The 72,089-nt window shown below is 37.1% G+C and overlaps 3 protein-coding genes and 1 long non-coding RNA gene across 4 annotated transcripts; 2 read left to right on the top strand and 2 right to left on the bottom strand.

Annotated features, from left to right (window-relative positions):
• Window positions 1-10,374: 10,374 nt before the first annotated feature.
• On the bottom strand, window positions 10,375-12,600 carry LOC121051983. The gene is made up of 3 exons (XR_005807699.1): window positions 12,482-12,600; window positions 12,075-12,136; window positions 10,375-10,926 (listed from the first exon to the last, which is right to left on the bottom strand). It is a non-coding gene; the product is annotated as an uncharacterized LOC121051983 (long non-coding RNA).
• A 12,658-nt stretch (window positions 12,601-25,258) lies between these two features.
• On the top strand, window positions 25,259-36,712 carry LOC112190082. The gene is made up of 18 exons (XM_024329510.2): window positions 25,259-25,376; window positions 25,469-25,570; window positions 26,231-26,267; window positions 27,093-27,139; window positions 27,259-27,292; window positions 27,472-27,579; window positions 28,597-28,709; window positions 32,142-32,532; window positions 33,162-33,374; window positions 33,494-33,586; window positions 33,705-33,799; window positions 34,307-34,762; window positions 34,863-35,123; window positions 35,244-35,497; window positions 35,581-35,745; window positions 36,023-36,089; window positions 36,171-36,269; window positions 36,415-36,712. Exons 12-18 carry the CDS (start codon window positions 34,760-34,762, stop codon window positions 36,502-36,504), a joined length of 939 nt encoding a protein of 312 aa, XP_024185278.1. The 5' UTR covers window positions 25,259-25,376; window positions 25,469-25,570; window positions 26,231-26,267; window positions 27,093-27,139; window positions 27,259-27,292; window positions 27,472-27,579; window positions 28,597-28,709; window positions 32,142-32,532; window positions 33,162-33,374; window positions 33,494-33,586; window positions 33,705-33,799; window positions 34,307-34,759; the 3' UTR covers window positions 36,505-36,712.
• Window positions 36,713-49,783: 13,071 nt separating this feature from the next.
• Window positions 49,784-50,805, top strand: LOC112184032 (the record flags this gene model as incomplete). Its single annotated transcript, XM_024322331.2, has 2 exons — window positions 49,784-50,378; window positions 50,665-50,805. Coding segments are annotated over 2 exons (672 nt in total), but the record flags the coding sequence as incomplete, so codon positions are not given.
• A 2,790-nt stretch (window positions 50,806-53,595) lies between these two features.
• Window positions 53,596-54,343, bottom strand: LOC112189422 (chaperone protein dnaJ 20, chloroplastic). The gene has a single exon (XM_024328758.2). It carries the CDS (start codon window positions 54,268-54,270, stop codon window positions 53,761-53,763), a length of 510 nt encoding a protein of 169 aa, XP_024184526.1. The 5' UTR covers window positions 54,271-54,343; the 3' UTR covers window positions 53,596-53,760.
• Window positions 54,344-72,089: the final 17,746 nt, after the last annotated feature.

Below are 72,089 nucleotides of genomic sequence, written 5' to 3'. Positions count from 1 at the left end.
AAGTTCTTGCTCATCAATTTTTCTGTAAACCAACATGTGATCCTTAGTCTTTTTCAGGTACCTCAACACCTTCTTTCCTGCTATCCAATGTTCATGGCCTGCATTTGATTGAAACCTTGAAAGCATATTTACTGCAAATGATATATCAGGCCTTGTACAGATTTGAACATACATCAAGCTCCCCACCAATCTTGCATAAGGCACATTTTTCATGCTTTCTGCTTCCAACACATTCTTAGGACACTGACCCTTGTGCAGCCTATCTCCCTTAGATATTGGTGCATCACCTGACTTACAACCCTGCATGCCAAATCTTTGCAATATCTTGTCCACATAATTTTTCTGAGATAAACCCAAAGCATATTGCTTTCTGTTTCTGGTTATCTCTATGCCTAGCACATAATGTGCCTCCCCCATGTCCTTCATGTCAAACTGACTTAATAGAAAAGCCTTTGTTTCTTTCAACAAGCAAATATTACTGCTTGCAAGTAAAATGTCATCAACATACAAAATGAGCAAAATAAAATTGCTCCCACTGGTCTTAAGATAAATACACTCATCTAATTTATTTTCCAAAAATCCAAATTGAGTGATTACCTTATCAAACTTGAGGTACCATTGCCTGGAAGCTTGCTTAAGACCATATATTGATTTCTTGAGCTTGCAAACCTTGCTTTCATCTTCTGCAAAACCCTCTGGCTGCAACATATAAATCTTCTCATGCAAATCTCCATTCAAAAATGCAGTCTTGACATCCATTTGGTGCAACTCAAGGTCAAAATGTGCTACTAGGGCCATGACAACTCTGAAGGCATCTTTGGTTGAGACTGGAGAGAAAGTCTCATTATAATCAATTCCTTCCTTTTGATTATAGCCCTTAGCCACTAACCTGGCTTTATACCTTTCTACTTTGCCATCTGCATCCTTTTTGGTCTTAAACACCCAATTACATCCTATAGGCTTAGCATTGCATGGTTTATCAACTAAAGTCCACACACCATTTTGTGCCATGCTATGAAGCTCATCCTCCATTGCTAACCTCCATTTTGCAGTATTTACAGATTGCAAAGCTTCAGCAACTGATATAGGATCATCTTCATCTCCTAGATTAGATTCTTCAATAGTCAGGTACAGCTTGTAATCATCTGATATGGCACATTTTCTGGTTCTTGTAGATTTTCTCAAGGCTACAGGTTGAGACACTTCTACATTTGGTGCTGCATTTGTCTCATCTTGTTGATCAACTTGCTATACTTGCACATCATTATTCATACTTTGTCCATTTTGAACAGCTGCTACTGCATTATCATTTCCAGTACCATTTTGCACTTCATTTTCAACTTGATGTGCTGCAATGTCATCCTCTTCATTTTCTGGAATAGGATTCAAAAATACTTCATTTTCTAAAAATGAATTGTTGTTGCATTCCTGGTCCAGGATTGATGAGGCATTGCAATCCCGGTACACAAACCATTCTTCAAAAGCCTTGTTACTGTTCTCCATCGTTGCCATGTCCTTTTCTACATCTTTTCTTGCATTTGCATTGTTGTCAAATAGTTCATCATAAAATGTGGCTCTGTCTGACTCCACAATCCTTGTGCTTCTGCTTGGACAGTAAAATTTGAAGCCTTTAGATTTTTCACAGTAGCCAATGAAGTAACCACTTACAGATTGAGAATCAAGCTTGCCATCTGCCACATTATGCACTCTTACTTCTGCATTACAGCCCCACACATGGAAATGGTTTAAACTAGGCTTGTAACCACACCATAATTCAAAAGGAGTTTTCAGCACAGCCTTGCTTGGAGTTCTATTGCAAATATAATTTGCTGTTTTCAAAACTTCTCCCCACAGAAATTTTGGCAGTGTAGACCTTACAATCATGCTTCTCACCATGCTAATCAAGGTTCTATTCCTCCTTTCTGATACTCCATTCTGCTGTGGGTTATAAGGAGTAGTGTATTGAGCCACTATCCCACATTCTTGCAAGTACAATGCGAAAGGACCCTTGTGTTGTCCTTGTTCTGTATACCTGCCAAAGTATTCACCTCCCCTATCTGATCTGATACACTTAATCAATTTTCCAGTTTGTTTTTCAACCTCAGCCTTATAGATTTTGAAAAATTCCAAAGCTTGTGACTTTTCTGAAATTAAGTAAATGTAACAAAATCTTGAAAAATCATCAATGAAAGTGATGAAATAACAATTCCCATAGATTGTACTAACTGGAAAAGGACCTCAAATATCTGTGTGAATTAAATCAAGCATTTGTTCACTTCTCTTTGAACCTGTGTTCCTAGCATTTGTCATCTTGCCTTTCAAGCAATCTACACAAGTTTCAAAATCTGTAAAGTCCAAGGCAGGTAAAATATCTTGTTTCACAAGTTCTTGCAATCTTTGTTTTGAGATATGACCTAATCTTTTATGCCACAGGAAAGATGATGCATCACAAAATTTTCTCTTTGAACCTGATTTGCTTAAAAGAAAAATTTTCTTGCTGTCATCAGTTTTAGCTACAGTATTTTCACAATTTGCACACCAATAACCATTTACCAAATCAGCATCTCCAAAACAATTTGAACCATGGTAGAAATACATAACTTTATTATTACTTGAAAAGCTGAAACCATTGTTTGCTACAAATTGAGAACCAGAAATTAAGTTCCTACTAATACTTGGAATACAGTACACATTGTTCAATACTAATACATAATTATTCCTAAACTTGAGTTTGACAATCCCTACAGCCTTCACAGCCACTCTTTGGCCACTTCCAGTACACACCCTTGTCTCATTCTTTCTTGGGATTGAAATCTCTGACAATCCCTATAATGAATTGACAATATGAATAGGGGAACCAGTGTCAAACCACCAAGAGTTGTCATTTACAAAAGCATTTGACTTAAAATTGAAAACAGATTTTAAAAGAAAACTACCTTTCTTTTTCAGCCAAGCTTTGAAACCTTCACAATCTTTCTTAAAGTGACCAAGTTTCTTGCAAAAGAAACACTTAATGCCACCTGCAGGTTTGTTTTTCATTTTATCATGATCAGATTTCACAATGGATTTAGAGGTGCTTACAGCGTTTCCAGGTTTAAAGTTCTTGTTGTTGCCAAATTTCTTCTTGTACTTGATTTTGGACATCAGATTCACAGCCACCTCGTGTCCTTCTTGCTTCTGCATTTCATCTTCAACTTCCACACACAGTGAAATCAACTCATTGATGCTCCATTTTTCTTTCTGAGTCTTGTACAATGTCTTGAGTTGAGAATATTCATTTGGGAGTGAGTCCAGAATCATGTACACCAGGAATGAATCATCTATAGCCATATTCAGTGCTCTCAGCCTTGCAGCAATATCAGAACCTCTCATTATGTACTCTCTCACACTAGTCTTGCCATTGTATTTCATCCTTGCAAGAGACCTCACTAAATTCTGCACTTCAGCCTTATCAGAAATTTTAAACTTTTCTACAATGGAATTGAAGAACTCCTTGGTCAATTCTGAATCAGGTATACTGCCCTTCACATTTTCACGCATGCTTTTCTTGATCATGATCAATGCCATCTTGTTATGCTTATACCATTTCTCATATTTGTCCCTTGCATCTCTGCTAGAACTTTCAGTTAATGCTGCTGGAGGATCTTCTTTCAACACATGGTCATAATCCAATATCCCCAGATTCAGTTCTATGTCCCCTTTCCATTTCTTAAAGTTTGAGCCATTCAGAAGCTCAATTTGATTGATGCTCATAGGAAAGTGCATAGCTGCATGTGAAATGATCAAACAGATTAATCTAGTGTAACTCAATACCAGAATAAACTGTATGTCCCAAATAATGTAGTATATATATGCAGCAATATGAAACTTTATCAATTTCAAGATTTTGACAACCTTTGTGGTGTACTAATCTATGTTGATATATGAATGTTCATTTACTCAATATATATATATATATATATATATATATATATATATAAGATTCAAAACCAAATGTCTGCATCTGTGTTTCTTTGGAAAGCAGTGCAAATTAATTTTAAGTTTCAAAACCTGAAACTTTAGCAATAGACCATTGACATCGTAAAGCCACTTTGACAGCACATATGTTCTTAAAGATTAACATAATGATGTAAATAATTCCATTTAAAACATTCTTAGGCCACTTTGGCAGCACTTGATGCATTTATTTTCACATCAGTTATCATATCAGCATATTCACACACCAATCATCACATAATCTCAATAACAGATGAATGAATATATATGCATATGCGTATAATATGAATCTGATATGAACTTGAATGTGGATCTTCTAATATTTGACAGTTTTTGTCATGCACATATGAACCACATATGGATATTTTGTCGAACTAAAGCATAAGAACAGATGAAATTCATAAAATTAATGTATATTACTAAATCAGTATGGTATGATCAAGAATATACAAGTAAAATATTTTATGAATTACTTGATGCGGATTAAAGTAATTGAAATTCCCAGAATTCATAACTTAATGCAGTTAATTCATTCTACATGTAATTGATCTATGTATGGCTGCTCTGATACCAATTGTTAGAAACAGTATGCTTAAACAATCACAAACACATAATTTAGAACCTATACTAGATCAAATCATGTACATTCAAAAACTGAATTCTATTCTAGCAGTGTTTGGAAATCTCCTTGAGTTAAATCCAAGTAAGGAAAAATCTCTTTGAGGAAGATTCAAGTGAAGTGAAATCTCCTCTAGACAGATCTTAGAGAGGTAATATCCCCTTGAGATGGATCCAAGTGAGGAAGAAAATCCTTAACGGATCCCTTTGAGACAGATCTAATCCTCCTAAATGGAAACTGATTTCTGCAGAAAACTAAACATAAGAACATGAACCCAGAAAACTTACTCGATGCACTTGCATTGTCCATGACAGCTTTCTCCTGAATCCACCTTGATATTCTCTTAGTAATGGGACTAATTTTGAGAAAAAACTCGTGTTTCAGAAGGGACTAGTCTGACATTAATATAGAAGCTTCACATGACAGTTCCATCCATCAAGAAACTGTCATTTTTCTCAACTGCTTTATCAAACCCTCAACTGCTAATCAACTGCAATGTTATTTGAATTCAAATAGTGCATAAGCTTATCTGTAAAATTAATTCAAAGCTTATACATATGTATTTTAGACTCTGGCCACACTTCATTTACTTGTATTGCATTTACACATCATATAAATTCCAAGTGTTGTCAAGTTCCATAAGCTGCAATGCTTACATCCCTCACATATTCCCCAAGCTCTTGAAAGAGGCCTGGAGGCTGATGAGGATGTAATACCCATTGAGACCTTTCACACATGTTTTTCTCAATAATCAATATCAAGCAATTCTTCCAATGAATAGATGGCAGAAGCAACCATAGTTTTAGTTTCGACTGTTTCGAGCTACCCTGGAGAATTTGAAGAGCTCTTTGTTGCTCACTCTCTTGCTTGAAGCACATATAAGGAAATCATAGATAGAGCTCAAGATAAACTACACAGATATTTTTTTTTCCTTTTCTTTTCTTGTAAGTGGTAAAACCTAGTATAAATATTTTAACTTCGTCATAAACAGTATTAATTAGTAATTCAGGGAATTCTTCCGGATCCCTATACTGTAGGTGCACGTTTGAATCAATAGAGAACTCTTTTTTTTTTTTTTTTTTTCCTGTATGCAGTCCACTGAAGTTATATGTTCGATTTAGCTTGTAAGATTATTGAATTGATTGACTAGGATCGATGCTTAACTTTCTTAATTTAAATAATTCTAATGACCAAGTTAGCGTGTATTAGTCATGCATTCTGATAACGTATTAGAGCTAATGTAAGAGACATCTCTTTCCAGTAGATGGTTTTATTATTATTATTTTTTTCCTCCTTAAGACGAATCCTAAGATTGATTTCCATTCCTCAGCTTCAATTTCATTCTGACCTTCGAAACCATATAAAAATAAATATAAAGAAAGGCTGTCAAATTTTAAAGTTGACGTATCCTAATTCAAATGACGAAATTTGGCATATTATTACCGTAGTAGAAAAGAAATTATGACTAATTGAATTGGTTCATTGTAATTGTAACGTCTCGATCTGCACATCTTCAAATCGAAGTCATTACAGTGCCTCGTATCCTTATAACTTGAGTTAAGATTTTCTTAATTAATTCAAATCCTAAAAACCCGCAAGGCAAAAATGAAGAGATTAAAATCCTTTAGTAAATCCATTTCAAAAATTTTACCTGGAATATTTCAGGTTTGATTTCATTTGCTTTCTGTAGGCCAACATATCACATTACGGATAACTGGAGTTCTAGCCTGACAATACTCGAGTATTAGCACTTCCGACCAATAACTCTTATAAAAATGTAACCAATTCCACTTGGTCAGGATCAATTTTTCTTGTATAAGTACTTGATCAATATCAAGAAGACATATTATTTTGCTAGTCGGGTGTGGTTCTTCTAATTACTATGGACACCCAAACGTTATAAGTTATTTATTTCCACCATAATATCAAATATCATAAAGTAATACACAAATTGTTAAGATTTCGTCATACTTCCAATTATTCTCCCTTAAGGAGTGAATTCTCTTCCAAACCATTTAACAACTTAATAAACTTAAATGATTAGTCATGATTTCTGTTTTTTTTTTTTTTTTTAAATGATTAGTCATGATTTCTAAATCTGAAGAATTTATCCGACTTATAATCTTCAAGCATATAGCCAAACATGGACCATTAATTCCATAATCTTGCCATTAACTATAATGATCAGTACGTCATCTTTAATTGACCAAATTTGGACTTGATCTCAAGTCCCTTTCTCTATCAGTTCTAATGGAAGCAATTAACAAAGCAACCAACAATGTAGGAGCAGTACTACTTCCCAAGCATGAACCAGTACATAAAGAGTGCAAGTAATTGATATCCTTAAATCATCCCTTCTCCAAATTGGTCAAAAACAAAATAATCCGGCCATCCTTTTCGTTTCAACAGTGCGGGAATCACTACCTCACAATAACTAGAAATCTCCAGCTTCAGAAAATTACCTTCACAATAAGAAGCCATCGTTGTAAGGCAAATTATCCAAATCCACACTCTACTTTCGACCTCAGGCTTAGAGCACACTAGCTTTTCTTCTTCAACAAGACAGAAACCAACACAGCAGAACACATCCAAAGCAACTTCATCAGTCCCAGACAACTCAAATCAAGGATCTTGCATCCCACTTCCGAATGTCTGTGATTAAGCATAAACCAGTATATTGAGTATCACTACGTATTCTAAATGCAAACCAAAGTCAGAACTTAGTCACTCAAATCCTCCAAACCAACCAACTTCACAAACTCCGCAATTTAAGCATAAATGATCATGCGCCCACAGACACAAAATAAGGTGAGAAACAAACCCAGAAAAGCCAAACAGCCACCGTGCACAGTGGATTTCGATGGAGACCGAAATCACCTAAAATGGCAAATACTCCAAACTTAATCGAAATAAAAAACGATGCATACCAACGTGTAGAGCTCGAAGATTAGAAGAAGTTTCATACCTCATGCACGTCAAACCGTAGCCGGAGCAGCCGGAATTTGCAGAAGAATGAACAATAAACCAGAAACTTTCGGCGTTTTATTCTCTTCCCTCGATCAGATATTGTACAAAATGAGACTGTAGAGACGACGGGAATGAGAATACGAACGGATTGGCACCGGTTATCAGCCGTCATATGGCCGGAAGACCAAGATACAGTCGGGTCATTGGTGCGGGTTTTCGGGTCGAGAAAATGGGTCTCAGCGTTGAGAATTCTAGAGAGATTTGGAGCGTCCGATCTGATGAAGTGGTGGTAAATTTGGACGGCTGAGATCGCATTGCTCTATTTTTCTATCAATTAAATAATTTCTATAATCTTGAAACTTCGGAAAATCATAATAATTAACTTGGATGTCCAAAAAATTTCATGACAATTATCACCGACTCATCGTGATGCGTACTTTATTATTAAAACCTTGAATTGAAGATTTCGCTTCCTTGAAAATTCAAAAAAATGTTCCGACTGCCTTTAACACTTATCGAGATTACAAATGAAATCTCGAACAGTTTCACTTTAGTTTTTAAAATATTTTTTGGGCTCGAAATAATGAACAAGTGATTGTTTTTGGTCGAATGTAAACGATTTGATTGCAACAAAATGGATGAAAACCACGATGAGATTTCCAATTGAAAAACTATGATATAATAGTACTATTAATTTTTTTTTTTTTGACAATGACATTCATTATGCAATTCAACAAACGATACAATAAAAACACACTCATGCTCGTAGTCAGAAAGAATGTTTACACAGAATATACTATCAAGTACACCTCTAAACAAAGTACACTACACATCACACCCCTAGCACATCTACATTTTAGGATTAAACCCAAAACAAGAAAACCTAGACATCCGAAGAGAAATAAAATATAATAGCGAAACGTCTATTTTCCTTGTTGATCTCCTCAATTAAAAAAGAAAAGAAAAAGAAATTGACATCTTTATGTAAAAAGTAATGCAGGCCCAAAAGGTAAAGCAAAAAATAAAAATCTTGAGAATAAATTGACCCAAGACCACACACAAGGAATGCCCAAATTCCACCCAAATCTCCAACCATGGAAAACTCTAGCATGCACGACGTTCTCTGCACCAGCAAAGCCGTCCCTATTGCAGCCGCACCGGGACAGCTACCATCACCGATACTAATATCACCTCCATCAGAACCATCAGCATTGTTGCTGCCACCGCAAGACTTGACACCGCCGCAGTACTAGAAGCCGCCTCCATTGGAAAGCCAACCGTTCCCACTATCGCTGCAAGAACCAAGTCCACGAGCACCCTGACTCGTAGCAAATACTATATCTGAAAGAGTACTTGTTGAGTACTTAAAAACATTATACATACTGTTTCTTTGAAAAGGAAGTCTATTGTTGGTAATATAATTTGATAAAATAAAATCTTTGTGCATTAATTGCAACCCATTGTTTCTACCTGCTGCAACTGATATAAAATTAGGTTTTGCGTACAAGAATTGTGTGCTTAGGACACATTTTTATCTATGTTTCTTCTTAATATAAGTTAGGTAGTGCAGGATTTTAATGGTTTGTAATTGTCAATGCCCTATTCATTTCGGATCGATATTATACGTTTTCTCTTTAAACATAAATTGAATTTGAAGTCTCAAATGATAGGATTAATGTTCTTAAAAAACTAAAGCCATAAATCTTCAGAAGCACATGAAGGATTTGATACCTGCAGAGCATTTTCTTACCTTTAATTTACTTATGCACTCAATATATATATAGGTACTTAAATTTGTTTTCCTTCTTAATTTTTTTGTTGTAAGAGTACCTGTATCCTGTATGGCTGTATGCCACCATTGTTTAAAGAGCTTAATACAACAATACTAGAGAAAGACTACTGTTAAGATGTGCAGTTGTGTATAGATGATGGACCAACAAGAAGAGTTAGTTAGGAAAAATGGTTTGGCATCGATCAGCTCAGTGTTTAAGCACCAATTTAATGAGCTTTCATATATAAACTTTGTAATCCACATTTGTAACCAAACCGAGATATTATCATCGGAAAAAAAAAAAAAAAATCAAAACGAGATATTCAATAACAACTCCTTTCATAATTCACTACTCTCAAACTTCTCAAAGCCTTTAAACTTGAAGAGGATTGTATGCACCGACAGTGCAACTTGCACTGTCGGTTATTTTAATCTCTAAAAAAATAACAGCCACTCATTTAATCGACTCCTTTATATATTTTAATATCAAAAAAATTACATCCATTCATATTGCAAGTACCCATACACTGACGGTGCATATTAGAGAGATAGAGAGTGAGAAGTTTGAGAGTAGTGAATTATGAACAATAAATGTACCTTAGTTTTCAATTTCAGCATCAAGTATTACATATTATTAAACCCAGAAGGGTGGAGAGATGCCAAGCTAAACCACAGTTCTTTGCCCTTTTTATTAAACGAATATAATAAATACATGTACAATTGGAAATTGAAGTATTTGGTTAATAAAGCCTCTCATCACAGATTCGCAACAACAAAATAAAAACCAAAATTTTGGATGACGATGATTATTGGGCCGTATTACCTAGTAATAGAACCCAAATTAGGTCCAGGAGCAATCTCATAATATATATATATATATATATATATTTTTTTTTTTGCGGTATTTGACAAATCTCCCCACTTATTGCTTTGTATAGAAGCTTCTTGTCCTATATATATATATATATATATATATATATATATATATATATATATCCCTATCTGATACACAAATTGAAAATACAAGGACAGAATATGAATTTCTGGAGAATGGAGATTGCAGTATATGAATCAATCCCTACTGGGCAGATATCAGAAATAATAGAAAAAACTCCAGACTTTTGGTTACGCAGTGAAAATCTCAAGATATGAGATTAAAAACACTGTGGGGCTCTTACTTTTGAGAACACAAAATAAATGACAGGACCCGCCCTGAATTTCACCCCGAAATCCGGAGAGGCCCTGCGGGGCCCACCTTAGAAGAAATTCTACAAAAAATTTGGCAGAACTTCCCCTAAAAATGGAATACCCAAAACCTGTAGAAAACATTTACACTTCTAAATCATCCATCCTTATTCTCCTGGAGCCACCCTGCTCCCCAAATAACATCAACTTCCAATTTCACAAATAACAATCTCAACCCACATTACAAGATTAATTTCACAGGTTATCAGAGCAATACTATTCCATTAGGTAGTAAAGAACACAGAAATAGAATTAGTACGCGGAAGCAATGCTGTTGGCTATGCCTCGACTCCATGTACGCCCGACCTCAATTAACCTAGCCTGCAAACTGGGCATTTGAAAACCGAAGGGCCCAGGGGAAAAGTAATTTAAAACACGTTAGTGTGAGTGGACAAAAATAAAGAATTTAATATGAATAAAACAAAATAAAACTTCATACTTTCCCACATTTTTCGATATATAAAAAAAAATCCAGATGCATGCAACATTTATAAAACACTTAAGAAAGTAATCCGAAAAACGTTAAACTCCAGAAAACCGACTAGCCCCGCTAGCCACAACAACAGAGTAAAAGATTGAAATTTCAATACTCGAAAATATAAGACTAGCCCCGCTGGTTAAGAAAACTCAGACTAGTCCCCGCTAGTCAAAAATAGTATAAGTAGGGGAAGATGATAGCCATACGAATGAGCCTCCCAGGCTCGGGTGATAGCCTCCCAGGCTAAAGTACTCCCATTACTCCCGTAATATACCCTGACGCCACTAAGTGTAGCGATAGGATACCGGGCTACAGAATTACTGTCACAGAGACAGTAACCTGCGCCACAAAGGCGGAAAAATCAATGCTAGCATGATAAAATCACCCCTCAGTATGGCACAGGGAAACATAACCGAAAATCCAGTAAATCCAAAATACATAAGGCTTCCCCCATCTCTCGTAAAAGAATTTCCAACGACGTGTCCCACACGCCAAAAGTATCTCCAAATCAATAGCAAAAAGGCGAGAAATAATAATAAATCGTAATCCCCGCAAACCGAAACAAAACCAATTCTAAAATCATCATCAAGGCATTCCCAATGCCAAAATCGAAAGTCGATAAATAAATAGGAAAGATCAATAACTCAACGGCGTGTCCCACACGCCAAAATATTCTCGGGTCAATAATGAATAAGCAAGGAAGTTCAATAATGAACTAATATTTCATTTTGGAAAATACCATGGAAAATACTTTGTTGAAAAACAACATAATTCAAAGTTTCGAATCCGCGCATAACAAAATTAATATCCAAAAATCACAACCGGAATAATTCATAATCACTTCATGAAACTCATTAATGAAAGTAATTCCTCGTGATAAATCAAAATCAGGAATCCGAAAACAATTATATGCTCAAAATGTAATATAATAAATAACTAGAGCATTACTTTAAGAAATAAATGCATGCATCATTATTTAAAAACAAAAGTCCACTCACAGTACTATTCCGACGATCATGCATTCGAGTTCCGTCATCGAGCAATAGCTCGGTACGACGCCCTGTACATAAATATATTCCGTGAATAACTATTCTAATTAAATACGATTCTCAAAATCGAATCCTCATAAATCATCTCCCCAATTCTTCTCGGATTCAGCCCAAATTATACCACTAATACCAATTCGTTAATTTAAAGGTTCCAAGGCAGAACCGAGAGATATCCGACGGTCGGATTCTCGTAATTTGATAATCGAAACCCTAAACTTCAAAAATTCATAATTAATTCCAAGTTTCCCCAAAAATTACCAAACTTCACATACAAGCTCTATATAATTTATATGATTTAATGGGCTAAAAAAAATAGAATTTAAATTACTGTTTAAACGCCACTACTGTTCACGCACCGCACTGTTCACGCATGACACTGTTCATGCGGCGGCCAACTCCTCCTCCGGCCACCAAATTTCAACCACATAATCATCTCAACATTCTAAGCATTTTTCATAACTGTGACCAAGTGAGAAAATACCTTGAAGTACTCCAATTTTGCAGATGAACACAAACCCGGAAATCTCCAAACCCACCAATTTGGAAATCCTTCAAATTCACCTTCCAAACGTGGAAATTTCAACTAGAAGTCTTGAGGGAATATGATCATTGACTAGAGGCGCTCCTAATAGAACCAATTTTCCCTCCAGAGATAGCCGAAAACTGGAGAATTTCACCGGAGAAGCAAATTACTACAGTAACAATGATTGCATAAATTCGGGGTTTTCCGGCCAAATCACCGATACCCACTAATACCATCGTATAGAGGAGGAAGAGACGGTCCAAGGACAACTGGAATCACATCAATCGGACGCCGGACGGTGAAGAAATCGGAAAAAGAAAAAGAGAGGGCGACGCGGGGGAAGAGGGAGAGGGGAGAGAGAGGGTCAGGGTAAGTTCTGAAAATGGGAACTTACCTCGGTAAGTTTCCTTATATATAGAGAGTTACCATGAACAGTAAATTCACCTTTTCACTTATAACTTTCACATACAAACTCCGATTTTTACGTACCACATATGCACGCGCTCGGTTTAACGTCCTCTACAACTTTCATGAAGGAAATTTTCTCAAATTTTGACCCGAACAAAAAGTCAACTTTTATGGCCACTAAAAGTACCAAAACGATAGTAAAAATGAAAATAGTTGTCGTTTACCGTCCAAATGACTAGTAAACTGATAAATTAAGATACGGGATGTTACAATAAAGATCATCATATTGAAAAGGATATGTTCTTTTACAAACTTTGAATAGCGCTAGCTCGACTATAAGATTCACACAAAATCTAATACAAAGTTTGTCTTCGTTCTTGAACTCCTTCACTTGATCAATCTTCAAATCTTGCTCTTCTTTCTTCACCGTCTCTCTACTGATCTCAAGAGAGTTATATGTATATGAGAGCACAATCAATGACACTTATTCATGGGCCAAGTGCCTAACTCTTTTGTGAAGACTCAAGTACAAAACTACCAAGCAAGACTCTATCAAATATTCTTACTTTTTGGAATCCCCCTTTTTGCCGTGTATATTACTCCCATATGTCAACTGACGGCCACAACATCCTCTTCAAATATGTTACCCTAGTACCTATTAATTAGGAAAGAAACTTTCCATAAAGAAACTCCACAAATCTTAAGGACAAAGGCAATTAGAGATGGGGACGGCCTAACAAACCCTAGAGTATCAATACTATGAATTTACCAATCAGAAGACCATTAAAAACGTAAATTCATAAAATCAAAAACTTACTTTCCAGAATCGGACTCCACAATAAATTGTCCCCATGTTTATGCAAATGCATTTACCTGTTTTCCTGAGATCAGTAAAGGGATTCTTTGTATGGGAATGCCAATACGACAGGTACAAAAGTTGTACCTACAATCTCCCCCTTTGGCATTCCTATACAAAACTATTCTATCACAAGAAACTCCTCCTCAACAAGTACTAGAGAGAAATCAAACCTGAAACACTTAACCACACACACTTTGTAAACTAATTATGTCAGTAATAAACATAGACTGGCAATTTAAGAAATCCATTGAAGCATAAGTTCAAAGTCAACTACTAGCTTAATGCATAACAGAGAGCATACAACCACATTAGCCTAAACCATCTAAAGTAAAATAAGGCTAAACTATCTAAGTCAAAATAAGATCAGAATCAGAATAAGACCACTTCTTCTCCCCCTTTTTGGATAGGTATGCCAAAGCTCACGAAGAAGCTGCAATAGAGTCGCCAATAGAGTGGAGCTCCCCCTCAGGATGAGCTACGCGCTGAAGAAGAGCACCCACATCAGATTGAAGCTGGTCCAACTTGTGATTCACCACCGTGAAATGATCAAGCAAGGTGCGGGAAATAGAGGTGGTGTCAACTGAAACACCCTTGGTTTTGCTTTGACTGGTGCTGCGAAGAAGAGAACTCCGAGAGAAAATCTTCAAGGGAGGAGCCAGTTCATCTGATGCTGCAGAAACAACACCCTTGGCTGTGCAAACAGCAGTAATCACAGAGGGAAAAACTAAGGCGGTCTTTTTGTGACGACGACCCTCAACAGCAGCTTTCTGAATAGCGGTATACATGTAGTGTTCAGGAGGTAGATAGGGACCTTTGGCATTGAGAACATAGATGAGCCGAGCTTCTTCCAGGGTAATCTTGTTGCTCTGAGTAGAAGGATACAGCTTGGCACGAACTAAATGTCCCAACAGACGGCAGAACTCACTAAGAGCACCAGCGGAAAGCTCTACGGGAGTGGCATCGGGACGATCCTCATATAGGGCAGCCACAACAGTATCAATGGACAAGGCAGCAAGCTCCTGATCAACCTTAGGCATCTCTGAAACAGGGGTAGGGAGTCCCAATGTGTCACGAATGGTGGTGGGGGTGAAAGGAACGGAGACACCGCGAATATCCACATTGCAACCAATCGGAGTAGCAGCATTAAGTAAATCAACCTGCATTGGCATATTCGGAGAACAACAGGCATATAACTCTCTAACCATAGTAAGGTTAGGAGTAGGCAACAGTTCCAACACATGTTCCCAATGAAAAGTACGCACAGTTTTGACAAATAGAGTACCCAAATCAGTGAAATTGAATTTCTTTTCATAAACCACCGGTCGAAAACATGTATAGGTTTCATAATCAACTCGTTGAGTGCGAGTCACAAAGCGAGAGTCCTTACGTGGTTGAGGAGGCTGGGTCGACCGAGAGGTGGAAGGAGTAGAACGGCCGGAAAGACGAGGACGCTTGGAAGGCGGAGCAGACAAGGAAGGACTGACCGAGCGGCCATGTAACGGAGCCGTAGGCGACGTAGAGACTGGGACCGACTCAGAGGCAGCGGAATCGGAAAGGGTGGCGGCGGCAGAAGAGTGCTTGGACCCAGAAGGGGACCATGGTGCCTGGGCAGTCGACCGAGAAGAGGAATCGGCCAATTCCTGTGGGTTGTCAGCGGAGGTAGGTGGCCCAGAGTCCTTCAGGCGGCGGAGACGAGTGGAACGACGAGAGGGACCGGTGGCCGGAGCCTTGGTGCGCAGGGCTTTATGTTTGATGCGAGCCATGAGGAGATGAAGGAAGGAGAGAGCGGCTTCGAGAGAAAGGGAGAAGTTTGATGAAAAATAACCTAGTTGCAACACTTGAACCAAACCGTGAAAAAGAAATTTTTTTTTTTTTTAATAGAGATGGTCGAATAAGACACAGACAAGAACTGCAAGAACACAAAGGGAATCAAGTAGAAGGTGACCAAGGGATCAAGTTTGGAAACTCTCTCGGAAGTGAGGATGAGATGAGAATGCAAACATGCGATGCAATCACACAATGAGGTTGGACTGAATCCACAGGGTATAACAGACTGACGTTGCATAGCCTTTCCAACAAGAGTAACACCACTGAACCGCAAATATGAGTGCAACAAAATGAGTTTACACGTATGAAGATTTTTCGACAATCACAAAGTAAAAGAGAGGATGACCGAGTATTCTATATCTCTTGTGATGTAGAGTGAACATATCTCAAGATGGGGTGGAAGAAGTTGTGGGAACCTGAAAAGCAAAGCTCACATATGAAATACAATTAAGCACATAAACTTTATTCCCCCTTATAACACCGTGTGGGCATCATTTTGAATTTTTCTTTTGGCCTTTCACACAAAGTGACACGTTTGCTCAAGAAGACTACGACCCTTGTAACGAGTATTATGTTAGCAGCTCCCAAGTCAGATGACTTTAGGGTACTAGATGTAACAAGGACATCCCAAAGAGCACATCTACTCGAGTCAATAGTTTCACAATCCACCGGGGTGACCAAACCATTCCTGTTTCTTCCCAATCCTCATATCGTTCGTCACGACCGAGGCCTGTTTACTTTGGGAATAGCCTGGCCATGCTCCATAAACCAATAATAATTTTATTTATTTATTTTTATTATTATTATTTTTTTATCAAGGAGCAACCAACAAGAGTAATTTCATATATGAGCAATGAGAACAAGTTAACCATCAAGTTAGACGTACCACCACTTTGAGTATGTGTGCATGTGAGGTTTCAAGAGTGTAGAGAATATGTTGTTCAATCTCACAAGTACAGAGTGATGTAAGAACAAGATCAAAACGTGCTAGGCACTGTATTGCACACAGAGTTAAAGGAAGGAGCATGACTCTCGTCAATCTAAGTTCAAAATCAGTTGTCAGACACTTAGGGATACAATCTAGCATGCAAATTAATAAAAAGTGAACCTAAACAATGCAGAAACATAAAGCGAATGCACCTATGCTACCATGAAGACATGCAAAATGAGTGCATGCTGTGATATAAGGAATTTAGGAAAGAGTTTTGAGAACTTAGAATACCAATGGCACTTCTAAGTGATTCAAATCGAGCATTATCCAATGGTTTTGTGAACAAGTCTGCTAATTGATACTCAGTGGGAACAAATGTAAGTTCAAGTATGTCTTTCTCAACTAAGTCTCTGATAAAGTGATATCTCATGTCTATATGCTTAGTGCGAGAGTGTTGCACTGGATTCTTGGAAATATTAATAGCACTTGAGTTATCACAAAAAATGGTCAACTTACCTTGTGAAATTCCGTAGTCACGAAGCATTTGCTTCATCCATAACATCTGAGTACAACAGCTACCTGCAGCCACATACTCTACTTCAGCAGTGGAAAGTGATATGCAATTTTGCTTCTTGCTATGCCAGGCCACCATATTGTTTCCCACAAAGAAACATCCACCAGATGTACTTTTGCATTCTTTCAAATTTCCTCCCCAATCTGCATCTGAATAACCTGCAATTTCTACGTTAGTATCAAAGGTAAAGTAGATGCCACAATTTACTGTACCTGAGACATAACGTATAATTCTCTTCACGGCCTCCAAATGAGATTCTTTCGGATTTGCCTGAAAACGAGCACAAACTCCAACACAATATGATATGTCAGGCCTACTAGCAGTGAGATAAAGAAGACTACCAATCATACTCCTATAGAGAGTTTGATCAACAGACTTACCCGTGATATCCTCACTAAGTTTGGTACTTGTACTCATTGGATTGGTGACAATTTTTGCAGATTCAAGTCCAAATTTTTTCACAAGATTCTCAGCATATTTAGTTTGTGATAGAAACATACCTGCTTTCAGTTGACGAACTTGTAGACCCAGAAAGTAATTTAGCTCCCCACGCATGCTCATCTCAAATTCACTTTCCATGATGTTAGTAAATTCTTTAACATAAGTATCCGAGGTAGAGCCAAATATGATATCATCAACATAAACCTGAGCAATCATGACATGATTTTTATCCCTTTTCACAAATAAGGTTTTATCTACTGAACCTCTATGATATCCTTTACTCACTAGGTAGGTAGATAAACACTCATACCAGGCTCGTGGAGCCTGTTTCAAACCATACAAAGCCTTTTTAAGTCTATACACATGATCAAGTTTACAAGGATCTATGAATCCCTGAGGCTGTTCAACATAAACTTCCTCTTCCAAGACACCATTTAAAAAGGCACTTTTTACATCCATTTGGTACAACTTAAACTTAAGATGACAAGCAATAGCAAGAAGAAGTCTAACAGATTCTAGCCTTGCAACTGGGGCAAAGGTTTCATCAAAATCAAGTCCTTCAACCTGTGTGTACCATTGAGCAACAAGTCTAGCTTTATTTCTAGTAACATTACCATGCTCATCACTTTTATTTTGAAAGATCCATTTTGTACCAATAACATTGAATCCACTAGGTCTAGGAACAAGATACCACACATCATTTCTTGTAAACTGATTCAATTCATCATGCATGGCGTTTATCCAATCATCATCATTCAAGGCCTCTTTAACATTCTTGGGTTCAATGAGTGAGACAAAACCACAATTGGAAATTATGTTTATGTTCACTTCATTTTCAGTTAGAAAACAAACAAGAGCAGAATCGATACTAACCTGTGATGCAGCTTGTCTGCGCGTTTGAATTCTCTCGTGTAAGTTTCCAATAACATCCTGAGTGGAGTGATCTTTCTGAACTTGTTTGAACCCTGTTCTCTGAACTGGCGGTGGATCAAAAATAGGATCATTTGAGGGATAATCCGTTTCTTCATTCAGTTCCACATTTACTCGGCTTCCTGAGGGTTGATCCTCATCTAGATTAACCTGAACAGTACTCACAGCACAATCATCAATAGATACATTATATGATTCCATTACAGACATGATTCGCTTGTTGTACACCTTGTAAGCTCTACTATCTAAAGAATAACCAAGAAAGATGCCTTTATCGCTCCTAGCGTCAAATTTTCCAAGATATTCTCTATCTCTATAAATATAGCAAGGAGAGCCAAAAACACGAAGATGACTTACATTGGGTTTCTTACCTTTCCATAGTTCATATGGAGTTTTGTTAGTACCTGGTCTCAAGAGTGCACGATTTGCAGTATAGCAAGCAGTGCTAATCGCTTCGGCCCAAAGGTTTGGAGTAAGTCCAGCTGAATGCAGCATCACTCTTCCCATATCTAGCAATACTCTGTTCTTTCTTTCAACTGCACCATTCTTTTGTAGGGTAATTGGAGCTGAAAACTCATGTGCAATTCCATGCTCAAGGAAAAAATTAGCAAACAAGGCATTCTTAAATTCAGTTCCATTGTCAGTCCTAACTCTAACAATGCACATGTTTGTAGAATGTTTTTCATTTGTTATTCTTTTGCATAATCCCTTAAAGCTTTCAAATGTATCACTCTTCTCTCTAAGGAAATTTACCCAAGTAAAACGTGAGAAGTCATCAACTACAACCAAAATATATTTCTTACCACCCATGCTTTCGGTTTGTGAAGGTCCAACAAGGTCCATATGGATAAGTTCCAATGGATGAGTTGTAGTGGATGAATTTATTGCTCCATGTGAGGCACGAGTTTGCTTACCTGCCTTGCAACCATCACACATCTTGTCTGGCTTACCACTTAGAGAAGGCATACCTCTTACACTTTCCTTGTGTGAAAGTTTTAGCAGGTCTTGAAAATTTACATGCCCCAGACGCCTATGCCAGAGTTCAAGAACATCATCTGAAGTCTTGGCTTTCAAACATGTCTGTACTTCAACAGATTTATTAGCACGTACATGATAACAATTATCTTTAGAGCGCAAACCACCCATAATATTTTTACCATTATTATCAGTAACAATACATCTTGTTTTATTGAAATTTACATCCTCATAATCATCAGCTAATTGACTAACACTTATGAGATTTGCATGAAGTCCTTCAACAAACAAGACATTTTGGAGATTAGGAATACCTGGAGTATTTACGGTTCCCTTACCCATTACCGTTGCCTTTTTTCCATCTCCAAACGTGACTGATCCACTTGTAAACTCACTGAAAAAGGACACAAACCAACTCTTTTCACCGGTCATGTGTCGTGAGCAACCGCTATCAACGTACCAAACATCACTTTTCTTATCTGCAAGTGCAGTCAAGGCCACAAGACAAGTGGCATCCACATGTTCAAACTCATGGTTGGAACTATAAGATGAAAGCAAACACGTTGCATCAATACATTCAGAAGATATGTCAAAATTATCAATCTTAGTTGAGAAGCATTTGGGTCCCTTTTTAATCCAAGTCTGTTTTGTTTTCGTTTCTAGATCCACGGGGATTGAAGCCAGCTTTGCAATCCTGGCTATCAGGTTCAGACCTTCTTTCAACTCAGCTTGCAGCGAGGCAGGTGAGTTAAATCTCAATGTTCTTCTCTGATTTTGAGTGACCCTACGAAGCATGTTGGACCTAGGACGTATATGTCCTAATTTTCCACAATAATGACAAGTAGGAATGAAATTTTTGGAGTTTGGAACATACCTGGGCTGACGTACATTGGTGTGCTTGTCAGAACTTACCGAAGGATTTTTCTGGTGTGAATGGATGACTCTATGAGGTTCTGTTTGTTCAACCAACTTAGAACTAGATGGTTTGTCACTAGAGCTTTGTGAATTGCTTGATGAGCTCTCACCTTCTACACTTTTTACAAAAATCAAAGGTTTGCACGACTCACCATTATATCCTAATCCTTTCTTATTGCCATATGCTTTGCCAATTCCCATCATCTTAGAGACTTTTTCAGACCTTATAGAGAATTTGTTAAAGCTCTCCTTGACCCTCAATAATTCTTCCTGCAATTTTTCATTCTCAAGGGTTAGAGAAACATTCAAGGAGGATTGAGCCTTTATTTCCACCTGCAAAACCTTTATTTTGTTAATAAGCTCCTCATGCTCCTTGTTCCAGTCTTGAGACTTGGACTTTCCCTGCAAAACTTTAATCTTATCAACAAGGTCAGTTCGTTCATCTTCCAAATTTTTCAAAGATAATTCAAAGTTTTGCTCAAGTTTTTCTTTCTCACTCCTTAAGAATTCAATTTCCTCTTTGAGTTTATTATTTTTCTTAAGAACAATTCTTGAGGCATTGTACAATTGTTTGCATTTTTCATTCGTTTCTTCATCAAACGTGTCACCTTCTAAATCAGAAACATCAGACAATTCAGAATTAAAAGAAGAAGTAAGGGCAAGATTTACCTCTTCACCATCAGATTGAGTGCTATCATCACTGTCACTCCAAGTAGATTTTAATGCCTTGTTACCACGCAAATTGTACCTCTTATTGCCACAATCGGTAGCAAGATGTCCAATTCCACCACACTCAAAACATTTTGGTTTTTCAGGAAAATTTTTCTTTTGAGGGAATTTTGTAAACTTTGAATTTTTATCAAAACGATTTTCAGATATTTGATCCCTCCTTGAACTTGAAATTTTTTTTGAAATATTCCCTGAAGAATTTTTATTTTTCAAAAAATTCTTAAATTCTTTAGTTAGCAAAGCTAAATCAATAGAATCATCAATAGCTTCTTTTTTTTTTATAGAAGAGAATGCAACACTTTTTACCTTCTTTTCTGGCTTGAGTCGCATCTCAAAAGTCTTGAGATTCCCTACCAGTTCATCCAAGGTGTAAGTGTCAAGGTCTTGAGCTTCCTCAATGGCAATCTGCTTGGCTTGGAATTTTGAGGGAAGAGCCCTGAGAAACTTCTTGACAATTCGGTGCTCCTCAAATGGATCATCAAGGCTTCAGCATTGACTAGTAACATTGAGAAGTCGAGCATGAAAATCATCAACCGATTCATCTTCCTCCATGGTCATGTTTTCAAATTCCAATACAAGTCTTTGAAGCTTCTGACCTCTAACCTTCTTGTTTCCTTCATACGTGACTTGAAGCAAATCCCAAGCTTCTTTGGCTGTGTCACAATGGCTAATTCTCATTCTCTCCTTTTTGGACAAGGCCATGAATAGTGAATTTCTAGCCTTAAAATCACAATTCCTGTTACGAACTTCCTCTTCTGTCCATTCTTTTCTAGGTTTAAGAATTCTTGCAGATGACCCTTCCACTTTCTTTGATTCCTCGGACTTGGTTGGGTGTTCCCATCCAATCTCAATAATATTCCACATGTTTTCATCTTGAGAGTAGAGGAACGCTCTCATCATAATCTTACATTGTGAATAGTCTTCACCATCAAACAAAGGCGGGCAATTTATAGAACTAGAGGCCCTGTCACGTTCACGTTCCATCCTTGACCACGGATCAACTAAAAGACTTTAGAACCTGCTCTGATGCCAAGTGAAAATACAAGGACCGAATATGAATTTCTGGAGAATGGGGATTGCAGTATATGAATCAATCCCTACTGGGCAGATATCAGAAATAATAGAACAAACTCCAGATTTTTGGTTACGCAGTGAAAATCTCAAGATATAAGATTAAAAACACTGCGGGGCTCTTACTCTTGAGAACCCAAAATAAAGATCATCATATTGAAAAGGATATGTTCTTTTACAAACTTTGAATAGCGCTAGCTCGGCTATAAGATTCACACAAAATCTAATACAAAGTTTGTCTTCGTTCTTGAACTCCTTCACTTGATCAATCTTCAAATCTTGCTCTTCTTTCTTCACCGTCTCTCTACTGATCTCAAGAGAGTTATATGCATATGAGAGCACAATCAATGACACTTATTCATGGGCCAAGTGCCTAACTCTTTTGTGAAGACTCAAGTACAAAACTACCAAGCAAGACTCTATCAAATATTCTTACTTTTTGGAATCCCCCTTTTTGCCGTGTATATTACTCCCATATGTCAACTGACGGCCACAACATCCTCTTCAAAGATGTTACCCTAGTACCTATTAATTAGGAAAGAAAATTTCCATAAAGAAACTCCACAAATCTTAAGGACAAAGGCAATTAGAGATGGGGACGGCCTAACAAACCCTAGAGTATCAATACTATGAATTTACCAATCAGAAGACCATTAAAAACGTAAATTCATAAAATCAAAAACTTACTTTCCAGAATCGGACTCCACAATAAATTGTCCCCATGTTTATGCAAATGCATTTACCTGTTTTCCTGAGATCAGTAAAGGGATTCTTTGTATGGGAATGCCAATACGACAGGTACAAAAGTTGTACCTACACAAATTTATCTATGTTATTAAATCATGAAAATTCACTCAGGAAATATCAGGAAAAACACATGAGACTATCATCATTCCAACCACGACAATCAACTTTCTTAATTTGTACAAGTTTGTTCGAATTTTACCAAGGGATCCCAGGCAAAATTTATATGCATGTAGTTAAGACATAACATATCGTTGCATGATGGAAGCCAACTTTCAACTCTATTCCAAATTATTGGAAGAATAACTCCAACAAATAAAGGCTGTGGTTGAAGAAGAAGAGAAGAATGGCCAACACAGTAGTAAAGACTATGAAAGACTTATAAAAAAAAAAAATGGTTGTAAATATTTTCCCTTTTCTTAGAAAGGAGATTAGAATATTTGGTAGTGTATCCTCCACATTTTTTAAGGAAAAAAAAAATTATATAGAACAACAATTAGTGTATTCTGGACAACCACACATTTTTCAGTAAACTCAGTGTCTCTCAATTGGATTATTGTACAACAAGCACCATGTTAACATTGAAGCCACCCTCAAATATAAGTGTCAAGTTATAGAATATGGGGATTGAGTAACGATGTCGAATCCATGAGGATTGGTAAATCGTTTCCTAACTAGGGAAAACTTAAGGAAAACTAGAAAGAATGCACACAATTTACAAGTTCACAAAACCAAAGCTCATTACAAGTTGTGGCAAGTGAATGATGTTATGCACAGATGGATAGTGAATGTTTGTTTGAGTGATAGGTTGACTGGCTAAACTAAATGCAAGGAAAGTAAACGAAGACTAGTTAAGCTAAGGTTGTAGAAAAATGGATGAGAGTTAGGGTTTGGATTGTCTACCATTAACCTCCCTTAATGCAACAACGAAAATGAATATGAATGATGCAAAATCTATTGTCCAATTACCCTCTTAGCATCCGGATAAGACTACTAATGCCTAAACTCCTTTGATTTTATTAACTCTAACCAGATAAGTCTAGAGTTAACTATATAGGGACAAATTCAATTACCGGATAGGTCTCAATCATTTGCTCCTAAATGCATAAAGGTTAGAGTTTAGATAACCAAGCAAGCAAACCAATCTTATCTCTAGGTTATTTTAGCTCACTACCCTCACATGCACACATGGTGTGCTTTCATGCTTTCTTTTGCCTAAAGGGATTCAATCTCTTAGCAAAAACTTCATGTCATGGCAAACACCTTAACTCAAATTGATTAGGTCTAAGTAAATGTATTCAACTTTTGATTTAGCATTTGAAGGTGACAAATGAATTTCATCAAATCATAAACAAAACATCAATTACAAGCAATGTTGACTAGGGCTTTCAACCCTAGCCCCAACAAGCTCACTACTTACTCATAACTAAATAAACAAGCTTTAACATACTACAATACATCAAGTAATTAGAGAGATAGAGAGTGAGAAGTGACTATTGATGGTGGTGGAAGTGGTGGTGGAGATGGGTCTCCCATGTTATGGTGTGATGTTGTGGTGGTTGACTCTTCCTCCTTGCTCACTTTAGCTCCTTAATGGTGTAGAGATGATGAATCCTTGAGTAGCTAGTTATGGTTTGTAGTGTTGAGGTGGTTGTGGAGTTGATGGGTGGTAGAAGTGGTGGAGATTGAGTTTGGTGTTTCGATTTAAGGGAGGTGGAGTTGTAGAGAGAAGATGAAGCTAAAGTGAAGTGAGAATTGATGAATGGTTGAAGAGATGATGAAGTTAAGGTCCTTGGTCTCTTCATCAATTATGTCCCCTTGGTCCCAAGATATGCAAGAGATCACTACTAGAATTTTGGCCTTAGACATCACGACAATTACATCGGTGAGGAATTCACGCGATGTAAAAAAATGTCATTAACATCGATTTCTCAAATACCGATTTCTATGTATATTACTGACATCGATATTTACAGTTGACTGATGTCTAAACTTTGATTTAAATTTTTGCGGAAAGACTGAGCAGCTAAGTTAATTTTTTTTTAAAGAAAACGCGGGGATGAAAAGTTGTTTCCCACACTTAGACATATTTGGACTAAAATTGACTTAAGACTGCCCTTACTATTCGACAACCTCCATTCCTCCTCTTCGTTCTACGCCTCCGACCAAACCTCTCATCCTCTTGGTTCTTCAAATCCAAGCAGCACTCGACGCCTCGTCCTCCTTCTTTTTCGAGTCAGACCAGCTCTTGTGCTCGAAGACAGTGAATAGGATCGGAGATCAAGGCCACCGTTTCGGAGAAACTTTGAGCTTCTGAGTCATAGGTAATTCACTAATCTGTGGAATACATGTCTTTGAAGGATTTGTGAGTTTTGAATTACCGATCTGAGCTTTTGTTTCTTAATTTGCTTCCAAGGATTTGTGTTTCATCTACCGAGGCATTCTTCATTGAGCTGGGCAAAGTTCGAAGCTTTGCATGACCATGTAACTGGAGCTTTCTGGCCATTCTTTATCTCTGGTTCGCTCTTTCTCAATTCTTGTCATTGTTTGTCACTTTGGAAAATTTTGGAGATTTTGTTGAGTTTTAGGTTTCGGTTTTTGCAAATTTTGGGTCTTAAACTAAACCATAAGCTTAAATTTCCAAACTTTGTTGGACCCATTTCACCAAACGTAGCATACATGTCCTTGAGTGGTCCGCCAATGTCAAATTTTGCTTGTTTATCAACTAAAAATCTTTACATTGTCGATGTGATTTGCTTCAAGGAAGGTGCATGCTTTTGTGTTTATGCTTCAATGATGGCTTCGATGGTAAAGTTTTAAGCTTTGAGATGAGTACTGATATGGGTATTGATTGTTTTGATTAATCAGTTTCTGGTTGGTTCTGATTTTGTTCTTTACCTATTCATTCTTGAAATCTGGCTTATACTTGCTCTTTTAGGAAAGTTGTTTTAGAATTGTATCTATTGTGTTTTTGGGTTTATTTGAGTTAACTCTGAACTAGGGTTGTCTTACTGGTCTTGGATTCTGTATATTTCTTTTCTAATTGCCAATTGTTTGGGCTCAGTTGTGATTCAGAGATGGAGCGTCTTCTTTCTTTGTCCTTTTGCTTTGATTGCAGCACGTTTTGACAAATTCTCATTCCATTATATTAATCAACACTATTTGTCATTATCTGCAGGTTTTCACCATTTTTCCACGATCAATCTTTCAGAAAGGTAGGCTTTTGATAATGACCTTGCTGCCTTGTGTTTGTTGTTGCCACCATGTCCTGCTTTGATTGTGACCACCATTTACCACCGATTCCAGAAAACAAAGCAATTTAAAATGGCTTCTGCACACATGCTTGCATACTTGGCCTTTTGTCTTCTTGTTCATCACCTCCCTTTTTTACCATCATTTGCAATTGTTAATCATGCAATATATATTTGAAGACTCCTGCCATCATTTTTGTCAAAAAGTACAACAAGCCTTTCATGCTTTGAATTATGCCAAGCAATCCATGACTTAATAATCAATTATATATGCTTGAAAGCTTATCTTACAGCACATATAATCAATTATATATTTTGAAGGGCCATGACTTGCAGCACGTTTTAAGAAGCCCTGACATGATTAAAACTATTTGTTGTTTGGCAAAGCAATTGTTAATTGAACCTTGTTGCTACACTTTGTATTTATCTTCTAACTAAACTTGTTAGCACTCCAAAGATTAATTGATTAAACATGCCATCTTTTTTTGTCTGCTAGCTTCTGGTGTACAAAGCTTAATTCTTTATGTGTCTAGCAACTGCAAGATTGAATTAATTATAGTCACGGGTGTTTGATTTTTGCAAGTTCCAGATTGAGGCTTAATTAACGTAGCTGTCATTTGTTATTAACCATGTCTGGCACTGCTGCAGCACATCACCGCCTCAAATGGCTTAACAAATTAATTCAGAATGTCACTTTTGATTGTCAACACCTCTTCACCACTGCACACTGTACTTGCTAACTGTTCTCTTTCTTTATTCGTGAACATTAATTTATCCTTTTCATTTCAGGCATTATTGTGTCTCCACCGCCTAGCCCTACTGCCAATCTTTCAAAGGTAAGCACCGCAAAGAAATAGTGTCCTACAGTTCCACCCTTTTTTTTGTTAATTCTAACCCCTTGTATTTCCATTTTGCAGCTCTGCCTTCTGACTCTTTTGTTCCATTTTGTTTGCAGGTTACAGAGAGGGATTAAAAACAACTATTAAAGGGTGAGGGTTCGACTATTTCTTTTGGTTGTATGGCTTTGTATGGGTTGTTTTTGTATGGCAGCTTGTATGTGTTGTTTTATATACGATAAACTGTGGTAGTGATTGTAAAGCATGTTCCTTTTGATGTTATATATTGAATTTAAAATTTGAAATTGTTATGATTGAATCTGTGTGTTCAGAAAAACGTGGGGATGTTTATGCTTTGCTTTTCTATCTACTGGCGGTTGGAAGTGGCCTTTTGATTGGTGGATTAGAGGCTTCAGAAAAGGAAGATATATGCATGTTTGGTAAGTGTAGGATTGGGAAAACTATTCCTCTTAATCACCAGCTTAGGATTATTCTTTTTGTATTTTGGTTTTGACATTTTGGGTGCTAACTCACCAACCCATCTAACTGATTTCAATGGTCAGTTTCCAAATACGTGAACTGGTGATGGAGCTTGAGATTATGGTATAGTAGATGAATTAAAAGCACATAAATACAAGAAACTGAAAAGAAAAAATATTAATCTTGGAACTCAAACAGGAAAGAAAAGAGTTGGGGTCTATTGGTGCTAATTAAATCTTACTTACTTTACTGTAAAATTGAAGTGAGATTTATTTGATAGTTGCACCACCATTCGAAACAAACATAAGAAATTTGTTCATATTTTCTAAAGCAGATCAGTATGTCCAGTTTCTAGTATGGTCTATATTATAGTCTACTTTTGTGTTTAACAAAGGTTACTAGTAGATTACAATATGAAAGTACCAACGTTCGAAACTTATTTTTATTGAGACGTCCATTGAAATAATAATCCTTGTTTTTTTTTTCTTTTTTAATTTCCAGACGGCATTAGTCATTAATATTTTAACACCCTCATTTAAGAACATTAGCTTTATGTTATTAACTTAAATATAATCAATTATGTATCTTGTACAAATGTTATCCCATAGTTGTGTATTAATGTTCCAGGTTTAATTGTGAATAAACAGCTGATTTGAACTACGTTTTTTATTGTTTGCACTTCTCTTATATATACTATGAAGCAATCTACATACTTGATGTTTCAAGAAAGGTTGTTGTTTTACTCAATTTATGATGTACTTAAGGGAAATAAGATGTATTGATTTGATTTTGGCCTGGTTTGTATGTCCTAAATCTGTTCACTGGCTGATGCTTTAAGATTGTGTATAATCAGATTGCTTGAAACAAATATACTATAGTTCTTAAATTCTACAGTTATCTGCCAATTGCTTTAATTCAGACTTATATCCGTATTATTTAAAGGCTGCTACTTTTTCTAAACTTCAATATGCTGGCAGGAGAGCATCCTTGTAGAGGAAGTGTTTGAACAATTGAAGCGTACAACAGAGGGTCTGAAATTTGAGGAGCATTTAGTTTCAACAATCACTTCAAGATAAATCCAAGTGTTCAGGTAAGCAATCCAACTCTTATAGACTTTGGTTTGTGCATGAAGTTTAAGAATTCTTGAAGTTTTGAGTTTGGTTTGATGCCATGACTTCATTAATTTCAATTTTTTTTATTGTTTTTATTTTCTTTTAAATTTCAGCAATGGATAAATCTTGGATAAATGCAGATAGGGATACTTTAAAATATGAATTGGGTGTTGAAAATTTCTTGATTTTTGCTGAAGAAAATGCTAGTAACCGTAAGAGAATTCGTTGCCCTTGCGCTAGATGTGTAAATTTCAAAAAGACGTCGATTAAAGTCATTAGGGGACATTTGTATGATTATGGCTTTAGTTTGGGATACACAAACTGGATGTGGCATGGAGAACCTACATTGTCCTCCTGTGCCAGTGCACCTAGTTGTTTAGGCCTGCCTCCAAAGGCTCGATTTGGGTCTGAAACTGTTGATATGTGCAGCCTTCAATGAAGGTGATTATGATGAGGAGTCATATGAGTTTACTAAGTTTGTTGATGAAGCAGAAAGACCATTATTTGAAGATAGTGAACACACTAAGTTAGAGGCACTAGTGCAACTTCATAATTTGAAAGCTAGGTTTGGCATGAGTGACACTTGTTTTTCTGAAATACTTGCCACTGTTGGGTCTTTGCTTCCAAAGAATAATGTATTGCCTCAAACTCATTATGAGGCAAAGAAGACTCTCACCAATTTGGGGCTGCAATATAAGAAAATACATGCATGTCCTAACGACTGCATATTGTATAGGAAACAATTTTCTGTAGCAACTACTTGCCCTAAGTGTGGTGTCTTTCGTTGGAAGTTAAAGAGGGGATAAAACTATAAAAGTTGGCCAACCCGCCAAGGTGTTGTGGTACTTTCTTATAATTCCCAGATTTAAGCGCTTGTTTAGATATGTTGGAACAGCTGAAATGCTCACTTGGCATGAGGATAAGCGAACTAAGGATGGACAAATGCGCCATCCAGCCGATTCTCCTGCTTGGAAGTTGGTTGATTATAAGTGGCCCGAATTTGCTAGTGAATCGAGAAATCTTCGGTTAGCATTGTCAGCAGATAGTATCAACCCACATAGCTCTCTAAGTAGTAGGTATAGTTGTTGTCCTGTAATGTTGGTGACTTATGATCTTCCTCCATGGTTATGCATGAAGAGGAAGTTTATGATGTTATCTCTATTAATTTCTGGTCCAAAACAGCCGGGAAATGACATTGATATTTAGTTAGAGCTATTAATTGATGATTTGCAAACTATGTGGGATGGAGTTAATGATGTGTATGATGCTCATAGAAAAGAATACTTCACTCTAAGAGCTGTTTTGTTGTGGATCATCAATGATTTTCCTGCTTATGGAAACTTGTCGGGGTGCACCACTAAAGGTTATAAAGCATGCCCAATTTGTGGTGATACAACTTCAGCCATACATTTGCCCCATAGTAGGAAAATGTCTTATGGCTGCCACCGTAAGTATCTACCTCGTTATCATCCTTATAGGAGGGAGAAAAAAGCATTTAATAATGAACAAGAATTTGAAGTTACACCTACACCACTATCCGGAGAGGAAGTATTTAAGAGGGTAGAACATATTAACTATGAGTATGGCAAGGGAAAAAAAAAAAGAACTCCGATTCTCCCGGTACTTCTTCTTGGAAGAAAAAATCCATTTTTTTCAACTTGGAGTATTAGAAATCTCTTCATATTCACCATGCTCTCGATGTGATGCATATTGAGAAGAATGTTTGTGAAAGTGTGATTGGTACATTACTAAACATGCCTTCTAAAACAAAAGATAGTGTGGCTACCCGTTTAGATATGGTTGACATGGGTGTTAGACTTGATTTGGGTCCAAATATTGGGGAGAAAAAAACCTATTTACCTGCTACCCCATATACTTTGTCAAGGGTAGAGAAGATAAAAATGTGTACTTCTTTCTTGTTTATGAAAGTTCCTTATGGTAATTCATCAAACATAAAAAATTTGGTGTCTATGGATGATTTGAAGCTGTATGGATTGAAGTCACATGATTGTCATACATTAATGCAACAGTTGCTTCCTGTGGCCATTCGTTCGGTGCTTCCTAAGCATGTTCGAATCTCCATAATGAGGCTGTGCTTCTTCTTTAATGCTTTGTGCACCAAAGTGGTTGATGTCTCAAAGTTGGATAAGTTGCAATCCGATTTGGTTTTGACCTTGTGCGGGCTAGAGAAGATATTCCCTCCCTCCTTCTTCGACATAATGGTACATCTTACTGTGCACCTAGTTAGAGAAGTGCGATTATGTGGTCCCATTTTCTATAGATAAATGTACCTATTTGAACGGTTTATGAAAGTTTTGAAGAGGTACGTTCGTAACCGTTTTCATCCAGAAGGTTGTATAGCCGAGAGTTATGTTGGAGAAGAATCTATGGAGTTTTGCTCCGAGTTTGTTCAACGTTGTAATCCAATTGGAGTTCCTAAGGATCAAAGTAAGCTCTGTGGCCCACTTTCTACTGCGAAACTTAAGTGCATTGATGAGAAAGAGAGAGATCAGGCACATCTTCATGTGTTATCCAATAATGCTGAGGTGGATCCGTATAAGATGTAAGTACATTAACCTTATATTTTTATCTTATTCCTTTATTTTAATCTACTATGAATATTGCAGCAGACATATCCTCATTATTCTTTTATGTGGACAGCGCACATAAAAACATTGTAGAGCAGCTGTATGCTGGGAAAAAGAAGAGTAAACAGTGGCTTATTAGTCATTGAAGAGATTTGGGAGGTATCGAGTGCTAAGGATAAAAATCCGGTGGAGAGTGATATGACATTTTATGGGGTCATTGAAGAGATTTGGGAGGTTGATTATCATGATTTCAAGGCCCCTTTATTTTTGTGTCGATGGGCAGAGAATCAAAAAGGAATTAAACAAGATGAGTTAGGTTTTACATTGGTAAACCTTGATAGGCAAGGCCATAAGAAAGACAAATTTGCTTCTGCTGGTCAAGTGAAACAAGTTTTTTATGTGGAAGATCCCATCGATGCAGAGTGGTCTGTTGTACTAACAACCCCAAACAGAGATTACCGTGACTGTTTCTATGAAGATGATCTAGGGGACACCTCTATGGAACATCAACCGTTCTGTGCAGAAATACCTTCGCCTTGTGATGAAGATGAGAATGAGCCTGATGCCACTTACATGAGAGCGAATGTGGAGGGGTTTTGGGTTGACCAATTCACCTCTCCAAGAGAACAATAGTTAGGCTTGTATTTGGAGTTAAAACACTTTTTAATTGCTGTTTCATGACTTTGAATCAACTATGTGATTTATTTAAGTGCATTTGTTTGTGATAGTCTTTGATGTACACTTCACTATTTACTGATTTAGCAGGTTACTGTTTTTAAGTGTTTTGTTTGCCTATAACATTTATTTGTGCTTTGTCAACAGATAGTTGGAAGCAATGGGTTCTAAGAAGAAGGAAAAGGTTGAAAGAGATAAAAAGCCAAAGAAAGAAGCTGATTTGGAGACTTGTTCTGAGGCTGACAAGGTGGCTGATAAGAAAGCAGAATCTGAATCTGCAGAGACCATCACAAGCACCGAATCAACTAAAAGAAGAGGGAAGCGAAGTGTGGTGGAAATGTATAAGGTTGTGATCGAGAAGGCTTTGGGAAAAAAATTTAAAGTGACATACACCGACACCGGGAATCCCAATGGATGAGTACGACACACTTTGCAATCATATATAGGGATGCTAGCGCGGAAAATGGTGCCCATTAACATTGTAAGCTGGCCCGAAGTAGACGGTGAATTGAAAGATAAAATTTGGATCGACGTCCAGGTATTGATCCATGCTATTCTTTGTCAATTGATTATATCTATTCAGTTTTGTCAGTAAGTGTTCAGTTCACCATGTTGTTATTTCAATTTCTTATTGTTAGTGTAGCTGCTGATCAATAAGGAAAGGAAATTTGTGGTCTGTTTAGTATTTGCAAGTAGAAAAATGTAGAGTTGGAGAAGAATTGATCTACGTACCTTTCAATTTTGCAGCGATATTATGTTTGGATTATAGGCTTATATGCCAGGAAAGTGTTGGGCATAGAGATTGAAGTTATGAATTACTTTGTTTTGGTTGCGTAACCATACCGAACACCTATTTCTTTTCAATTTTGAGGATTATCATAATCCTTTATAATGCAGGGAATAGTGGGGGATTGTGTTAGCATTTTACTTTTCAAAAAGTTTAGAATGAAATTGTGGAAATCATTTTATCTAATCAAAGAGAATTGGAACTGATTTTTCTCCTAACTTTTGCAATGAATTGTGACCAGTATGAATAATGAGTTTTGGAGTGTTCAAGCTACTGTTATTTGGACCTTTTTTTCCAACTTGCGCAGCCAGATTTGTTAGTTGTCAATTTCTTAGTATGTCCAGTTTGTTCTTACATGTCTATTACTCATCTTTGCGCAGGATACATTCAAAGTGGCCCCTGAAAGCAAGAAATTAGTATTGACATTTGCTGGCACTAAATGGAGACAATTCAAGACCAACTTAACAAATAAGTATGTGTTGCCATACTTGGGAAAGAAGAAGAAATTGAGAAAGGCACCAAAGCAGTATGCATTCGTTGGGTTACAGCCATGGAAGGAGTTTGTAAGTCAGAGGACTACAGAGGCATGGCTGGTATGATGAGTTTACATAGAAGGCTGTTATAGTCTATATTGAGTACTTTTATGATTTTAATCTAACTTTCACACATGCACTTTAATATAGATGATTTGAAGTCTTAATTTTCTGTGCAGAAACTTCATAATGACCAAAGTAAACGAGTCAAGAAGAGAAAATACCATCATAGATTATCAAGAAAAGGATATATTGGACTAGAGGAGGAATTGGTAAATTATAATCTATTCTTGTGATACATTTTTTAGCTTAATGATTTCTAAACGCTTTATATACAATGTATTTACTATTAAGTTTTAACCGCTGCACGGAAACATTCTTGGCCTGAAGGAGAGGTTATTGACCGTGCAATTCTATGGAAGAAGGCCCGTGTACTTAAAAATTGGGAGATAAGTGAGGAGGTGACACCGATTGCAACAAAGATAGTAAGTATCACAGAAACGGTTGTTTCATTAGGCATACATGAATCTGATGGTGACATTGGAAAGTAGTTTAAACCTTTGGGAAATGAGTAAGTATTGTTAAGTTTAAATCTATTGTTAATCGATCCTTCCTCAACTTGATTAGGCATATATGAATCTGAAAGTAATCATTTCTTATAACCTCCTGATATTGATGTTTCGGAGTATAACAATAAGCTCTTTGGCTGATACTACATATTTTGTATTAGTTGTGCTACTGCTTCTGATGGGTTTTCAATAATTTATAGTTTATATCTATTGTTAATCGATCCTTCTTCAACTTGATTAGGCATATATGAATCTGAAAGTGATCATTTCTTATAACCTCCTGATATTGATGTTTCAGAGTATAACAATAAGCTCTTTGGTTGATACTACATATTTTGTATTAGTTGTGCTACTGCTTCTGATGGGTTTTCAATAATTTATAGTTTATGACCTCATGTAATGTATCTTTACATATCTTATCAGGATGAATTGATGGAGAAGAAAAGGAAGGGTGAGCTAGAAATTTCAGGGAGTAGTGATGTATTATCTCAAGCACTAGAAACTCATGAACATTCGGGTAGGGTAAGGGGTGTTGGAGTCTTCGTGAATCCGTCTACCTACTTTAAGCTTCCAAAGCAGAAAAGGGTGAGAATTACTAAGGCATAATTACTGGCACGTGATAGAGAGCGTGATCGGGAGCTGGAGGAGACAAAGAAAATAATTCTTGAAAAACAAGCAAAGGCAGAAGAGCTATTACATAAAAGGATTGCTCAATTAGAAGCATTGATAACAGAAAAGGCAACCTATACACCACATTCCCCTATATCAGATAAAGGCAGTTTCCATGATAAAGAAAAGAAAAGGCCAATTGATCTTGATGTTGACAAGGTGCAAGAAAATGTAGATGATGGTGAGATTGTTCCTCCCCCTGCAGATATGGTAAATATATTACACCTATTCCAGTTTCAATGTTTGTCTTCTTTTAATGTGTGTAATCTCATTGCTATTTGGTAATTTGTGAATATGATTTTTCTTCTAGGGTGGCACCTGCGAGTTGGCAGTGAATACCATCAGCAACATAGTTGCTTTTGGTACCGTATTCGATGACGCGGATATTAACAAGACGATACATGGAGCTCCATTGAAGGAGGGGTGTGTTAGAGTGTCGGTGGATGGTGATATTCAAGGCGATGCACCACTACCTTTCCCTATAGTGGGTGAGATGGAATTGGTTCGAGAAGCGGTTGGAAGTCACGTGGCTTGGCCTGAGGAGTTTGTTATTCAAAGACAACCAGTGAAGGTATATATGGATCTATATGCTGTTGCATATTGTAGGTTCTGTCTTATATTGCAGCTATAGGAGTACACATTATAGTTAGTTTGATTAAATGATGATGTGATTCAATTTCTTTGCTAACAGAAAAAGAAAAGAAATATGGATTTTGTCAAATCAATGTTCAATAAAGTTGAGCTTCCTCCATTTGTGCCCAAGCGCTGTAAGTTATTGTACAAACATGCCACAACAATCATGAAACAAACTAGTGAGGCAATAACCACAGTGTTGGATGACAATGTCTTTGGCATACACAAAGAACTCTTTATCTTGGCTGAGAATGTGATTGATCTCATAGAAATGAAAAAGATTGGCCAAGGAGTGATAGCAGCATACATGGTGTAAGCACCTTCTTACTTGGACATGATTTTTGATTTTGTATGTCTCAAGTTTCAACAATTTAATCCCAGATTTTTTTACATAGGCAACTACATGAACTTATTACTGAACGAGACGAGTTGGAAACTTTTGCCTTTAGTGATCCTGCTGCTACATATAATTGCGAGAGATCAAACTTTAGTTCCTACTTAGTGAATCGGTTGAAAGAGGGAAAGACTGATCGCATATTCTTTATGCCCTACAATCCTGGGTAACTATTCTTCATCTCTTTTGGTGGTCAGCTGCAGTTTGTTTAGTCGGTGATACATTATGTAGGCTACATTAATAATGTAGGGAACATTGGATATTGACAATCATATGGGAGGATGAAATCTACATCTTGGACCCTTAGGGAAAATCAATCCATTACCAAGCATGGGAGAACTCTGTGATAAAGTTAGCACATGCATGTCCTTGGTTTTTTATTTTCAATTGTCTATATAACTAAGTTATTTTCTGCTAGATAATGACATAGTTTGGTTGTGCAGTGCAATTAAAAGTTTCAATGCTGAAACGGGTAGCGCTAACAAGGTGTCGAAATTGAAACTATTTCCGGTTAGTATGATATATGTGGTTGATTAAGTTACGATATTCTATTTAGTATGAACTTTCTAATTCAATAATGTGAATAAACAGGACGTACCTAAACAATCGGGTGGAGTTGAGTGTGGCTATTGTGTAATGCGATACATGAAGGACATTATAAATGATGACACGCTTTCATTTCTGACCAAGGTATATACATTATAGTTTGATGGAAACTTTGGTTTAATTATAGTGGGCTGATTTTGTAGTGTGTTTATAGTGGGCAGATTATGACTTATGTGGGCAGATTTTATAGTGGGCAGATTATGACTTATGTTATTAAATATATTCATAGTGGGTAGCGAAGACTCGGCAAGTATACACCCAAGATGAACTTGACGAGGTCCGCATTGAAGTAGCTGACTATTTGCAGACTTTACTATAGATGCTGACTCTACGAAAGTGATTTTGAGTAAGGCTAGTTAGATTTTGTAGAACCATTTTGAAGTAGAACGTTGTACAGTTGCAGGTGAACTAAACTGCATATAGTTGTTACAATGGTCTATTTTGGGTTAGCCTTGATGTAGGCTGGGGTGTTTTTGCCTATTTTTGAAACTATTAACAATTCTGCTGTTCGACAGAAATTAATGCAATGCCCCATATTCAATTAATTCATAATGTCATGTTATCGAATGTGGATTACAAACATTTTAGCAGCTATAATTAATTTCTTGGACATCATCTCATATAAAGGATATGATGTATATACACCTGTTTCAAATCAGTGTTAAACTACAAAAACGATGTCAATAAAGAGATAATACATCAGTTTCGAAACTAAAATCGATGTCTCGTTTTTCATGGATAACGACGTATTGAGTAAGAAGCAATGTTTAAAAAACTGATCGACGTCGATGTAAACTACAGGGAACGATGTCTGGCATCAATGTGGACATCGATTTACAATTTGGGAAACGATGTCTGGAATCAATGTGGACATCGATTTACAATTTGGGACATCGATTTACAATTTGGGAAACGATGTCCGAAATGAATGTGGATATCGATTTACAATTTGGGAAACGATGTCTAATATTAATATGGACATCGTTGTTAACCTAAAACCTGATGTAATATAGTAAAATGGACATCGCTCCATAAAAGGAAACGATGTTTATTATAATAATGCACATCATTTATTATATACTAAGGAATGTATATTGAATCTTAAATAGTAGGATATATGGAAAATATGCGTGAACCTCACAAACGGCAGGCAAAATGAAAAGAATCCGATGCCTGATATCATATAAAACATCGTTTCTAATATGAGTAACGATGTTAAAATGAATACTTCTGCTATTGGACCTATACTTCATTAAGCATTAAATGCCAAAATATGAAGGTTTAACAATATCTAAACACACTAATATATCATCATAATAACTGTTTTACATCGGTTCCATAAGCGTATTTGATGTCTATTGTTGAACTAGACATCGGTTTTTGACCGATGTCTTTTTGTTCGTGATCTTTAACATCACCCACTAAGACATCGGATGGTTTTTTTTTATTTTAACATCGGTTTCTGGCCGATGTCTAAGGTAAAAATCCTAGTAATGCCTTTACACCATTGTCCCCCAAATGGTCTCAAAATTGTAAGATGACAAAAAGAACAAGGTGGAGAGAGATGTTCTAATTTCAAAATGGTGAGAGATTCTCACAACCATAGTCCTCCTTGGCTAGAAAAAGGGTCCTCCACAAGTGAAGACTTGCTGGAAAAGTTGCCAGAAAATCCCATTTACGTTTTTCGCCCAAATTCCATGTCTTCTTCTTCTAGCTTCAAATCTCCGCATTTCAAGGTCCATCTGATCATTTTCTTCTCAATGCATGGTTCCTACAAATAAAAGAAAATGGATTAAAGAGGGTGAAATAACATGGAAGACAAATCAATTTATATAGTTTTGGGGTACAAATGCATAAGTAATTTGTGATTTAACACACCACAATTGTCTGTATTGGTGAGCAGAACATCTGGTTTTTCAAGGATGCATGAGAATAACTTCTATCGATTTATAGTTGTATTACTTTCTTATTTCCAAAAAAGTAAGCTTTATTGTAGTAATTGGACAACCATTTAGTGTAGTACACATGTAATATATTCTAAATCACGATCATGAACAAATCACCGCAGTTAAATCACAAACGTGAACAAATCACCGCAGTGAATTTTTAGCAGTAAATATTGTAGACTATCTCACAACGAATACATGAAATAAAACTTTTTGTGTAAAACATTCTAGGAAAGTGAACAAAAATCTTACTTGGACCACTCGAGTTGTCCATTTGGTTCTTTTCCTGATTCCACCTTTATTTTTCTCTTTCTGTTGATAAGACTATTTCAAAATGAGAAAACAACACGTGTATCAGTAGAGACCAAATCTGACACGCATATATGTCATTCACATCAGTTTCTTTCCTTAAGAAACTGTCATCATATGTTAACTGTATTTTCAAACTAAACATCAGATAATACCTTATAAATGCATTTGTTTAAATTTCATAATTTTAACATATTATAAGTCGGACCAAATATGATTTAATATGGTCTCTATACTTATTCAATGATTGAACTCAAAAATCAGTCATACATATATCTACAATATTCAACTTTATACAATGTCTTGTTCACTAGGATATCTAACAACACAGGCTTGTTCTGCCTTACATTATCGTTTAAATAATCTTCTAGGTTAATTATAGCTATAGCTCCCTCACATAGTCAAAATGCTCTTTTTTTTTTTTTTTTTTTTTTTTTTTTTTTTTTTTTTCAGATTAAAAACTCAAAATCTCCAACTAGTCATTCGTGAGTCGAACTCACAACCTTCCACTTACAAATGGGAGACTATGTCACTAGACCAGATGAACTGGGCCATAGCTCCCTTTGATCGATAGTCAAGATGCTCTTCAGTCATATCTAATATATGTTACCTTTTTTAAACCTTTTCCTTTAAAAAATAAAATAATGTAAATGTAAAATGGGAATTGGTCTACTCATTTCATTTGATAGTTCCTTTATATAGGGAGAGAATTACAACGGAAATATCAATTACAATAATGATAGTAAATGATGATTGAGCTGTAATCGCAATTCCTTAATTCCCTCTTCATCAGTTACTTTGACGAAGGCACATAATGTGTTTTTCCTTTAACATCCCCCCTTGTGCCAAGTCAAAGATGAAATGAGGCATGAATTATTGCCTAAAAACCTTACCAAGTAAAAACAAAAACCTTGTGGGAAAGACAAAAACACCTTGGTTGAAGGAAAAGAGCACAACGGACCTATTACACATTTGATGATACATGTGTGTTAGACTCCCCCTGATGTCTACACCTCCCCTTGATCCTTACATTAATCAAGGGAGCTTGGAAAGTCTTCACATTCCTATGATTTTCACATGTCTCTCAAATATGACCTTAGGCAATGATTTGGTAAACAAATCTGCCACATTCTCCTCAGACCTTACTTGATTTACTTGAATCTTGAGGAGAACCTGTTGTTGCTGATTGGAAAAAAACTTTGGCGATATGTGTTTTGTATTATCACCTTTAATATAACCTAGCTTCATATGCTCGATGCAAGCTGCATTATCTTCATAAATGCAAGTAGGCTCTTTAGTGGTAGAACTCAAATCACTAGTTTCTCGAATATGTGTAATGATAGCTCTTAACCATATACACTCACGAATCGCCTCATGTAGAGCAATGATCTCAGAGTGTTCGAGGTGGTAGCCATAAGGGTTTGCTTGGCTAATCTCCAAGATATCGCTGTGTTGCCAATGGTAAATACATAACCAATTTGGGAACGACCTTTGTGTGGGTTAGAGAAGTACCCAACATCAGCAAAACCAACCAAAATATTATTTGGGGTTTCGGTGTAGTGGGTGGCGCTTTCGCCATAAACACTTTCTTTAGGGATTGCAGTTCATCTGCGGTCCTTCTTGTCTCTCTGTAGGGAAAGAACAATCCCAAGTCAATGGTTCATTTAGGTAGCGGAAAATATTCTTGATACCATTTCAGTGACGATGCGTTGGCGCTAAGCTAAATCTAGCTAACAAGTTCACTGAGAATGCAATGTCTGGTCGAGTGCACTGGGCTAAGTACAATAATGTGCCTATTACACTTAGATAGGGAATTTCAACTCCCAACACCTCTTCTTCATCTTCCTTTGGACAAAATGGATCTTTCCTTGCATCCAAACTTTGACCGATCATAGGAGTGCTAGCAGGATGTGCTTTGTCTATGTTAAATAGCCTAAGTATCTTTTGGACATAAAAAGACTGGTGGATTAGTATTCCACAAAATCAGTGTTTTAGTTCTAGGCCTAGACAGAATTGAGTTTTCCCAAGATCCTTAATCTCAAATTCAGATTTCAAGTAGCTCGTGGTTTCTCTTATTTCATCAAGAGTACCTATTATGTTCATATCATCGACATATACAGCTACAATTGCAAATCCGAAACTTTCTTTATGAATACGCAGGGGCATAATTGATAGGAGCACAAAGTGTGACATTTTTAATATGTATTTTCCCTCATTTGGCTAAGTTATTCTCTTAAAATTACTAACTATAACATAGTTTCTATTTTTAGGTACTTCAAGGTCGAGAATAGAGAAAAGAGGTGAAAAAGAACATAAATGAGTGTAAATGAAGGATAAGTCATTTTAGAAACTTTCCTCTTTCATTTTAGGAAATATTTCCTATTTTGTTTTAGCGAAACTTTCTTCATTTGAACTTTCCAAAGCTGATTTTCGTGTTTTAAAGAGAGTCCATCCCATTGAGAACTCTTGAGTGATGAAATCAAGGAAGTATGAAAGATAAGATGAAGCACAAAAATAAGGAGGAATTCAAGGAGTTTTATTCACATAAATTCTTCTTATTTCATGGAGATAAAAGGGGAGCGTTATATTCAATATTTATCCTAATTATCTTAATTATCTTATTTTCTATTTATTATAGACACTAATTAATTTCTGATTTTCTTGATTATAGGAGTTCATTATGTGCACAATTGGATGAAGAAATTAGTGCAATTTAAAGGAGAAGAATAAGGGATGTATCTGGTCACTATTCAGGGGAAAGAGAATGAGCATATTAAGGGGAAAAGAGATCAGAAAAATCAAGACTTTGTCATGAGCAAATCAAGGAAATTTGGAGGAGAAATCACCTCTAGATGATTGGCCATGATTGCATCACAAGAGAGGAGGATTCCACTATAAATAGCAGCAATTCTTGAAGCCAAAATCAACACTTCTTCAAGCAAAATTCAGTTCATTAGCCTAACTCTCTTCTCTCCAAAACCCTCTCCAAAATTCAGAAAAAGCCTCTTGTCGTGAAGAGCTTTAGGACTTCTCCAAGGCTGTTCGTGTTCTTGAAGGCCTAGCCCTGTGTTCTCTTGACGTTCTCCAAGTTTACTTGAAAATCAAAAAGTATAATCCATGGCCCTTATTTCTGTTTTCATACTGTACCTACATGTGCTAGAACGAGCATAATTAGCTATAATGAGCCACTCTCATTGTACCGCCAGAGGTACTGACTCTCACCAAGGGGATGACCTGCGAAGTCACGGCCAGGCGAGCTACCGCTCGAGCCTCAGATCTCCCCCAGATCACCACTGACGTGCCGCCACGCGCCGCGTCAAGATAGCATCAGAAGCTCCTGACGCTGGGAATCGAAGCACATCAGTCCCACATCGGAAACAAGAAGAAGATCAACCTCTTCCTCACCTATAAAAGGTTCTCTCCTCTCTCCTCATTTATTGTTATGCTGCGCATATACAGTGACTGACTTAGGCATCGGAGAAGTGAAGACTGCCCAACGCGGTCTCCCTCTGACGCCCTGTCTATCGTGTTGCAGCTAACAAGAATCACCTAATCCTAGGAGTAGCGGTCCGCCCACCGGACCCGCGTTAAGCAAGGAGTCGGGTACCGCCGGACTTGAGCATTAACACATACTCTTTAGAATTGAATTTCAGATTTCATTTATGAACTTTGTTATTGGAGTTGGATTTTTGTTGAGAATGAGTTTATGTTAGTAATTTTTAGATTCATTTCTTTATGTTCTTGAGTTGTTTATGATATCTCTTTATAATCTGATTTTGTGCCATCCTTTTATATCTTTAAGCATATGATTTTGGTTGAATAATGATGTTAATCTGCAGGTTAATAAAGCCAAATTTGTGTTCTAATTTACCTAATCATTTTGGGGCATAAATTGAAGTGGTAAAGGCTATGTACAATGGTCAAGATTATATGCTACATGTTTGTGCGTTTGTAACTTCTTATGGATGCATACATGTTTGAATTCAGAATTCTAATTGCACTTAATGATTCATATTTAACGTTGACGGATGCTCTTTAGTATTAACGTGATGTTTTATATGAAATATTTTAAGTTAAGGACTTTTCCTAACTCAGGAGATTAAAAAGAAGAATTAAAGTGGTACTCGATCTCTTCAGACTTGTACTTCGAATTCATTTATGATATTTAGTGTTGGCATGATTTTAGGTTGTATAGATTGAAACAATTCAATGCATGTTGACATGGTTTGAAAATTCTGATTTGAGTGTGAAGAAGTCGATCATTGTAGATACTTTTAGTTGTTTTGTTTTTATTTTGAGTAGATTTGGAACCAACTTTCAAAACCCCCCATTTTATTCTTTTATTTGTTAATTGACCTTTTTGTGTAGGTGTACCCTACAATCCCCGGATTGAACGATCCCTGCTTATCCTATACTGACAACAACATTTTACAGGGTCAAATTGTGAGGCTATTTCAGCCGCATCAATAATTCATTCGGATCATTCTTATATTCCTTCCTAATCAAGTAGTCACTTAGACGGGTATACCACATCCGCCCAGATTGTTTCAATCCGTAAAGTGAGCATTTCAATCTATGAATTACGAGGTTAGTATTGAAATTCCTTTCCGATGGCTTTTAGTAGATTTTCGAGATAGTTATCTATGAGTGATTGAGTTGGGAAATGATTTTCGAGAAGTGATTGATTAAGAAAATATTATGAGAATTATTGATTTCGAGTATCGATTTACATGTTGATATAAGAGTACGAATGATTATCAAGTATTTGAGCATGATTATATTATCGAGATTTCTTGAGTTATGAGATCCGAATTTATCAGCTTCGAAGTTATATTGAGAGTTTCTTTCCGGAAGCATCTATTGATTTATTGAGTATTTGATTTATGCTTTCGAGGATTTATTGAGATATTGAGTCTTATGAGCTTTGAGTTATCGAGATATTCTTGAGTTATGCTTTCGGTGATTTATTGAATTAAGATCGGGTTTCTTTTCGAAAGCAATTATTTTAAAGAGATTGATTCCAGTTTATTGAGGAGGTAAATAAGTTAGCGCATGCATGCATTACCTAGTCGGCAGTCCCCTCCAGGTAATAGTATGGTCGGCAGTCCCCTCCAAACAATATTCTGGTCGGCAGTCCCCTCCGTTGCGTCATTTGGTCGGCAGTTCCCTCTAGCTATCTATGGTTAGTCAGCAGTCCCCTCTAACCATCACCTCCTCGTCTGGTCGGCAGTCTCCTCCGATGCATCCCTGGTCGGTAGTCCCCCCCCCCAGGTGGCATGAGATGACTAGTCGGCAATTCCCTCAAGTCATCGCCTATTTTTGAGATATGAGGTTTTAAAGAGACTTTGAGATGGCTTTTGAAAGGTTTGTTAATACGTGTTTGATATTTCAGTAAAGAGAAGGATTAAGAGTATTTTTAAGATTTTACTGCATGCGAGGTTTTTAAGAGAATAATTTGGAAAGGCACTAATCTTATAATTGTTTTCCTTCGAGATTAATTATTTTTCGTCTACTCACTTTAACGGATTTTAGATGCTTTTCCCCTGGGCCCTTCGGTTTCAAATGTCCAGTTTGCAGGCCAAATTAGCTTGAGGTCGAGCGTACATGAGGTTGAGGCATAGCTGTCATAGCTTCCACATTATAAAAGTTTCGGTCCTTTATCTTGTATTCTATCCTCTTGCACACCCTGTGCATTAGATTACTCTGATAACCCATGAGATTAATATTCTTAAGTATCGGAATTGTTTTGTGAAATAGGAGATGTTGTGATTTAGGGAGCAGGGTGGCTCTAGACAAATAAGGGTGGATTATTTTAGAAGTGTAAATGTCTTTCTACAGGTTTTGGGTAGTCCACTTTTAGAGGAAGTTCCGCCAAATTTTTGGTAAGATTTCTTCTAAGGTGGGCCCCACAAGGCCACTTCTGATTTCAAGGTGAAATCCTGGGCGGGTCCTGTCAGCAGTGGGTCTGAAACGAATAAGTAAAGCTACATGCAATATTGTTTAACCCCAGGCAGATATAGGCAGGTTGGTGCACATAACAAGTGCCCTAGCCACCATCTGTAGCATTTTGATGGTGGCTTCTGCAAGACCATTTTGTGTATTCACATGGGGTACAAGATGCTCTACATCGATCTCAATAGACATGCAATAATCCTCAAATGCTTTTGATGCAAACTCTCCAACGTTATCAAGCCTTATGGACTTGATGGGGTCATCAGGGTGGTGAGCCCTTAAACGTATAATCTGTGCTAGGAGTTTTGCAAATGCAGCATTTCTTGTGGACAATAAAGCGACATGTGACCAGCTTGTCGAAGCATCCACAGAACCATAAAGTACTTGAATGGTCCGCATTCTGGATGGATAGGTCCACAGATATCTCCTTGTATCCTTTGTAAGAATGGAATATTTTGTTTTGTGTCTTAGCATAGGAAGGTTTGGATCCTGTTTTTCCTAAAGACCAGGCTTTGCAAAAAGAGTGATGTTCCTTTGAACTAGTCAATGCGGCATAATAGGAAGGAGGTAGTGCTTCTTGTACTTCAGTAGGCAATGGCTGTATTTGACTAGTACTAGGACCGACACCTAGCAGTTTGGCGGATTTTTGTCCCATTTTATTTTTCACTCGAAAGAAGGGATGTCCGTACGTGTGAGTTTTTTAAAATATGGATCATTAAGTCATGACCCGGGTGCCCTAGGCGGTCATGCCAAAGCCTGTATGAGTCAATGTCCCACATTTCATTGTTGGTGACAACATAGGATTCAATAATTCGGACAGTAATGAGGTACAATCCACTAGATTAGCTCATTAGTTTATCTAAAATGCATTTCCTTCCACATTCATTAGAGCTACTATAAAGGTATTCGGTTCCATTCTCACAGTGTTTTTCTATATGATAACCGTTGGCACGAATATCTTTGAAACTTAACAAGGTTCGATTAGCTCTTGGTGCATACAGAGCATCTGTGACTTTAAACATTGTGCCATTAGGCAGCAAAAATTTGGCAGTTCTTCGCCCTTTTATTACTTGTGATGATCCAATTATCATAGTCACAGAGGAATTATAGGCTATTAATTCAATGAATAATTGCCTATTCCTTAATATGGTGTGGGAAGTCCCACTATCAACTAAGCACTCAAGTTCTCCTCGATTCATTCCTACAAGTAAATAGGAGGTATTATTACTTAATTTGAAAAATATATCTCATATTCTTTAGAGTATTTCTATTCTAGGTAGAATGATAATCTTTTCATTCTAATAATTTTTTTCTCTAGATGTATTGCTTTACATCTTTATAGTGCTATTTTGAACCATGTAAATATGTGTAGTAAATAAAATCGAATAAATTCAACGCTTCAGAATAAAATATGAAATTTATTAATAAGCCAACGATAATCAACTCAAGGTCTTATTCAGAAATAAAATTCATCAAACCATTATTGAAATAAACTTTAAGACCAAGCAATAGTCTAATTAAAAATGAGGTATTATGCCTTTACAACTGTCTTTGGAAAATAAAATAGAGTTAATTAGATCTAAGTCTAAAACTCACAGCCCATATTAGATGCAGTCCGGATGAATTTTTTTATTAATCGCGGTCCTATGACTCAGCTACCACATTAGATTTATTTCATTTTTTATCTTGCTGACTCAACACCTAAATTTTTCATTCCTAACATACCCTTATTTAATATATTTTGCACAATAAACAGTAAAAACCAATATATTAATGGGAATCCTAAATTATTGCAATCTTGTTAATGTAAAATTAGCAAATTTAATGTGTTGACTTTAATTTATATTTATTAGTTTCTTGATTGAATTCAAAAGATGAATATATATATATATATTAAGATATTATTCTTCCTTGATCTTGCCTATCACACATTGTCTTCTTCTTCTTCTTCTTCATCCTTTTTTCTACCGAATCATCGTTTTTTCCCTCTTCTTGTTCCATGCATATCCTATTTCCAACACATACTTCTCATTTCTCTATTTATTTCTAGCTTTTTCTTTCACATTAGTATTTTTTTTGTGTGGCTTCTCCCTTCTTAGATCATTTTTAGGTCTTACTAACATAACATCTTCAATTCGCAGCTACCTTTACTATAGATTTGGTAAGAAGTTTTTGCTTACCTTTAATATAGAATTGATTATGGTGTTAGAGGTAAGATTTGTCCTAGAATTTGATTAGACATTTTTATTTCACATTTACATGCCTTTTTTATAGGTAAGATTTCACAAGTTTTTTTTAAAAAAACAAGTTTCTCTATATATCTGTATCTAAGGTTCTCTCATTATTTCACATTTTCTCTTTCATACAGTTTATCTTTTAATTAGCTATAAGTTCTATATATACATATTTGTACCTTTTGATTAGATTGGGAATATATTCTATGTTTTTTTTTTCCTGCTTCGCATGTCTAGGTAGATTAAATCTCTACGATACAACTTTAAATACCTACTATATAGATACAAATGAAGCAATAATGTTTGAATTTTTGTTCTAATGTTTTTCATTCTATAATGTAGGTATATAAGTATTAGACCTACATCTTAGGTATATTGAGTTTATATGAATGCATTTAGTCTTCTTTGTCTGAAAATTATTTATTGATGAATTGTAAATTTTGGAATTTGAATTTAAATTTAAAATTGAGCTAAAATTGTGATCTAATTAGTGAATTTGAAATTATTTACCTTATTTGGTTCTAAGGGAAAAATGGACTATTAAAAAAAGCAAATGGACCGCAATTAAAAAAAAAATATGCGCGGACTAAATCTAATTTTTATATAACAAAAAGGACTTGAATCAAATTAACTCAATAAAATACAGCAGATCAATCAAAATCTAGAGCATCCATTGACTGAGCAAGTTTCTTGTTGCCATTGAAGTCAGCAATTGTAAAGTTGACGTCTGGGTCATGGCCTTCTTCTTCCGTATAGTGAGCCTCTTGTTTGTTAGACTCCTTATACCTCTTGTAAGTAGCTGCTACTCTGTTGCTTGCTTGGTAGTTCTTGTACCAATGCCCAAAACTCCACACCTATAGCATGGTTCATTGCCAACTCTTTCCTTTTTGACTGAAGGGTTCTTAGGTGCCTTTTGCACCTTGTTTCCATGACCACTAGGGTCAGCACCATCATCTCTGCACCATACATTGGGAGGGCCTCTACGGCCCATACCACGACCCTCATGTCCCTTTCCATGTGGTGCATTGTTGCTACCTGGGTAGAGATCAGCACGTCCAACCCCCTTTGCATTGGGGTTCTTTCCACCTTTCACGTACTTTGCCACAATTAGCCTCAGAAATTTGCTTTGTCCCAACGGGCCTGGCATTTTTGTTCAAAAGAAGCTCATTATGCCTCTTAGCCACTTGCAGTATGTTGATCAGCTTATTGAAGGTTGTGATTCTTTTATTGTCATACTCTAGCCTATACTGGTTCGCTAGTATAAGTGCTGAAGTAGGAAAAGTGAAAAAAGTCTTCTGGATCATATCATCTTTTGTGAGTTCCCTTCCACAGAAATTGAGACGTGCCTTTAGGCGCAACATGTCCTTGTTGAATTCATTGACCCTTTTGTAGTCAAGCAAGAGGATTTCATTCCACTGAATGGTCAGTTTTGGGAGCAAAGTGTCATAAATGTTCCCAAAACGTCCCTTAAGGGCATCCCACAATTCTTTGGGAGTCTTCAACTGAAGGTACTCCCAGCGTAGGCTATGATCGATATGTCGCCTTAGAAATATTAAGGCACTTGCTTTCACCTTGTTAGACGGTACATCGTCTTTGGGGTCGGTGATGGTGGCAATGTAGTCTTTTGCCACAAAGGTGGTTTTCACATTAGAAACCCAACAATGGTACTCAAATCCTTCTGAGTCCAAAATGTCAAATTCAGGTCGAGTTGGATCAACCATCTACATAAACAAGAGAGAAGATATATAAATTACGCAGTCATAAAGACAGCCACCTGAATTATTTTCCAAGAATATAAATTAGATTTCAAGACCAAGATTCGTAATGGTCATATTTTTTTTTTCGATGCTACGTGAAAATGTTTTATCAGTGTAATTATGTATTTATAATGCGCATGAATTTTCATTATCATGGAAAAACTCAATTTATATATAGCATACTAAATAAGGAATAACCATAGCATGTTTAATAATGAATAAAACATAGCATATAAAAATCACAATTATATATGGCAGTGAGCACTACACCAATTTCTGAATCAGACAATACATATCAGACGACAGCAAACATTTTAACTGTCGTATGAAATAATCAGACGACAGCAAGAAATATTCTGTCGTCTAAGTTTTTGAATCCAACAATAGTTTTTTCTTGGCTCTTGTGCAAAAGCATTTCAGACAATGGTTGATTTTTTTGATGTTGTCTGAATGAGTCAATTCAGACAATAGTTATTATGTGATGTTGTCCAAGATTCATTATACAATGGTTTATTTTTGCTGTTGTCTGATTATTTTCAGTCACACAACTATTTTATTTTATTTTAGGTGTTTGTTGTCTGATATCTTTTAAGTCAATGCCTGCTGAAAGATGTTGTCTGATTGTTCTTATTCACACAACAGTTTTTAGGTTTCTATTGTGCTACTCTCTTTCAGACAATGTACTTGAGTTGATGTTGTTTGAGTTTTAGGGTTCAATATGCTGGCGCCCTAGAATTGGCTTTTAAGGCTTGGTTAAAATTTCAAAATTCACTTCCCTCCGTTCGACCAAATTTTGGTGAAATGTTAGAGTAGTATATAAAGGAAAGGGAACCCTAGCATTTCCTCCTTTTCTCCTTCTTCCTCTCTCGGGCCGCACACGCCTCTCTCTCCCCTCTCCTCTTACCTTCTATTCTCTTTCCCTTCCACTTCTCTGTGCCATCGTTGGAGACCACCATTTTTGGCCACCAATTCACGACACCACCCTTGGATCTACTCCTCTACTCAAATTATGACGTCGTTTTGAAATGGATCGGGTTTAAAGCATTTCTAGGTCGCGACCCCAGAGTGTTCAATTGTTGGAGAGCTGATTTCAGCCCTCTCTCTTCCAAAAGATAGCAAATTCGATCCCTAACCTAGAGTTCGAGTTAGGAGTTCGATTTCGATTCGTAGCAGTCAATTTGAAGGTATTGGAGTTCGATTCGCAGCAGGCCATTTGAAGGTATGATTCCAATTGATTCCATTATAAATCTTGAAAATAGTGTTTGAACTTTGAACTTTGATTCGCAACAGGCTATATTTATCTGGGTTTGAGTTGTTCTCGTGTAGACAATCATATATGTATCTGGATCTGAGTGAATGTCTTGCTTTTGGGCATCATTTGTTGATGGGTTGATTGCATAACTGCTATTTCTAGTATGAGCTGTTCAAACTTATGTGATCTTGATACTTTGGTTACTAGAAATCCTGGCTTCATTGACTACAGAGTGGCTCCTCTGTCAAAATTTGGGAACTACTCATGTCAAAACACAAGTGGAGGACCAAGGATAACTCTTAGGTGCAATAGTTGTCAACCAATTCAAGACAATATGTATATTTCCTGGCAGTTCATTGATCTTCCTGATAATCCTGCTGCTGCTGTTGGATTTCAGTTAAATCTTACTGCAAGGAGTCATGCTAATAAAAGACATCTGAGTTTTGTTAGTGGAACCCTAGAGATTGGAAGTACTTTGGATGATAGACCAGTTACATTCAGAGGGAGTAATACAAATATATTGAAACTCAGTTTATTTCCGCGGATATACCATAATCTACATGATCTAAGGCTCATCCAACCTTTGTTTCATGCGTTTGTACTGGGTTCATTCTTTAATGACACAAGTCAGCTCCAAGCATCCCTTCAAAGGCCTAAGGATGGAATACTTAACACCACATTGTACATCAACTTCCTCTCTGACTACATTATGGAGATAGATAAGCAAAATATTATGGGTCCTGGTAGGAAACATGTGCTTCCCTCAAGTAAACAAGATCCATCCTTTCAGTATGTTCTATGTTAATTCTACCCATAGTAACCTGCAATTTTTGTGGTTCTGTTTGTTTTTATTTGATCTTTACTTCTCCTGTTCTGCTGTTGCAATCTTTCCTTAATCCCAATATGCCAACAGATGATTTTCTTGTTGCCACATGTCTCAGTTGAAGTTCAGTTTTTAATTTATGTGATGTTATTGCTCTCTTTATTTGTATGTTACGATCTAATTTTTTCTTCTACCTTAAAATGCAGTGAGCTTCCTTGCTGATCTTGGCGGCTTGTATTGCATCTCCATTGGCATATTTTTCTACCTTCTGGTGCAAGTATGAAACTTGACCCTCAAAGTTTTGCTTTGTTCTTCATCACTATTTTCATGCTTACGAAAAGTTTCAAAGGACACATACTGGAAAAATCTTAGGTTGCAACCAAAATGAAGATAATGTCAATAGGGCAACCAAAATCTTTGATTGTTTTCTCAAAACAAAAAAACCCAAAAATCATGGTCCTCTTTATTTCTTTTGTTTCTGTTTTCGCAGATTTCTGTGCTCTATTTTCTTTTCATTAATTAGCATAGCAAATGATCTCCAAAATCCCTAAAAATTTACCAGTATCCAGTTTAGTGTGTCAGCTTCGTGTCTATAAAATTTTGTTTAAATCAGAGTAGCTTAGGTTAGGTTTTTATTCTCGTTTTGGTTTCTGGTCAGAGTCATAGTTATCTGTTTTGTGTTCATTAGATTATTTGTTATTCAATCTTTCTGTGGGTAATGACCCATGTTATTAACTTGTATTTATTTGGTGTTGTTTTTATTAATATGATCTTTGCTTCAACCTGAATTGGGTTCTTGCCTTAATTGCATTTGTGGATGTGGATTTTGTTATTGAAGGTATGCTTTGGATGTGAATGTGGAGAGGGCAAAAGATGTTCTCATGCATTAAAGGCTATTGCATATGGCACATGACCCTGCCACTAGATTTTTTGGCTGAAATGTTAACCTTTATGAGTAACGAAACTAATTTATATAAACAAATATAATTTTCTGGGTAGTGTGAACTAGCAATAATTGCAAATGTGTCAAGGTTTCCTTTTCATAAATTTAACTCATAATGTTTATTATCGCTGCCTTATGTAGTGGTCACTTGGGTTATTATTTAGAAGTAATGGTGCCCAGGCATGTAAACTATGTGCTTCGATGCAGGTCATGATATTCCTATATAACTTCTGTAAAAGTTGTTGTAATGCCAGAGAAGCTCTCCTGCTGTTCTTGGACGAACTCATATTTTTTTTGTTTTATCTGCTTTAACAGATGAAATGCAATGATGACTTGTTTTCTTTTTGTTGAAGTACATAGCACAAATTGATAAGCATTTTACGATCAAGGGCTTTGTGTTATTTTTTTATATACGATTTCCCAGTTTATCAGTCCCGAGTGTATGCAAACTATTTCATTGACTTGTGTCAATCTACTTTTTATAAGAGCTTTAGTATTTGATCACGATGCTCTCAATACCTTGACAGTTTATTAATTGCATCTACTTTTCTTTCCTTGCAGTGATTTTGCTTACAACTATCTTAGTGGTACAATACTAAAGGAATGGGCTTCAAGCTTGCAGTGATTTTGCTTACAACTATCTTGGGAGATCGACCAAATTGTATTCTTTTTTATTATCATGTAAAGCTCATGAAACTTGAAAGCTTGTTAAGCTAATGAAATAGATATAGGCACTTGGGCAAGCTTAATTCATGTGTAAATGTTAGGATGAATACTATTGATGGAATGAAATGGTTTTTGGAATCAAGGATATGTTGTTCAATTGTACAGAATGTATATCTTCTTTTCTATCTCAGACAATTCAATACCAATTGCAAACCATTTTCTAACAAACGAACATAAAGAAAAAAGAAACAAAAAATTGTTGTCTGAAGCAATGACACACAATAGCTTTAATAGTTTTCATGTTGTCTTGTTCAAAGTCAGTCAATGGTATTCAATTACATTGCTGATCTACAAGCTTCATTCAGAAAACAGTTTTTGTATAAATCAATGTTCTCTAAATATTCATTACACGTCAACATTCTTCCAGGGTCTGCCAACTAAAATTACTTTGCACAAGAGTTTCGGTACCAATTGCTGTTGTTCTTCGTGGTATTCAGACAACAGATGGTGTAGTAGCTGCTGTTGTAGTAAACTTTGTTAGACGACAGTTTTGTGGTATTGTCTGATTCATGTATCAGACGGCATTGAAATAGACAACAGCAGCGCCTATTATCAGACGACAGTGAAAAACTATCGTCTAATTGAAAAATTGGTGTAGTGGAGCAATAGTGAAACTTGCTAAAACATGCTTTAGAATTTCACGTTAAAAACAATTATAGGAGATAGTTATATAAATTACAGGACATGCTCAAATTTCACAAATATATAAATAATATAGCATGCTCAAATTTTTACGAATAACGAAACATATATAAAATAACAAGGCATGCTTAAAAAGATCAATATTATCTAACCAAACATGCTCAAAAAGTTCTAATTATAAATAATTAAATATATCAGAGTATGAAATTAAATAAATAAAAGAGAACATACTTGGTTTCGAAAAAACAAAACGATCCTAGCGAACGTGCGTGTTGATGCAGGCGTGCGTAGCGATGTTTTTTTGGAGAAAGATGCAGATCTGGTGGGTTTTGAGCTCTGAGCTACGCCGTGCGGCTTGGCTTGATCAGGAAAGATGCAGTGCGGCTCGGCTTGACAGATCTGGTTTTTTTTTTAAATTTTTTATTTATATTTATTTTTATTTTTTATGGTTTTGTTTTCTTCTAGTGTAGATGGAAAAAAGAAAAAAAAATATAGGGATTTTTTTCTCTTTTTTTCTTGGCTATTGGGTTTGAGCGTTCTGATAACGTATAAATGTAAAATGAGAAATTGGTCTACTCATTTCATTTGAGTCCCTTTATATAAGAAGAGAATTACAACGGAAATCTCAATTACAATAATGATAGTAAATGCTGATTGAGCTGTAATCGCAATTCCTTGATTCGCTCTTTGTCAGTTACTTTGACGAAAGTACATAATGCGTTTTTTTTTAACAAATAAGTAAATTATTCATGTATCTAGTTAGTGGTTAACACAAGTGTCTTTTGGTGCCATGAGAACATTTGAACCTAAGATTGTGGCTATCTAATTAAGTTTACAACGCTCTGCATTTATTACCTTATCATTAGTTTGATCACTTTTCACTTTTCCACGGTATTATTGTGAAAAATGATGAAAAATAGTAGCTTCCATAAGTTGTATTTTATAAATCGAAACAATATTCAAAGAATCTCATAAAACAATGAAACAAAATCTACATCGGCCTGTAGCTTTTCCTCCCCGATCGAGTTTGAGACTTATTATGCAATCCCCGAAGTTGTTCTTCCCACACCTCCTTGCTGAACACGTATCTCTTCACCCGATCCATACATAATCCCTCCACTCCCAAGCCTACCGATGAGCTCCCCAAACACAACTGGTAATCGTATATTTGACGCGAAACCGGGTCTGAAAGGGTTTCATATGCCTGTTGAAGCTCGATGAATCGTCTTGTAGACTCCTCTTTTGCAGAGGGAGGGACAACATCAGGGTGGAACTGAAGGGCCATGTTTCTGTAGGCTTTCTTTATCTCATGCAAGCCTACCTTATTGTTATTCTCAGAACCAAGTGAAAGCAGCTCATAAAAGTTGCTGGCCTTGTTCTTTTTGTGCATGGCGAACCCATCATGAGCTCTGCATGAAATATAGGCTTTCTGGTTAGATGGCATTGGAACCATAGTTGCTAGCTTAGGATTGATGATTTGGAAGGAGATTTCCATGTTCATTTGCGTCTGTGAAAGAGAGAAAGAAGAAAAGAGATACTGTGTGATCGATGTGTATGTGACAGAGTTGACAGCCCATGCTTGTAATTTATATATGAAGCAAAACGAGAGGGAGTTGCCTCCTAATATAAAAATTAAAGTTACAATTAATTCTATAAATTTTTCTTAATTGAGACCGTTGAATAAGGACTTTGGAATTTAGTCTATGTCATTGCCTTTGTGTGGTGGTTTCCTCGCAGTTGCTGCCTATATATATTGCAATTGATTGATTGACCATATATATCGTATCGATAATGTTTAGAGTATTAAGTTTTGTTTTACTTGACAAATCCAATTCACAATTCACCAAAAGACCTTTGTTTATAGATGAAGATTAGGGATGGTAATTGCAACTTGTACCTATCATGGTCGTGCATGTTTATCCTTTCCATTCAATGTCGATAAAATTCTAACACATTTACTCTTTCTTTAATTCATCGTGTTTCATAAGTTGACACTAAAATAATGTATTTCCAAATCCGTATCACGTTCTCGACGTCGACTTACATCAATTTTGTTATTTAAAAACCTCAATAAAATTAACCACTAAATTTTGAACTGACCTTACTAATCATATTGTACGTACTTGAGGTAAATGATCAATGTTATTTACGAGTTCGTGTGAAATACTGGTCAATCTAAGTAACTAACTTAGTGTAAACTCAAGTTACGCGTGTTATACATGCATATACGGTGTTCAAAATCATGACCCTAGCTAGTTGGAATTAGCCGTTCTTTAGTTTGAATAGAAATAAGATTAGCAAACCCATTTAGGACTGATTAAGCAATCTCTTCCTACAAGACAACACTAAAAACAGATTACCATAGATTTAGATATTTGAAAAACAGGCTACGAAGACCACAGATAAATTGGTTTCATTTTTAAATCCAGACCAATTCATTTCATTGTTTATAGCTGTCTGCTTCTTCCTTCTTTTTTCTTTTTCCGTTTTTCCGTTGCTTGCTGAGTTGGTCAATTAAGTAGCTGATGAATTCCATGTGCGTGCACATACCTAGCATTTCTAAAACCAACAAAATCTAACCATCATAAACAACGTCGCTTATATTCAAATCCATGGCCAAGTCGACCAATTAAGATATATTTCTTTAGAATTGGAATTTTGCAGGAGTTTTTCATTGTTTATACTTTATAGAACGTGTTTCTAATTTTGTATCTGCCGGCCGCCTTCTCACTATTTACCTGTTGTTGTTAATCTTTGGTTATTACCATAAGCAATTATACTACTCGCTTGGAAACTTCTACATATAGCTGGTGGGGTTTAATTTAATAAAACAATGTTTCATCTCGATAAAGAGGTTAATCTCCTGACTATGCATATCAAGAATATAATACCATATGCATTATTATAATGAGCCTTTGAATATCAAGTTGGTGCGTAGGCTTTGCAGAATTAGCACGTCAAATTCAAGTTCCATATACTTGGGGTGTTCATACTCCACTAATTCGATCTTTAAGTAAGCTCAGCAAATGCAAAAGGCTGGCGGCTGGATATTTCATAGACAATACAAAATTACAAATACACACGAAGAGTTCAGTGTTCGGGTCAAGAATTATTAGGTTGGTTTTATATGACAACTTAATGATGCATTATTTTGTTGTTTGGTCGCAAATTAAAGAGAGAATTGAAAATGAAAAATGCATGATTTAAAAGAGTCAAAGACTAAGTATTGGTTTAAATTTACGTGAAACCAACACGAAATGAAACATGTTAAAACATAGTATTGTCAGATCTGCATGTTAACGTTTACATTGATAACTTGTCAACTTAACATAGAGAATTGAATATCTTAAGTAGATTCGTGATCAAGTATCGATTCAATGGATCAAACCAAAGTGAAAAGATTAACATTTATTTGTTTATCAATCTGTTTGTTTAACTTTATATATTTTGGCATTGTCATGAACCTTTATATTTGTCCAGATTGTCATGAACCTTTATATCTGTCCAGTAGTAGAGAAGGTCCAACCGATAGGCGGCAACCAAGAACACAGATAAGTCTTGAGAAATTCTCATAACATCAAATAGATTTTGTATTTGGTTTACGATTCTCCATTAAAACAGGAAAGTTTTGTTTTCTGGGATAAAACCGGCCACAATATTAATCCACAAGCCAGTCCAACATCACATGAACATGTTCTTGTTTTCTTTTCTTTCTTTTATTTTCTCAATATATAATCCACCTTGTACTGGGAAAGGACTTCGAGTTAACATCCAAGTATATATACATTCTATACAGGGACGTAGCCAGGAATCGAAAATGGATTGGGCTAGTTTAAGCTATATAAAAACTTGCCAGTTTCCAACACTACCACTATCTGCACAACAAAAGCAAGGTATTCGATTAGCCAACCTTACGACCTCATTAACAAAAGTTTTCAGCATGTTTTAGAACTATTAAAACAGATTGATAACATTGTGGGCAAGAGTCAACAAAAAAAATCATCAACAGATTGAAGCAGTTCCTTTTCTTATTTTCATGTAAAGCATTACAACTTTCAAGGGCTAATCAGGCTTAGAGGAATGAGGTCGTAGAAACGGGAGGAATTGATGAAGATATTCAATAGTTCAACTAATGTATTTGATTCCTCTAAGCCTAAGGTACATGGCAAACCCACAAACCCTAAATTAAATGGGAAGCTGAAAAGAGGATCGAAGAGCGAAACGAGAAGATCATACGAAGGTTGACCAAATGGTAAACCCACAAACTCGAAACAAAATATGAACCTATAACTCGAAACGAAAACTGAAAACAATCGAATTAAGAAGACCTTGATGGCACAGCTCAGTGGTTTCTTCCTTGACTAATGTAAAGAGATCATGATCTTATCCTTGATTCCTTATGAGTTATGAAAACTAAACAGAGCACTTGTGATTCGATAAACACAAGAAAAAGAAAACAAGAACATCTACATAATCTGAACTTCTGAAGTTGATTCTACTTGAGATTCTAGTTGTAGATTCGGTTAGAGTAGTAGAATTGAAACAAGCTGAGATTCTAGTTGCTGGCAATGGCAGTGAACAACCCAACAACTGGACTGTTGCAGCAGCGGAACTGTGGGACTGATCACTGATAGACTTGGTATAATTTTTATTTATTTATTTATTTTTTATAATTTAGGTTGATACCTATACTTGGCAATTTTTTAGCCCAAATCTCCCTTGGGCTATAGCCCAAGTAGCCTTGGCTGTAGCTACGTCCCTGATTCTATATGGGGCCGGTTTTTAACCTAATCCTAATATGACAGAACAGTAATTCTGAGAGTAACATTGATTTTCATGGGCTTTCTATCCTTACCTTACCTTGTCAAACCATGTAGCTAGAAATCTATTTCCTTAATGTTATAATTAGTTGATAGTTAATCTGTAATTTATAATAAAATAATCGGCCACCATGGCCTCTGCAACCCACAAAAATTGCTTAGTAGAGGTGTACATATATTTTTGAAACAATATGAAGTTTGGTTTTTTTTTTTTTCAGGATGAGAGAATTGCGCATGCATGAACAATATTAGTCTTTACGAATTTGTATCTAAATTGCATTTCATCCTTATTTGACACACAAATTGATATGCATGGTACCTGAATTTAGAGAACAAAAGAAGTAATACAGATTACAGAGTGAGAATTGCAGAACAAGAGACAAATGAAAGACATATATCCAATATAAGAGTATGATTACAAAGCTTAGAAAAAAATGGTAATCTGGCAAGCTTTATATATGAAAGCGTTAATCGATCTTTATATGTTAGAGCTTTAATCAATATGTTCTAACAAACTCGTGACAATATGTCTAACATAACGACTGGATATTAGGGAGTAATACAAGTGCACCAGCTGTGTATTTTTTTTTTTGTGGGTCTGAAGTGTACCAGCTGTGTGGTTTCAGATTTGTAACTAATTATTATATAGAAAATTACAAAGAAGTGTCACTTTGAGACTTATATTAGTCATAAGGCCACCGAAATTATTTTGTACACATAAGGCCACTTTTGGGCTCAAAATCATTAGCTCATTTTTATGTTATACCTATTTTACCCTCACCTGTCTACCATTTAATTTTCAATTTCAGTTATTCTCTCTCTCTCTCTCTCTCTCTCTCTCTCTCTCTCTCTCTCTACCACGATGAAAATCTCTCTCTCTCTCGCAAACCGAGATGAAGCTCTCTCTCTCTAGCTCACTGAGGATGACGAACTCTCTCTCTCTCTCTCTCCCCGCCGGCGCACCATCCAGTCTTTGCCGGCGTCCAATTTCTGGAAACATCGCGAGTCTTCGATAAGCTCTCTCTCTCTCTCTCTGCCGGCGCACCATCCAGTCTTTGCCGGCGTCCAATTTCTGGAAACATCGCGAGTCTTCGATAAGCTTTGCCTTCACCAGATCTTCGTTTACCTTCGCGAATCTAAGTCGACCTCTCTCTCTCTCTCTCTCTCGCCTCACACACACAGAGTTCAATTCCAAAATGGAGACATGAAATTGACCTCCTCCAATCGATGCCGGCGTTCTGGTTGGAATCCTTTGACGACTCTAACTGCAGTTGAACGGCCCCAAAGCTCCGATCATCGTTCCGATCTAAAATGAATGGTGGCTGCGTTAATACTCCTCAGAAGCGGAAGTTGAGGTCGGATTCATCGTCGCCGATGAAGCCGAGACCGGTCTCATCACCGATGAAGTGTAAATTGGCTCGCCGGAACCTCAGTGCTTGCATCAATACTCCTGCAAAAGTGAGATTTTGATTGGATAGTATGAATTGAATTCGAGAAACGATTGGGCAAATCAAGAGTGCTTAGTTGTGTTTGGTTTTGCAGGGAATTGAGAAGTATTTCAGTCAGAAAAAGCCTCAAGCCTATTGCAAACCACCGGTTGTTGTTAAGCCGAACTGAAATCCCAGAGGCAAGCCTTGTTCAAGCAAAGTCAGACTAAGTTTTGGGAGAAAATGTGTTTGTTTTGTTTTTAAATTAGCAAATTGTGTTGAATTTGTAGATAAGGAGCAGATGAGGATAGTGAAGGAGGCATTACACTTGTCTACGGTTCCCTCTAGTGTTGCGTGCCGGGACGTGGAGCAGAAGAGGGTTCTGGAGTTCTGCAAGTCATGCATAGAGCAAGAGAAGGCTCATGGATACAGTTTTGGATTAGGTAGAAACTCATTTGTTGATATTTATCATTGAATTTGATAGCTTTGTTTGATTTTGGTAATTCCTCTAGTGAATGATGCTCATGGATACAAGTTATGTTGATGGATTATGATATGTGCAATACATGCAAGGTTGAGCATTGCAAGCCTTCAACATTGTAAATTTATAGTTCTTTTAATGTTTCATAGTAGTTTTTGTGTTGGTTGGTAATAGCTTTCTCAGTCGGTGATAGTAGCTTTGTTAGTCTCTGGTAGTATTTTTTCAATCTTGCGAATAGATTTTGTTTTGTGTGGTAGTAGTTTTTGGTGTTGCTGTCAGTAGCTTTTAGTGATGGTTAAAGTAGTTTTTGGTGTTGGTGAGAGTAGTTTTTGTTGTTGGTGACAATAGCTTTTGTTTCTAGTGACGGTAGTTTTTGTTGCTGGTGGGAGTAGCTTTTAGTGTTGCTGAGAGTAGTTTTGTTGCTGGTGACAGTAACTTTTGTTTTTTTATGACAGTAGTTGTTGTGACCTCGTCGGAGAACTCATCAGAGTAGTTTTTGTTGCTGGTAACAATAATATTTGTTGTTGGTGAGAGTAGTTTTTAGTGTTGGTGACAGTAGCTTTTGTGACCTCACATAAGATTGCCGGAAATTTCATCAGACTAGCTTTTGTTGCTGGTGACAGTAGCTTTTATTGCTGGTGACAGTAGCTTTTGTGGCCTCACCGGAGGTTGCCGGAAATCTCATTAGAGTAGCTTTTGTTGCTAGCCACAGTAGTTTTTGGTGTTAGTGATAGTAGCTTTTGTGGTCGCCGGAGACCCGCCGGAGGTTGGCCGGAAGTTGGCTAGAGACCCGCCGGAGGTTGGCTGGAGACCCCACTGGAGAAGAGAGAGAATGATTGTTGACTTTGTACTCTAGTGGCATTTATGTAAATATGTTGGTTTTTCATATCCAAAATGTAATACAATTTTTAATTTAGTGGCCTTATGAGGGAAAAAACTAGTTGGTGGCCTTATGGCTAAAAAAACATTTAAAGATGCACTTATATGTAATTAACCCATTATTATAATATCAAGTTTTCCACATCATCATAAGTCAGATGCTTGATTCATCCATCTTCCTTCTCTTTACCATCCTCAATGGTTTTTCTATAATTAATTTCAAACTCTTTACTCAGTATGTTCTAACAAACTCATGACAATATGTGTAACATACTAACTTGCAATAAAAACTTTTTAGATCCTTTAACAAATGTTAATAAATAATTTATGGATTAAATATTGTTTAGTCCTTAAACTTTTACCCAAAAAACACTTCAGTCATTCGCTTTCTAATTTCACACGTTTAGTCCTTGTACTCTTTAATTTTGGACCAATAGGTCCCTTCCGTTACTCTCCGTCCAAAATCGCCATTAAATCGCAGACGTGGCATTCCTTCCGCCTCAAAATGTCGATTATGCCCCCGCTTCCATTTTTTTTAATAATTATTATTATTATTATTTTTTAATTTTAATTTTTTTTCTTCTTTTTGTTTGTCTCTTCTTCCTCCATCCTCGCGACCTCCACCACCCCTAACCCATCCCCACAGCTCTCTCCAACGTCCATCTCTGACCTCCCTCGCTTGGCAACACTTGCAAACCCTTCTCAATGGTTAGAAAAACCGACGCCTCCATGTTGCCCCACCACTGCTACACCTCTATCCTCCAAGCCCATTCTCCAACTTCAGACCACCTCCTCTGCATCATTCGATCCGGCCAGCAGAAGAGGGCTGAGTGAGGTGATGGTGCCATAGAAGAGGAACCCAACTTGAAAAAAGGGCGCTGCAGAAGAGGAACTCAACTTGTGTAATTTTGGTTGCAAATCTGCAGCTATTTCTCACCTTGACCCAACGTCGTCATCCACCCGATCTAGGGCTGCGATCTCCTCATTGAGCTTGTCCTCAACCGCCTTGGCTACCGTCAGCCTCAGCCTCCTCCTCTGTATTTTGCTCAGAAATTGGTGATCGGAGGGGGAAGGAAAATAGCCTCCGAAGAGTTGGGTATTAGGAATTATAGGGGATTTGATTTTGGGGTGGGTATATGGCTTGCCTTTGATTTTCTGTTTCTGAAACTTGTGATTTGGAGTTGGGGATGAACTTGTGGGGTTATATGGCTTGCCTTTGTTTTCTTTGTTTATGGGAGGTGATGATGCAGGTGGCGAATGGGGAGGGCAGTGTAGGGGATGCCGCAGAGGAAGATATTGAGGGAAGGAGAGTCTCTAACCACCGAAACCAGGCTGGACCAGAAACAAGAGGAAGAAAGCAATTGCAAAATGGTGAATATAAGACATGACGAACAAGGTAATGGCCGGGAAAGTGCGGAGGGGAAGGCGGACGTCTATGTAGATTGGGGAGGAGATTTCGTGGAGCTGGAAGAAGAAGAGAAAGTAGAAAAGAAAAGAAAAATAGAGAAAGAAAAAATAAATATTAGAAAAAAAGTGAGGGTATAATCGACATTTTAGCACAAATGGATTGACACGTCAGCCATTTAACCGAGATTTTGGACAGAAAGTAACGGAAGGGACCTATTGGTCCAAAATTGAAGAGTACAAGGACTAAACGTGTGAAATTAGAAAGCGAAGGACTGAAGTGTTTTTTGGGTAAAAGTTCAAGGACTAAACAGTATTTAATCCATAATTTATTGACCCTCAGTAGTCATTTTTTGTACTTATCTCTTATGAAAGTCAAGTCAACTGGAATTCTTTTGTTGACTGGGAAAGTTACTTAATTTCTATGTATTTGCTTTTGGTCGTTTGGTTTTGAAACGCTGCGTTTCAGTTAGTTAATTAAGTTAGGCGTCATGTCGTTTGGTCAGCGTCCGGCTATATATGCTGGTATTCTGTAGACGAAAATCATCGAAGCTAATATACATTTCATTTTCTGCTTTAGTTTTCCAGCCTTATCTTCTTACTCTCTCTCTCTCTGTGATTTCCAGTAGTAAGGGTTAGTACCCTAACAATTGGTATCAGAGCCCACATCATGGGGCCAAGGAGCAGTGGGAATCCACCACCATACTCATCAGCACCACCGCGTCCACCTGACCTAGATGAATGGAAGAGGAAGAGGATCCAAATCTCAAGAGAAGAGATAGTTGCGTGGCGCCGTGACCTTGAGAAAACTACGGCATCGTTCTGGTTTGAGATAATAAATGAGTTGCGGCAATTTTGATTGGAGCGATCGGCTCAGGTGATGGAGCCTTTGATGCCGACTTCTTCCGTACTGATCACATCTCAACCTATGTCTTCGGTGATGCACCCATAGTTGTACATGATGCCGCCGCCGCCACCACCACCGGCCATGGTAGATCCCTACCCTTACCAGCAGCAACAACTACCACCTCCGTCGCCTTCTAAACCACCAGTCCCTCAGTCGCAGCACGCGGATCCCTATCGCTACCAGCTGCAACAACCACCACCTTCTCCTTCGCCTAGACCAGCAGTCACCGTCCATGCGTTGGGTGAGTCACCATCCCCAGCCCACATGAGGTACACCTACCACTCGCTCTCAAATGGTGATTTCAATCAAAATAGGAACCAGAAACAACAACATTTCTCTTTGAATGATGATTGTGGTGCTTTGAGGCCTGTGTCTGTTGCAAAATTGACTGGTAGTGATGAGAAGTTAGATATTGGGGAGGGAGAGCATTCTGATAAGATGGTTAAGGTGAATAGTGGGGTTGGTAGAGAGTTCCATGAGCTTGAGAGCGTCAGTGCTAAGCAGGACAAGGGAGGTTTAATTGAAGATAAGCAGTAGCTTATCAATGGAATGTTAGAATTTCATGCCCTCCAACTGTTCGATAAAATGCCGAACTCAGAAGGGTTGTGTGATGCAAGAAGGACCGAGTTGTGTAATGCAAGAAGGACCATTATTGCTTCTATGAGCATTCGAGACAAAGGTGGAGGACTCACTACTCATCGTGACATTGCTGATGCTTCTGACTATTTAGGCCTTCCCAAAGTACGTTTTCACATCTATTATATTGTCCGTCTTGCTACTATAAAGGCACTAGCTGCTACTTTGGAAAGATCTCCCAATTCTATAGAGGCACTAGCTGCTACTTTGGAAGGATCTCCTAATTCTATACAGGAATCCCTTTCTACTTTACCCTCTATATTTGTCTGTGATGCTGGTTTGTTGGCGAACAATGTCAATACTAGTTGGCTCAAGCTTGATAGTGAGGTGGCGATATATTCTACTGATGCACAATCTAGAGCTAAGAGAGTGCAAGGGTTCATTCAATACTTACAGCTTTGTCATTGTGAGATAAAGGAGACTAAACTGTTTTGGAAGGACGCATTTGGTGGACTGATCCCAACCTCATTGTCTCAGGTATTGACTATGTTGAAATTAAATTTTCGAGTTAGAGGAGCTTTTGAGAGTATCATGTCTTGTTTGCTTAAGCTCTATCATAATTGCTTGAATGGTAAAGTTGGAGAAGAAAATTGGCCTTCTGATGAGTGGATTGAGAAATTGAATAGGGATGCCAATAATTGGTTTGATAAATGGTTGAGAATTGAAACTAGACTTTGTGGTTTCCAAGATGCTACTCTTCTTGAAATTTTTGATACTATTCATGTCACTGTAGAAGCTTTCTTTCAATTCCCAGACAAGAAAATCAGTGGCAGAGTCACTAGCAAGTTGGACTGCAAGCCTTCCTTAGAGTCTAAAGACATTGATCCAAAGGAAGCAACCAAACCTGTTAGTGAGCATTATGATATTTTTAGTATAGGCTGCACTAGGCCTCCTGATGATTTCGAAGTTGATGATCAACTATTTGATTTCTACAGAATTTTCATTGAGCCTGCACTTCTAGGTCATTTTTCACAACTGCTACCACCCATCAATTCAGTGAGTTTCTCTGGGTTTGATAAGAAGGCTTGTGACAAAGGTGGTGGCCACATTCTTTTAAAAGATGAACCTTGTAACCTGAGTAAAGAGGTCGCAAGGAATATGAGGCAGCTTCAGGTAAGTATCTCCAACTTGATATCCTCAAGTTGGAATTTGGACACAATGGCATCTGAGATGAATAAATTGCAGCTGTATGTTGGTGCAGTACACCAAGGAATTAAGCTATTTTCTTTGCGAGGCTTGGGCAGTTTACTGGGTGCTAGTATGAGGAACTTTTATCTTGTCCTTGTGGAAACTGATAACTCAATTCAGCACATGGAAATGGTGTTTGTAATGGAAGCTGATGGGAAGAACCATTTACCTATAAGTCGATGGCTCATTTGTTGCTTATTACTCTGTGAGTGCATAAAGAAAGTTCTTACACTTGCTGGCAAGGGAAAACTCAGAGAAATGGTAGCAATAGTCAACTGGTTCTTGTGTGCAATTTCAGAATTTGGCATTTTGGCTACTCTAAATGCATGGTTGAAGGAGCTTGTTAAGGGAGATCAGCAGCTTCAATTTTTCGTAACTTCTGTTATTGTGTTTGTCATGGGAGGAGCATTTACAAGTTTGGAGTTGCTGCAAAATGAATCTCAGATTGATCAAGCAGATCTCAGGGCTATTGTTGCAAGGTTCTCAGATAGGGGTCTATCCAAACTTGTTGCAAGTTGGCTATATGTTTCTTTGAGGTATTGTTTTCCTTCAGCTATCCCAATGGTTACTACTTTTCTTCTTTCTGTGGCATTAGTCATGTGTGTGTTACTGCTAGTGGTGTGATGAAGACTATAGAAAAAGCACACCTTGATGAATTTGCTGAGAAAGCTAAGAAGAAACTTGATATTGTTTTGGGATTAGTTGAGAAGGAGCTGTATTTAACAATGTTGCTGCAATATGGACTTTCTAATGTGGGAAAAGGATTTATATATGATATACTTTGCATGCAACTCTTGCTAGACTTGGTAAGAAGAATGTTGCAAACTTGGACATGGGAGAATACAGAATCCTTGCAAACTCAGATGACTGTTATTAGTTTTCTTGGTTTCTACATGGTGATAATTAGAGTTGATGATGTTCTGAAATTCTCAAGCAGGGACAAAGAATTGATCAAGGAAAATTCTACATATGAGAGTGTGACTGCAGCAAGGGAACATTCGATCTGATCAGTTCCAAGCATTCGTCAGAGGTGTCCAGATTGACTCAGAAGAGAAACTTGAGGACAAGTTCTCTGTGAAGCGGGGTGGATTGTTATGAAAGTCAAGTCAGCTGGAATTCTTTTGTTGACTGGGAAAGTTACTTAATTTCTATGTATCTTCTTTTGGTCATTTGGTTTTGAAACGCTGCGTTTCAGTTAATTAAGTTAGGCGTCATGTCGTTTAGTCATCGTCCGACTATATATGCTGGTATTCTGTAGACAAAAATCATCGAAGCTAATATACATTTCTTTTTCTGCTTTAGCTTTCCAGCCTTATCTTCTTACTCTCTCTCTGTGATTTCCAGTAGTTAGGGTTAGTACCCTAAAATTATCAAGAAAATGGTTTTAACAAAAGAATGTTTTTCTATTAGAAAATCAAGAGATTGTGTACTTCCTTGTTCATGAGGAATGGTTCAAAAGTCAAAACTGCTCCAGAGTTTGTTCTAAATGCCCTCATATTTACGATTGTAATCGTATGAATCAATAATGTTTTAGAATAGGAGATTCGAGAGAAGATTGTAGAGAGAATTGTTGTATCTATTTATTGATAATAGGAGTTCTATATATAGAGATTACAAAGTATAATTTCTTAGAGTACAAAGATTCCTATTCTAATTTGAAGTAGGAATTCTCTCCTATTACAACTATAGAACTAATCCTAGTTTGACAAGGCGCACTAAAGTCAATATCCTTCAACACTCCCCCTTGTGCCGCTCAAACTTGGTGATGACACTTCAAATGTTGCCTCGCTAAAAAACTTGCTCGAGTAATAAAAATCTTGTGGGACAAAACAACCTCGAGGAGGAGAAAAAGAGTACAACACGTCCTTCACTCTTCGAGATCAAAACATGTAGACATCATACCTCCCCCTGATGTCAATGTCTCCCCCTGATTGCTACAATCATGGGAGTTCGGATAACCTTCTCAATCCAATGCTCTTCATATGTTTCTCAAAGGTGGATTTAGGTAACGACTTAGTAAATAAGTCCGCTACATTATCCTCTAATCGAATTTGATTCACTTCAATCTTTAAAAGTGCTTGTTGTTGCTAATTATAAAAGACCTTAGGCGATATATGTTTGGTATTGTCGCGCTCGAGGAAACCTAACTTCATTTGTTCAATGCAAACTACATTATCCTCATAAATACATGTAGGTTCATATGTGGTAGACTTCAAACCAAAAGTTCTTCAAATATTTGCAACTATGGACCCCAACCATTTGCATTCATGAACTGCTTCATGAAGAGAAATAATATCTGCATGATTCGAAGAAGTAGAGACAAGGGTCTGTTTTGTAGACCATCCAAGATATCACAGTGCTTCCCATGGTAAAGACATAACCCGTTTGGGAACGACCTGTGTGAGGGTCAGAGAGATACCCTGCATCAGCAAATCCCATCAAAATGTCACCATCATTGTGATGGAGGGAGGGAGGACACCGACCACCCTTGGTGGTAGCGCGAACACAGGTGGCGTAGCCGTGTATGGCGATGGTGACGACGACTCTTGGGCTTATGGATTCTGATTCCATCTTGTCGTCCATTCTTTTCTTTCTGTATGGATAGAACAAGCCCATATTTATCGTACCTTTTAGGTATCGAAAGATTGTCTGTACACCAATCCAATGGCGTTGCGTTGGCGCAAGGCTACTTTTAGCCAACAAATGAGGTGTCTAGTCTTATATTGTATTAAGTACAATAATGCGACATTGCACTTAGGTAGGGCACTTCTGTCATTAATACGTCTTCATCATCATCCCTGGGATGAAGCGTATTCCTCTTAGGGTCAAGACTACGGACGACCATGGGAGTGCTTCTTGACTTTATCAAAATGCCTAAGCATCCATTGACACGGTTTTCAAGTTTTAAACCAAGACAAAACCTTGTTCGCCCAAGGTCCTTCATCTCAAACTCAGATTTTAGGTATTCAGCGGTTTCCTTAACTCATCAAGGGTTCCAATTATGTTCATCAACATAAGCCGCGACAATGGCAAATCTGATACTTCTCATTGCAAACGCGCTCTGTGGTCTAGAGCCACTTGATTTGGGTAAATCAAGTCTATCAGGGACCTTCATGTATATTTTTGTATCTAGATCCCCGTAAAGATACGTAATGACCACATTAGTAAGCTTCATGTTTAATTATTCGAAAAGCACCAGACTGAAAAGGTAGTGGAGTGCAATGATATCCATTACGGGAGAATATGTCTCCTCGTAGTTGATTCCAGGGCATTATGAGAAGCCTTCCGCCATGAGGCGAGTCTATAATCTTTTTTTTTCTCATCATGCTTTCTAACGAAGACCTATTGGCGCCGTGTCGTCGGGGATTATTATGTTCTAATTACTTGTGTTCTTGTTTTCTGTTTTTGTATATATTACTAACTTGATTTTTATTTTCTTTGTTTCAGATGTGGCACCGAGCTTATGAAGTGTGTTCTATATGCACCATGGAGCATATAGAAAGAAAAGGTAGTCGGGCGGAGCTCTGAAGGATTGCCACCGTACCGTTGGAATGCTGCCGTCGATGAGGAGCCCAGAAGGTCGTCTTGATATTCAACAACGATGAAGGGAAAAAAACAAAAAAGACTTCAGCGGTTAGCGCCCAGCCACAGTCGAGAAACGCCTAGCCCGATTACCCCCCTCCTAGAGTGCCTAGGCGAACGCCCAGCAGCCCGGCGCCTAAGGCAAACGATTCGGTCAAAATCGGAACGTCTCCTCCACGCCTAGCGCCTAAGCGCCGCCTAGGTGGCCGACTAGCCCGACTTTTAGAACCTTACCATGGTTGGGCATTCAGCGAAGACATGTCCAAACATGCAATATCATGGTTACTTTGATCAAAGTAGCATGTTTAGAGGATATCAAGCAAACCAAGGAAATTGGAATGATCATTATGCAGCTGCATACAATCCGGCATTGGAATATCCTCCACACTCTAAGTGGAATGGCTACTCAAATGTCCAACAAGGATCCTTTAATGATTTTGAAGCTTCTTCATTATCATGCCATGATTATCAATCGCTAACACGTTAAGGTGAATCTCTTGAAGAATTAGTTGCTTCTATGAGTAAAAATGTTTCTTCCTTTTTGTAGATTGTGGATTCTTGTATCCAAGACATGAAAACTTATGAGGAAAATGTGGAAACTTATGACCAAAGTTTTAATGAATCTGTTGAGAATATTGAGCGACATCTTGATACAATTTTGGCATACTTGAGTCAAGATTCAAAGGAGCAAGAACCAAGTCAAGAAGCTTCCACAAATGAGGATGATGATTGGCCGGCAGTTAATGAGATTTTGGAGACCATGGTACAGCAAGAGCACCCTCCTACACCACTGATAACTCTGTGGGAGCCACCTACAGCTACAACCTTGCTTCAACCTCATGATGCACCACTTGAATCAATATTTGATGAGGATGAAGGCTTGGATTTGGATGATCCCCATGAAGAGAAACTCAAGGCCGTGACTTTTGAAGATTATGCAGTACGGTATACGATTGAGCTTGAAGCCTGTGTATATAGTGATGATGAGGACTTGTACAATGAGGAAAGCCAGGTTGAGCCCTTAATGACAATGAGTTCCTAGTGCCAGAAGAAATCAAAATACATCATGAGGTCTAAGAACATTACAAGGATGACATAGGTGATTGCTTAGAGAAGGAGACCATCAAAGCTCCTATGTTTGGGCCTCTACTTCTAGCACTTGGTAGACCACCTGATTATTCCTTGCCACATTCAATCTCTACGTATGTTCCTTCTATCCACAACGCTCTTGCCTTTGTCGATCATGTAGAGATGGTGATCTGTGAGCATCCGAAGGCTGATGAGGAGATTCTTCTAACGATGCTTGGTGGATCGAATCGAAGATGGAGACAATGGAAGAAGAGAAAGAAAAAGAAGAACATCCAATCATATATTTCCATTGCATCTAAGGTACCTAAGTTGCTAGCAAGAAACCATAACATGTCATTAAAGAGAGTCAAGCATCTTGTGGAACCAAGACCTAAACCTCCTGATTACTCTTGATGAAGAGTTGCTAAGTCAGGCTAAAGACGTTAAACCAAGCGCTTTTTGGGAGGCAACCCAATTAATGGAGGAAGAAGATTGCAGCATTCAAAGCTTCTAATCATAGGAGATGCTCTCTTCATTCCTTTTTTTTGAAATATTTGCTTTATATTTGTTCGTTTTTATGTTTTCAGTTTGTGTACAGGTCATATAGTTAAGGAAGGTTCGAGGAAAATCACTTTTCAGCAAAACAGTTTTTCTGCCTCACGGATTAGTTCAATTTGAACGGCTACCGTTCACAGTTCACTGGGACATAGAAGACATATCTTATATGGATCTAACTCCCTAGAGTCTACTTTTTAATGGAGTTGATAGATCCAAATTCTGAGTTCTAATGAGTCTGCAGTCTTCAGTTGAGTACAGAAAGGTCAGGGCAGAAAACTAGAAAACTGGGCAGCTGAGCCACATAAAGTGCAAAACAGGGGATACTTCTTGAGGTCCAAATGAGACAAACCTTATATGGATTTGAAGCTCCAGATGTCTACTTCATTCCTACCAAAGGGTTTCTGAATGTAACCTCTGTAGCTTTCCATATTCAGATTTGAATGGACAAAAGTCATTCTGTCAGCATTCTGACAGTTTTCTATAATTTTTTTTGCTAATTTTGCAGGTCTCTAGTTTTCATATCCCTTCGACTTAGAATTCGTACCACATATGTATGGAAAGCCTCGAATATGAACTTTCATTTCCAAGTAGGACCTTTGGATTCCGGTTCTGAATGGATGAGATTCGGAATTAGGGCTGCTGCAAGGTTTTAGCTGAAATCAGTTTGTGAAAAGTGATGTTTCCTATTGTTTTGAGCATTATTGGAGTATCTTTGGAGTGAGTTCGGCATGGAGCTTACATTATTAAGTCAAGGCTTAATAGCCTTGAGGTTGGTGTGTTTAGTTTGTCTCCAAAGATCATGTGCTTTGGGAAGTCTACAAGAGGGAGCATTCTCTACTTTTCTTAACGATATTTGTTTTTGTTGTTTCCTTTCCTTTCTCTTTCTATACTTAATTCTATTCATTCCATGTTATCATTGGTCAAACATTGAGGGCAATGTTTGGTTTAAGTGTGGGGGGAAGGAAATTGAAACTTTTTGCTATTTTTAGGTTGTTAGTTTTTGTCGTCTATATAAATTTTTTTTTTTAAAGTCTAATTTAGTATTTATTTTTGTTGAGTCTTTAGGAGTCTTCCAATACCATGATGAGCATGAACTGTTGATATGAATTATATGGGTACAAGATGATTGCAAGCATGATTTTGGATTCATAATCTTAAGTAATTGCTAATAGACTTTGATAGTTATTATGATTGATTTGTGGTGCAATAAATAGTTAGGGCTGAGTTCCAAACCCTTTTAAAAAAAAAATAGTTAGGGCTTATGTGATGACTGAAAATTTGATGGAAGCATGCTAAGATGGGTTAAACTTGATTTTACCCTTGTGAGTTATTGAGTCTGTATATGTGCTATTCTTTTCTGAGTGATTTTAATTTAGATCATCCTATTTTCTTGACGAGGGTTTGTTGATTTCACATGTCATTTCATCTTGACTATGAATATTGCCCGTAACTTTTAATGTGACTAGAGAATGCTGAAACTTGTCTTCATGCCTATCGAAACTTTTTGCCAATCTAATGCTTGAACCTTTGAAGGTTTAAAGGCACTAAGATTTTTCACCATAGCCAAATTAACCTGTGTCCCTTTTTTTGCACACAAGATGTGCAACCCCCTAGTTAACCCCCTTGAGCCTACATTAAGCCTTTTCTTTCATCATCCACAAATTCCTACCCTTAAAGCTTAGTATAGATATATCCTTACCCTATCCTAAGGAATTAGTGGAGCAAATATTTTTAGAGATATATTTATGTTCAAGGTACTTTTGTAAGCAAGTGTAGGGGTAAGACTTGTCCATAAAAAAAATATATGTATGCCAAAAAGAAAAAGAGAAAAAAAAAAAAAAAGGATATGGCAAAAGGAAAAAAAAAGTGTGTATAGATTTTATTCTCCCCTTTGTGAAAAAGGAGTTTATTTTGAATTGAAGGCTTGTTCAAGAACATTTGGTCTTTGTCCTATTTCACAAGTGTTAAAATTAAAGGAAGGTTTAGAATGAAGCAAAGGCCTAAAAAGATGACGTCTGCCCTTGAAAAAAATTGCTTGCTTCATGTGTTCGAAGATTGATTACCGTGAGGAGTTTCAAGATTTTGTTATCTCTTATGTTCTTTTAGTGCTCCACTAGGTTCTTTAGGATCTATGATGCCCCGGAAATTCATATTTATTTTCTGAGGATTTTTTGGAATCTAAATTGTGATTATTGGACGGTTTCCTGGCTTTGTGGATGGAGCGGAAGTGTTTCGGGCGAATAATTATTCGAAGAATATGGTTTTAGGGGGATTGCAAAGGTTGACTTTTTATTCGTTGGGATTCTCCAAAAACTTCCTTCACGAAAGTTGTAGAGCGCGTCGATACGAGTTTGTGGATATGTGGAACCC

Source organism: Rosa chinensis, chromosome 2, assembly GCF_002994745.2.
Source record: "Rosa chinensis cultivar Old Blush chromosome 2, RchiOBHm-V2, whole genome shotgun sequence".
NCBI classification, from domain to species: Eukaryota; Viridiplantae; Streptophyta; class Magnoliopsida; order Rosales; family Rosaceae; genus Rosa; species Rosa chinensis.
The sequence above is the reverse complement of the archived record's forward strand: the minus strand, read 5'-3'. Positions and strand labels throughout refer to the sequence as shown.

Bases quoted from the DNA above. Each gene is read 5' to 3' on its own strand.
- LOC112190082 (XM_024329510.2), top strand. The intron at 35,746-36,022 runs GTAACTATTCTT...TTGGTTGTGCAG, and splicing joins TTTATGCCCTACAATCCTGG to TGCAATTAAAAGTTTCAATG. The intron at 36,270-36,414 runs GTATATACATTA...ATATATTCATAG, and splicing joins CGCTTTCATTTCTGACCAAG to TGGGTAGCGAAGACTCGGCA.
- LOC112189422 (XM_024328758.2), bottom strand. From the start codon at position 54,270: ATGAACATGGAAATCTCCTTCCAAATCATCAATCCTAAGCTAGCAACT.